Source organism: Amblyomma mixtum, chromosome 2 (assembly GCF_055824585.1).
Source record: "Amblyomma mixtum isolate Tamu chromosome 2, ASM5582458v1, whole genome shotgun sequence".
In the NCBI taxonomy this organism is placed as follows: Eukaryota; Metazoa; Arthropoda; class Arachnida; order Ixodida; family Ixodidae; genus Amblyomma; species Amblyomma mixtum.
In genome coordinates, this window is record NC_143013.1 from 282,155,839 (window position 1) to 282,207,435 (window position 51,597).

The 51,597-nt window shown below is 46.2% G+C and overlaps 1 protein-coding gene, 1 long non-coding RNA gene and 1 pseudogene across 5 annotated transcripts; 1 reads left to right on the forward strand and 2 right to left on the reverse strand.

Moving 5' to 3' along the window:
• Window positions 1-1,402: 1,402 nt before the first annotated feature.
• LOC149364203 (uncharacterized) lies at window positions 1,403-12,494 on the reverse strand. Of its 3 annotated transcripts, XR_016289157.1 has the most exons (4): window positions 12,057-12,494; window positions 11,292-11,381; window positions 7,923-7,975; window positions 1,403-1,860 (listed from the first exon to the last, which is right to left on the reverse strand). It is a non-coding gene; the product is annotated as an uncharacterized LOC149364203 (long non-coding RNA). The 3 variants fall into 3 exon arrangements; XR_016289159.1 differs by lacking the exon at window positions 7,923-7,975; XR_016289158.1 differs by lacking the exon at window positions 12,057-12,494 and having other exon boundaries at window positions 11,292-12,015.
• Window positions 12,495-26,354: 13,860 nt separating this feature from the next.
• On the reverse strand, window positions 26,355-27,615 carry LOC149364204 (uncharacterized; annotated as a pseudogene).
• Window positions 27,616-32,191: 4,576 nt separating this feature from the next.
• LOC149364205 (uncharacterized) lies at window positions 32,192-48,874 on the forward strand. 2 transcript variants are annotated; one of them, XM_089574185.1, is made up of 5 exons: window positions 32,290-32,321; window positions 34,406-34,522; window positions 41,056-41,135; window positions 44,795-44,881; window positions 48,353-48,874. In XM_089574185.1, exons 2-5 carry the CDS (start codon window positions 34,501-34,503, stop codon window positions 48,827-48,829), a joined length of 666 nt encoding a protein of 221 aa, XP_089430311.1. In that variant the 5' UTR covers window positions 32,290-32,321; window positions 34,406-34,500; the 3' UTR covers window positions 48,830-48,874. The 2 variants fall into 2 exon arrangements, with proteins under 2 accessions (XP_089430310.1, XP_089430311.1); XM_089574184.1 differs by lacking the exon at window positions 34,406-34,522 and having other exon boundaries at window positions 32,192-32,321.
• Window positions 48,875-51,597: the final 2,723 nt, after the last annotated feature.

The window sequence follows — 51,597 nt, forward strand, 5'->3', positions numbered from 1 at the left end:
CTGCGCACGACACGGCCGCGCATCGAAGCGAAGTGGTAGATGTCGTGAAGCACCACGCCCAGGTCCAACTTCTCCTGCGCCACTTGGCTGCGATGAGCGGCCGTGCCGGACGCAGTGGCCCTCCAGAGTGGGGCCATGCACTCGCGTGTTCAGGGTGGACGACCTTGTACATACGGAACCACTGCTCGCTTCAACTGACGAATGCCTCGGGGACTGCAAAACCACCGTGTCTGGATCGTATTTATGACCCTGGCCCCACGCTGTAATGAATTCACATTATTAACTTGCATATCCTCAGCGCAAATCAGGTTGAATGCTCGAAACGAATGAGCGCACATATGCCCACTCGCCCAACCCATAAATTACGCGAAATGAAAGCGCATTTTCATACGGTCGATTAATTATGACAAGGTTTTCCGGAGAAAGCTGGAGCGTCTTCGAAGGCACTGCACAAGCGCGAGCACACAAACAACGCAAGCACACAAGAGTCCTTTCAAAACGAATCAAGCGATCACAACGCGCCACGCAAAAGCCAAGGTCACATATACACGGTGAGAATGATGCAAAACGCCGGCATGACTTTACCACACCGCCTAAAATCCAAGCGCAACCCCGAAATCACACGTCCACGCGTTGACAGGCTGATCAAACGGATCAAACAAGCAAACGATGCAAAAACGGCGGCTCAAATCCCGTCCGCCAACAATAAACGAAGCCAAGGCAATCCATGGGTGAAAATAACGCTTTGGGCCGGCTTTTCGTTATTTCCACCGGGTCGCAATAACGCTTTGGCTTGGATTTCCGTTATTCTCACCCGGTCGCAATAACGCCGGCCATGGGCTTACCATGGTGAATCAGCGACGACCTCTACAGGCAGCATCGAGTCGAAACGAACAGCATCTATATCAGCTCAGACGAGCAAAAAATATGCAACGCATGTCAAGAAAGCAGGGACCACTCTTTCGGGACAACCGCTGTCCGCGGTTGCAAACACTGTAAAAAATAAAACACCTTTAAAAGAGTTTCCAGGTGTCTATAACTCGCACCCTTGCACCCGGCCCAGAAAGGAGTTTTGTGACTTCAGTACATCTTAAAGGTGGGGTGTTTCAGGAAAGAACCAGCCCGAAAATGATAAAACTTGACCCAAAGGTGCTGAGGTGTATCACACACTTTACCACCGAGCCACAGGCGTTTTACGCTTCTTACACCCTTACACCCTTCAGGAAAAAAGCATGCAATGGGTTCATAATTTGTTCCCACTTTTATTACTTTTCTTAAGCGTTCTTTAAATTTACCATTATACTGCCTAAGTAATGCAATATACCTGTATTGGTGGAGCTCTTCATAGCAGTAAACAGGCGGTCTGCACCTAAAACGTTTATTGACAAACAAATCACAAAACTGCAGAAATGTGGAAAATTTTTATTATGAACAAAACACATCCATAAAACAAGGCACAAGAAGCTTCTCCAATGAATTCCTTACTGCCATCCAAAGAACTAAAAATTTTAAGGTACAACAGCACCATACCTGCTTTTATTGGGTTTATGGTGCTGCAAGAATAAGGTTCCATAGCACTTACTCTACCTCCCAATTTTTTCAGAGCAAACAATGAAAAATTCATGCTTGTACAGCCTTATATACCAGCCTGAAGAAGGCTTGAACTGTGACGCTAACTCCCAGGAATAAGCAAAAAGCAAACTAAAGGCAACTTATGCTGAACACCCATATTCCTAACATTATGGCGCAGTTGTGGAGTGAGCCGCAATGGTAAGCCTGCTGAGTAGCCATCCTCCCTCGACGAACAGGTTCTCAGCCACCTCGGGATTGTCTTCGGTGAACAGCATACATGGTGCGAGTCTGCATTTTAGACAAAAACAGTAAAATATTTCATACCAGTTTACACTGTTCAATGTTGCTGATAAATTCCAACATATTGCTCATTAACAATGTGTTTTATTATGCATGCTAACGCTAACAGAAAGAAGAAAATCTGCCCATGTGGCGAGCAAGCACCAGCTGTTATTTTTTGAAACATTCCAAAGAGGCCACTGTGGTTTAGAGAAAATTGCTCTAAACGGCATTATACAAACAATGTTTTAGCTAAAAAGCTAGATGTTATGAAATGGAACGAAGGTGGTCAGGTTATGCAATTAATTCTGCACAAACTGCTACAAGCTAGTGCAAACCACTGGCCTGTCTGGAGGGTAAACTGACTATAAAAGGCACAAAACACCATGACAACAAAGACGAAAATAGCGCACTTGAAAATGCTTTAAAATAAACCGAACAACAAGTAATGTGCAAAATTCACTGTAACAACAGAAAGCACAGTATCTGATCAAAGTCAGCAACACAACCCCTTCCATGAGAGTGGTCAGCTGCAACTAATGCAAAGCATGCATTCATTATTATATCAAGCAAGTGACATCTTGAAAGGCAGGCAACAGTGCTAAGTTAACATATCTCCCATGTCTGCAGCCAGTAAACTCAAAAATCCATCAAGAAAGATTTGCACAAGGCCACTAAACTACTACAAGAAAAGGAGCTGGGCCAGTTGGTGCATGAATCTTTGCAAAACCATGCAGGATAACACGACACAGACAAGACAGGTGCAGTGATAACTGAGGAATTCATTGTTTAGTTTGCAATGAATACAGAAAGCATCATCCAAATTACAAAGAAGGAAAGTCATGGAATCGTCATTTTGTCAAATCTGTCGTGATTATTTATCCAGGTAGTCAATTTCTTTTTCCTTAGAGTTAGTGATGATGTGCTTAAACAGGTTGAACAATTCTTATGTGCCATACACATCTCTTGCATTTCCTCAGAATTTTACATTGTCGAAAGTGTGATAGACACTCACAGTCCGATATGTGTCTTGGTAGCTTGCTACGATATCCTTTCTCAGTATTGCCGATATGTTGCATTAGATAAATGTTAACACGCTGACCTTATTTCCCAACACAGGACCCTCCGCGTGGCGGATAGATCTTGTAAACTAAGCCACTGTCGCATGTCGTGAATTTGTTTCTGTGCTTCGTCTTACGCTGGGCTGTTTTTGAAGCACCTTTGCTAGGAGCATTGCGTACTACATTCAGCTACTTTCTATGAAAAAGCAAATGAAGCCACTGAAAAGAACTTCCACAAGCTGCAAAAGAAGGTCAAGCCAACAACTTGACCAAACTAGGGCTGGTTGTGAAGAAGAGTGAGGGCCTATGCCTGAATGCCTTCTTTATGGCAAAAACACGGAACGATAACTGGCCTTTCAGAGTAATTGTCTCTGAACAAGGATCGTGGCAGCAACCCTTAGGGCAGTATCTGCAAGAATTGCTCTCCTAGCTCACCATAGAAGACCTTTTCCTGGTAAAGCCAGAAGTGTCCACATTCCTCTTGAACAGCCGTCCAGAAGGAGTGTCTTCTCATTGTCATCAAGGACTAACATTACACGCTGCCACATTCCACCTTGTTTGAGACGGTAAGAGAAGGCATTGATTCAATGGGAGCAGCATGATTCCAGAACCAATGCAGAATTAATGCTGATAGATTCCTCGAGTTGCTAGCCGTCTGTTATTTTAGTTTAATTATCTGCACATACAATGGCAAAAATTATACACCAGTTCCTGCGTTGCACTAATTCTCATTGTCCTGCTAGCCTGTCAAGATAGCGAACTATTAAAAGCTTTGCTTATCACCAATTTGATAATGACCTCCCGATTTTTGGACGACTTCCTAGTAATCCACAAGCTTCATAAACAAGGGCAACACAACGGCATTGTTCACATATTCAAGACCTTCTCCGAAGTCCTTGCTGGAGGTACAGCTTCTCGATCTATGGCTGCACATCAGAGGCCCATATGTACTGGTGTTATGTCCCACAGTCGAAAAAAAGACTGTTGCTACTGGCACACTAAAAAATGTCTCAAACAGATTGTTATTGACTGTCAGCAGGAAAGCGTTGAGGCCCAACTAACATAGTTACCTGAAGCTGGTTTCCCGGATGACCTCGTCTGCAGCCTTGGCTTGAAGATAATGAAAAAAATTTGCTGATCCACCCCAACGAGGCTTCAGAAAGAACGGAAGTTAGCTGTGACGGCATATGTGCATGGTATCAGCCACGCGCAAGAGAAAGTGGTCAGGCGAGCTGGTGTGAACTTAGTAAACAAGGTGCCTAAGTCACTGTCGCATGCTGTGGATTTGACAGCCTTCTTTTATACCAGGCTGTCTTTGAAGCACCCTAGCTGGGCGTGTTGCATACTAAGTTCACACCAGCCTGCCTGACCACTTTCTTTAGTGCGTGGCTGATACCATGCACCTATGACCTTAATCACCGTGTTGCCCACTACCCTCCCGGCTTCCACGTACTCCCCTGGCTCCCTGCGTACCATGTGGGCCTGGGTGAGAAGCTGCTGCCTCATTACGCGGGTCCTTACCGCGTCTTCTCTTCAGGCAACTGAGCAATGTGACCTATGAAATCACGTCCCTGCACTCCCGCACTGTTCCCCCGGCCCACTCCACAAAGCTCGTGCACGTCACCTGTCTTAAGCCCTACCATTCACACCACCTTAGGGCGCCCAGGGGCTGTGCTTCCTTCCGCGAGGCGGAGGGGGTAGTGCTACAGTGCAAGTTGCAAGGCGAAGAGGACGTTGTTTTGACACTGGGCAGTTGACGACAACAGGCACGCTGCAGCTAGCGCTCGGAGTGACTTGGTTTGGGGTGCCTTCTGAGTGCAACCCGTCGTGCCTGCTGCTGAGCTAAACCCCATAGTAATATGCTATGACAGCTACGTTCCATTCTTTCTGAAGCCTTTTACAGGTAGACAGGCAAATTTCTTTATCCTGAAGCCAAGGCTGCAGATGAGGTCATCTGGGAAATCAGCTTCAGGTAGCCATGTCAGGTGGGCCTCAAGGAATTCTTGCTGACGGTCAATACACGAGCTATTTAGGATATTTTTCAGTGCGCCAGTAGCAACAGCCTTTTTTTCGACCTTGGGAAGTAACGCAAGCACATATGGGTCTCTACAAAGTACAGCCATAGATCGGGAAGCTGTACCTCCAGTGGCATTTCTTTGGTCAGCTCAAAGTTAGCAAGAACTTTTTAGAAGGTCTTGAAGATGTCAACAATGACTGTGTTACCCTTGGTAATGAAGCTTGTGGGTTACTAAGAAGTCGTCCACAAATCGGAAGGTCATTATCAAACTGGCGCCATGCACAGCTTTTTAATAGTTGGCTATCTTGACAGGCTAGCTGCACAATGAGAATTAGTGCAACGCTGGAACTGGTGCATACTCCCTGCCACTGTATGCACACATCATTAAACTTTACATAGGTAGAACGGAAGTAGATGGTTAGCAACTCGAGGAATCTATCCGCATTAATTCTGCACAGGTTCTGGAATTGTACTGCTCCCACTGAATTAATGCCTTCTGTTATCGTCTCAAACAAGGCAGCATTTAGCAGCGTGCAGTCTTAGTCCTTGATCAGAATGAGATGACAACTCTTCTGTACAGCTGTTCGAGAGGAATGCAGACACTTCTGGCTTCTTCACCAGGAAGAGGTCTCCCACGGTGAACAAGGAGAGCAATTCTTGCAGATACTGCCCCAAGGGTTCCTTACTTGATCCTTGTTCAGCGACAATTACTCTGAAAGGCCAGTTATTGTTCCGTGTTTTTGCAATAGCGAAGGCATTCAGGCATAGGCCATCACTTTTCGTCATAGCCAGCACTAATTTGGACAAGTTGTTGGCTTGACACAAGTTTTTAGGTTTTGTTCTTCACTGTTTGGCGCTTAACCTTCTTTTGCAGCTTGCGGAAGTTCTTTGCGATGGATTCATTTGCTTTTTTTGCAGAAAGTAGCTGAACGTAGTATGCAACGGGCCAACACAAGATGAAGCACCGAAACAAATTCACAACATGCGACTGTGGCTTCGCTTACGAGATCCCTCTCTCATGCGGAGCGTCGTATGTTGGGAAATAAGGTCAGCGTGTCAACATTTGTCTAATAGAACAAGTCGGCAATACTGAGACAGGATACAGTAGCAAACTAGCAAGACATGTGTCGAACTGTGAGTGCACCCCCCACTTTCGATGATGTAAAATTCTTAGGAAATATAATTAACAGCTCATGCCGAGATATAAGAGACGTGCATGACACATAAGAATTGTTCAACCTATGGAAGCACATCATCACTAACGCCAACGAAAAAAGAAATTGACTATCTGGATAAATAAGCCCAACAGATTTGACCAAATGATGATTCCATGACTTTCCTTCTTTTGTATTTTGGATCATATTTCCTGTATTTATAGTGAGCAAAGCGATAAATTCCTCAATTGTTAGTCAGCGCAGTACCTGTGTGTTCCTGTCAGTGCCCTGTTACCCTGCACGCTGCTTTGCCTAGACTAATATACTATCACACATTAAGAGATGAAGTCTACATCTGGAAAAAGACCACAAGGGGTTCCAAGCTGTTTCCTTTCTGGTTCGCGTTTCCTTTCTTAGAGGCATACATGCACCATGTAGTGAACAAAAGTACAAAGTAGATAAATAGAATTGATCATCTTGCAAATATCACTACTGTAAAATGGTGTTAACAAATGGCCACATTCATCCTTAGGACCGATCCGCATTTCATCTGTCATTACATATGAAACATGAAACTACGAAGCAGCCAGGTGAATGAATACATTTTTCCCAGAAATTTACCAAAGGTACACACAGTGATACCATTCCAGTGGATCAGTTGAGTATGCTGCTCAGGAGCAGCAGTATTCATATGGGGTGAATGCTAGCAGCAAAAAATATTGGCAATGCAATACAAGTTTGCATACAAGATGCGAAATAAACGGCATGATATGGAACCATTCCAATTATGCAAGCAGAAAAAATTGCATTCAACCTACACTGCAATATTAATTGAGCTACAAAAATATTATAAAGGCTTCTTCAAATCAGCGCACAGTTGGCATTTATATGCCATTGGGTCATTCCATGCCAACTGTTCCAGGCTTAGCACTGAATCTTCAATTTCTTTAAAAAAATTCATGGCTTATTGCATTACCTAGGCAAACATTATCCCAGCTTGTTTTAGGCGGAGTAATTTTTTCCCGTCGTGGCCGCCATTTCATGTTTGAAAGTGATAGCCAAACCTAACCTTGCAAAAAAATTTATAAAAAGAAACGTTCTTACGCAGGACTATGAAGTTTCTGTTATATAAATTAAAGGTATTCCATATCCAATGCAGTAAATTGAACTTATTTTGTTTTAAATAAAACATGTAATAAGTACAAAATATAAAAATTTGAAATCTTTTATCAAATTTCATGTTCTCAGAGTAGTTATTCTATTTTCTAAGCTGTCGAGAAGGCAAAGGTGATAAAAATGTTTCAGAGAGCAAAACATGTAAGGCAAGACAGCGAAAGGATTCTAAAGTCGAGAGAATTTGCTTTTTGTGACATATTCAGTAGTCTACTACATAATGAGGTGATCTTAATTAATTTATGAAAGATAGAAATTTAAACAGTACCATTTAATGGCATTTATTTTTAGTTTATTTGGGGCTCTTTTTTTGTTTTAAGCGAGAAAACAATCTTACAAGTTGAGTCCCTGCGTTCAACATCGACACTGCTCAGTGCTTCCTTTTCACTCCAGCACACTTTTCCACCAGCTGTAAATTACACAAAACCAGCACTCCGCTGCACGAATACAATGGTGTGCTGGTCTTCGATGCCACCAGCTTCGGCAATGAAGAAATCTGCTGAAGGATAGATTTACAAAAAGTAAAAATGAAGGAAGGGGCCACATGGCAGAACGGCTCTCGTTCCTCGACACAGGGAAGCGCTGTTTGTGGTATGACCAATCAGAGTTAAAACCTCTACTACCATGAAAATTATTTAAACTTTTCAGTGGAATGGACTTTTTCACCTGATCACATGGGAAGAGCGCTTGTGACGGCATTGGTGGAAGTGTGAGGCCCCCTGCAGCAACAGAAAGCATTCAGAGGCCATTGAAAGGTTAAATACTGATCCTCTATAAGCTGTTTACATGGGCGGAGAAAACCATTAAGAGTGTCGTAGCTATCTGGGTGCTCCAACAAATGATTCAAGAAAACAAAGGTGAACTCACTAGGCAGTTTACAAGAGTGCTACCATTAAAATAAGCATTTTTCACCACATCAAGCCTTTTTTATCTCTCTCAATGGTGCACGCTGGACTTAAGTCATGCTCGAGTTCAAACTGACAAAATGTGAGCGAACATGCCAGCAGACATGTCAAAACCAAAATTTGAGGAGCATCCACATGGAGCACCGTGCAGCGAAGCTTTGTGTCTCCTTGATGCCGGCTCTAGCGTGCACCGCAGTGTCGAGCAAGCAGCCAGCAATGCTGGGGTTGAAGGTAGACTCAAATTGCGAAATTATTTTCACGCCTAAAACGAAAATTGCTCCAATTAAAATTTTAGAAATGTCACAGCCATTAGAAAATAAATGAGGCCAACCTCACTGAGCCACTGGCGGCTGAATATGCCTCAAAAATATTTTTTTTCAGCTGACTGACATGCCTTGCATTTTTTTCATCTCTGAAACACTTTTATCACATTCTTTGCCTTTTGGATAACCCAGAAAAATAGTTGAAATGACTGTTATGAGAACATAAATTGAATAAAAAATATCAATTTCCAATATTTTTGTACCTTCTTTCATGTTTTATACATGAGTCCAATTTATTGGATATAAAAGCACGTCCTTTATTTATATGAAAAAGTTTCAGTCATGCATAAAGCGTTTATTTTTAACAAGTTTTTTGTAAGACTTAGCTTTGGTATTGCTTGTAAACATAAGACTGTGGCCACGACACGAAACTTCTTTTTTTCTGCCAAGAACATGCTTTAAAAATCTTTGTCATGGTAATAAAATAAGCCATGATTTTTTTGTTTCTGTAGGAATTCAAGTGCAGTCGAGTACAAAAGTCTGGATAACGTGGCGTGGAATCACCTTATTCAGTATTGCACAGCAACACAATACACAGCCTACTTATCACCAGGCATATAGCAGCTTCCATATAGGTCAATAAATTGGCTGGGCTGTAAGAGGCTTCTGTAACACTAGAAAAATTACAATTACAAGTTACAACGAGGACACCAATCTGAATCTTTACATTGTGCAGATGTATAACCGTGACACTGAGAACTCCCACTCCCCTACGCACTTGGATGGTGGTATTGTTCCTGCCAGTCTCCCAAATATAGTCCCCGCAATATAATGAGTCTAGCATTTTGCCCTCTGTAGACGTGAGCAGGAAAGGAGACTTAATGCAGGTAATAACAAACATAAGCATCCTAAGAGCTTGGTAAGCTTGCAAAATTTAAGTTTGTTCGGTTCCAAAGATATGCAATAGCAACCTGAATGGTCATTCATTCAAACCATGCGAATGCAATGGGTAAAATGGCTCCACAATGTAAAAGGTTACTTTCTTGAGCTAGTCGGTACATGTTTGTCAGCATGAAGGGCACAGCATGACTATAACGGTATGAAAGAACAAGACAGACTAGGCGCTGACTCAAGACTGACGATCTTAATTGCTGCCACACAATAAACAGGTGAAAAAAGAGTATAAACAACATTTTTTTTCGCGACAGTTTGCCAGCTTGCAAAACATGTGGCACTGCATTAAAGATTGACTGCGAAAGGCAAAAATGCTGGCGAATAAAAACAAAAAAAAAAATGTTCAAAAATGTAGAAGAAACTGTTACCCTGCCGTCTAAGCTGCTGAGGTAGCCTATACTCCGTCTCACAAGATGTTTGCAGCACTACGAAAGGTAGAGCTCTCTCGTCCAATCAGGATGGCGCGCACTAAATTAGTGTGTTCCTACGCGCCTGTGGCTCAATCCACCTGATGTCCAGGTGGCTTCTTTCTACCTCTAGCAGGTGGCACTTGATGTCTTTTTATTCTATTTTGGTTTGTTTTTGGACAGGCGGACGCCCGTTCCAAAGGGACTAGCCCCACTTTTTTTTTTTGTCGCAACCTGTTCTGATCAGTTCCTCTGTTGTCGCGAAGCCACCTGCTTCGCCTGCTTGGGGAAATAGCGCACTGTCGATGTAGAGCACACAGGAGACACAACAGACTCGACCGACGCCATGTTGGAAAGTGGCAACGCATCACTACCTCGCAGCAGGACTCCGCAGAGCTGTGTCCGTACGGGCTTTGTCTGGTAATATCACCAGTGATTGAAACACTCCCTATCATTTAAATATACCTGTCCAAACCATGTTTTTAGTTGCAATGCTTATTGTTTTGATTAATAGTCATACACTCCTCAAATATTCGAGGGACTATTTTCCGCGTTTCTGCAGTCCTGATTGGACGAGAGAGCTCTACCTTCCGTAGTGCTGCAAACATCTTGTGAGACGAAGTATAGTTCTTTGCATCTGAGCACAACAGAATGTTTGCAGATGCATTTGTCTTGCTCCTGACGGATAAAACGCATCAACAACAATCTCCCCCGTGTGCTGGTCCTTATGCGTGTACAGTATGGTTGTACGGCTGAAAGCAGAGGTGCAGTTTTCACACGACAGCCAATATTTGACCATATTGCTTTCAGGAGGTGGTTTTAAGGGGCTCTTGTGTTCGCTCAGACAGTCGTTTAGGCATGTCCTGTTTGACTGATAGAGCACGTTCCGCGGGATAGCTTTCTGTGCGCCACATTTTTGGGGCACTTGTACATAAGAGAATTCTCGGTTCTTTTCGCATTCTGCAGGTGGCAACCCTTCACGGTTGACACTCTTGCGGAGATATTGCAATTTGCTTGGAGCAGAGAATACTACTCGCACACCAGGCCTAGCTCCTATTCTTTTCAAATTGTGAGACACTCGTGGAAAGGACGCGTTCACAAGCAGAAGTACACAGGACTGTGTACTTCTCCTGCTTGTGAACACATACTTTTTGAGAGGAGGAGATTAAGACATTATGTGGTAGCGCACTTTTTACCACCAAATGCTAGTACCAAGTTCGCAGGGATATGGTAGCCGCAGCTGGCAAAGGACTGCCTTTGCCCTGCAGTGGGTGTAATCAGGATGATGATGATGACGAGAAAACTACGTTTAACGACGCTCAAACTGGTTTGCAATAACCCCATGCTGACAACGAACTAGCAAGGATGTACAAATAAATGAGGGCATGGTTAGGCTATGTACCCTGTTTCATGAAGCAGCCTGATGAAGGAAAGAAGGGAAAATGGCCCAAAAAAGAACCTAGCATACAACATAAAAAGAAGCTTGCAGCAAGAACTAGAACACACCTTTGCTTCCATACTGCTCGTGAATATTTCCCAGCGGCAACAAGGTGCAAGCTGTGGCTGTGGACTCCCATGTGGATGTAGATGTTTCCCCTGCAGACATCCATTTAATACCATCACGATTAGAGGCCGCCAAAATTCAGAAATTAGGTCACTACGGCCAAACAATGAAGCTTTTAAAAACTTGAAAAAGCAAGCTAAATATACCTAGCTGGCACAGCACTGGATTCTTTAATCTGGATGCCGTTCTAAAAACAATTAAAAACCAAAATAGATAGCAGCGTCAACAAATTTATACAAAAACATGGCCTGATGCACAAACGATCAGTGGTCAGCGCCTGCAGCACACAAAATTGAAAGCTTATCTCAGACGTCACGCTGACGCAACGCATTTTACGCACAGATACGGAATAGACCTTACGCACGGGCGGAAAAATTACCACGTGCAGATAAACCGTAGGACAAGGAATTTGACGAAATAGCGTTAAACGGCTTTAAATTGGTCAGAACACACATACTAGAGCTCTTAAGTAGCATGAGGCAGTACTCTGTAACATTCGTTTCGTCAAAACAAAAACAGCTCTGAGTAGAATCATTCTCGGCGAACTCTGTTCAGTGCTGCTTCTCTTCCTGGATACATGGAAAGAGCTGCCTGTCTGCAGATCTTGGCACTTTGGTACTAGAAGCGGCAAGTCTTGAGGCCGCTCTTCCATAAAATATGCTTTGAATAATGCAAAACAGCATGCATGAAGACATAGTATTGCTTACCATTCGAGGCAGGTGTGTAGTCGTGCCGAGCTGATGAAGTGCGTCTCCAAGTCAAGGCAACGCTAGTTTTTCATTAACGCCGACTTCAGGACGTTTCTACATTACAAAATGCATTCTGGTGCATAAACAGCGCACATTATAACTTCGCCCGTGATTTCTGATATCAAACCTTTAAACCGTGAGCGAGCGCCGGCCTTTCTGCCAATCTACAACAAAGAAACGCATTCGGCAGAGCCTCCAAAGGCTGCTTCTGTTCCGATACGTGAGATACGAGTACTTGGACAGCAGTGAACGAACCTACGCACTACTCCAGTTATATATGCACAAAAAACACTTCAGTTCAACACGGTACCTCGAAAAACGCGGTCGAAAGCGCAGTTCACGTCAACTGCTGAAATCCGCACACCACGACCGACGCCACACCGTACACAACAGGCAGGAAAAAATCAACAAAGGCCCGACGGTACCAATGGCCGCCTAGCGGCGGAAATGCAGTTTCACTTTCAGTTTCACTTTCAGTTTTGAATTCAGTTTATTGGGTTTTTTACAGTGCGTACGGAAGCTAGAATGTATTTGCATCATCGGAACAGCATACGCAACGATTGCCAACCGTTACCAGTTACGGAAAATGCGAAGTGATTAAATTAGATATATTTCTTCGTATTCAAAAGTTACCATGAATTGGCCCCCTTGCCGTTTCTTTCTTTTTACGTTCACTCCAGCGGCTGCATTTCGATGGTGGCGAAATATATATAAAAAAGTGTAGCCTATATCGTCGTCGAAAGTGGAGGGAGCATGAAATGTATGGCAGTCACGGCGTAGCATATTTTGGGACGGCACCCCCACCGTCAAGCGACACCTTCGAAGGGCCGCACAGGGACGGTGCCAGGGCATTCGTGGTGAGGAGGCTCAGAGAGGTAGAAGATGAGCGGGAGGGCGCTATGTTATGATGGATAGGCATAATGTTCCAAGGCCTGTGGCATTGCTCTTCATAAACTTAAATTAATTAACAAAACGCAGCGGTGATTGAGAGCAACACATAAGGCCGAATGCCGACTGCAAGATCTGATCGCGACAGATTTTTCTGCGGTCCAGTAGACCTTCAGCTCCCTTGGCGCTCTCATGGGCCCGCACAGCGTGCTTCCACTCGCGGCGCGCCTGTTACGAGATCAGCGGGAGGATCGAAATGTTCGCTTAAGGTTCTAAACGTTCTAGCTCATGTTCTCTGTCCTGTGCGCTGCTGTGCGTAGACGATGTTCGCTAGTTTGTCCAGAACGGAAACTGGAAGCACTAAATGCCTAAATTGTCCGTGTGTTGTGCGAATGTCAGTGCACGTTAAAGGACCCACGATTGCCGAAAATGGTATGGAGTCCTCCACTACGGTGTCTCCGATAGCTCAGGTTTAGCTTTCAGACATTAAACGCTGTATACCGCAGCATTTAACTTTTTTGTATAATGGGTTTGCACAGGTACCTTCTGCTACTCGCTCAGTTTTGGAGAGCTACGTACGTCGGGGCAAAATAAAATTTTTGTTTTCTTCTCTTTGCTCTTTGAGCTTCTCAAGCTCTTCTGGGACCCTAATTAACTTCAGGTCTCCATCATTACCTTTCTTCCAGTTGACACAGAGGTTACTTCAAGAAATTGCTAATTTTGGTCTTGTTTTTTGCGCGTAGTTTCGTGCGTAAAGTAGAATGATTTCGCGCTGATAGTACTCCGTTTGAAAAATATGCAGGGTGTTTCACGTAACTTGAACCAAGGATTTAAAAAAAGCGGTACACCGCAGCCAGCTGAAACAAACGATGCATTGTTCGCCATCATGTGGCGCTCCTCAGAATATTTTGTATTGCGCTTAATTAATTAACTAAGATGAATTATGCAATTTTTCATATATTCACTTTAGTGCCAAGACCATTACGTTAGGTTGTAGAGCAGGTTTATAAACAACGAATACAGTTTATTGTGGCATCGTATCTCCTACGGGGTCCTTTTTTCCGGCATCTAAAGAAAGCCCGCGAAATATGAAAAGATACCACGTGACTACGCTCGTGCGCTACCAAATTGCAACGCTCTCAACGGCGTTTTCGAGCAAACTGAGCATGGAAACTGAGTGTGCCCGCTGACCGTGGCGAAGTGAACGGCCGCCGCTCTTAGCAGCGGCTTGACAGTGCGTCAGCACTTTCCGCAGCGGCGCGGCGGCCGTAATAAAATCAATAACTTTTTTTTTTTTTCAGCTGCGAGTGAACCAATATTTTTCTCGCCGCTGCATGTATGTTCTCGGGTGCGAAAGATGTAAACCATGCTCAAAGTGCAATCCTCAAAAGCGCATACTATCGCCCCCGTCAGAGCGTTTGTACTGCCTTCATAATTAGTTAAGTTGGGATCGCCATGTGGAATGTTGCCTTAACAATCGCGTCGATGCATCAGTGAAACGTGGATAAAATGCCGAAAACGCATGTTACTGCTTCACACGTGCACGTGTTGTTGTCACAATAACCACGCCAACACATTTTGTCCCATAAAACGCACGAGCTACAGCTATATTTTATGTTTTTTACAGTTCCCTTCCCCAATTAGTCCGGCATGCTTAACTGAGGTGAAGCCAGCTTTACATTTTTTAAAGGAACACCCTTGCCTGCACTGGCGGGTATTTTGACCATATGCACCCGCCCCTGAAATGCTAGGTTGCAGACGGGTGCAGGACGGGTGCACGAGTAACAGAAACTCCTATTTTGTCGGGTGCGAGGGTGTGTTAGTCAGTTTGTTCCCTTTAAAGGTGTGAAATTTTTTACAGTGAATATACAACCAGACGCAATGCAGTCCTCTGTGTCCCATATACGAAACACCGCACTTCCAGTGGGGCCTGCCTCGCAACCGAAGACCACAGCATCATTAGCCACAAAGCCGGGCTTAGAAATGAAAGTGCAGCGGCTGCCATCGTCTAAATTATCAGCGACGACAGCTACAGGAAGCATCGAATCGAAACTCCTAGCATCCATATCAGCACAGACTGCCACAAAACCTGCAACGCATGGCAAGACGGAAGCAGGGACCACCCTTTCAGAGCAAATGCTGCCCGCGGCTGCAAATACACAACCAGCCGGAATGCTCTCCTCTGTGTCACATGTAAGAAACACGGCTCCTCAGGTGGGCCCGGCCTCACAACCGAAGACCACAGCTGCATTCGCAACAAAGCCTGGCTAAGAAATGAAAGTGCAGGGGATTCCATCGTCTAAATTATCAGCGACGACCTCTACAGGAAGCATCGAATCGAAACGAATAGCATCCATATCAGCTGAGAGGACCAAAAAATATGCAACGCATGTCAAGAAGGAAGCAGGGACCAGTCTTTCGGGACAACTGCTGTCCACGGTTGCAATTATACAACCAGCCGCAATGCAGTCCTCTGTGTCCCATATACGAAACACCGCACTTCCAGTGGGGCCTGCCTCGCAACCGAAGACCACAGCACCATTAGCCACAAAGCCGGGCTTAGAAATGAAAGTGCAGCGGCTGCCATCGTCTAAATTATCAGCGACGACAGCTACAGGAAGCATCGAATCGAAACTCCTAACGTCCATATCAGCTCCGACAGCCACAAAAGCTGCAACACATGTCAAGACGGAAACACGGACCACCCTTTCAGGACAAATGCAGGCCGCAGCTGCAAATACACAACTAGCCGCAATGCTCTCCTCTGTCTCTCAATTAAGGAACAGTGCACTTCCGATAAACCCCGCCTCGCAAATGAAGACCACAGCAGCATTCGGCACAAAGCCGGGCTTAGAAATGAAAGTGCAGGGGCTCCCATCGTCTAAATTATCAGCGACGACCTCTACCGGAAGCATCGAATCGAAACACCTGGCATCCATATCAGCTCAGACGGCCACAAAAGCTGCAACGCATGTCAAGACGCAAGCAGGGAGCAGCCTTTCAGGGCAAATGCTGCCCGCAGCTGGAAATACACAACAAGCCACAATGCTCTCCTCTGTGTCTCATGTAAGAAACACCGCTTTTCCGAAGGGCCCCGCCTTGCAAATGAAGGCCACAGCAGCATTCGGCACAAAGCCGAGCTTAGAAGTGAAAGTGCCGGGGGTCTCATCGTCTAAAGTATCAACGACGACCTCTACAGGAAGCATCGAATCGAACCGACTCGCATCCAGATGTGCTCAGACAGCCACAAGAGCTGCAACAAATGTCAAGACGGAAACACGGACCACCCTTTCAGGACAAATGCAGGCTGCAGCTGCAAATACACATCCAGCCGCAATCCTCTCGTCTGTCTCTCATAAACTAACTGTCTCTCATGTAAGGAACAGTGCTCTTCCGATAAGCCTCGCCTCGCAAATGAAGACCACAGCAGCATTCGGCACAAAGCCTAGCTTAGAAATGCATGTGCCGGGGCTCTCATCATCTAAAGTATCAGCGAGGACCTCTACAGGACGCATCGAATCGAACCGCTCGCATCCAGATCTGCTAAGTCGACCACAAAAGCTGCAACACATATCAAGACGGAAGCAGGGACCACACTCTCAGGACAAATGCTGGCCGCAGCTGCAAATACTCAGCCAGCCGCAATGCTCTCGTCTGTCTCTCATGTAAGGAACAGTGCTCTTCCGATAAGCCTCGCCTCGCAGCTGAAGACCACAGCAGCATTCGCCACAAAGCCTGGCTTAGAAATGAAAGCGCAGGGGCTCCCGTCGTCTAAATTATCATCGACGACCTCTACAGGAAGCCTCGAATCGAAACGAATAGCATCCATATCAGCTCAGACGGCCAGAAAAGCTGCAACGCATGTCAAGACGGAAGCAGGGACCACCCTTTCAGGACAAATGCTGGCCGCAGCTGCAAATACACAACCAGCCGCAATGTTCTCGTCTGTCTCTCATGTGAGGAACAGTGCTCTTCCGGGGGGCCCGGCCTCGCAGCTGAAGACGACAGCTGCATTCGCAACAAAGCCTGGCTTAGAAATGAAAGTGCAGGGGCTCCCATCGTCTAAATTACCATCGACGACCTCTGCAGGAAGCATCGAATCGAGCCGACTCGCATCCATATCAGCTCAGACGACCACAAAAGCAGCAGCGCATATCAAGAGGGCACCAGGGACAAGGCTCTCAGGTGAAACGCTGTCTGCAGCTGCAAATATACAACCAGCCGCAATGCTGTCCTCTGTGTCTCATGTAAAAAATACCGCTCTTCCGGTGGGCCCCACCTCGAAAATTAAGGCCACTGGAGCATTCGCCACAAAGCTGAGCTTAGAAATGAATGTGCCGGGGGTCTCATCGTCTAAAGTATCAGCGACAGCCTCTACAGGAAGCATCCAGACAAACCGAATCGCTTCCATGTCAGCACACTCTATGACAAAAGCTGCAACGCATGTCAAGAGTGAAGCTGGGACCACGCTTATTGCAGGACAAATGCTGTCCGCAGCAGCAAATGCACAACCAACCGCAATTCTGTCCTCTGTGGCTCGTGCACAAAACGCTGCTGTTCCGATAAGCCCCGCATCTCTGATGACGGCCACAACGGCGCTAGCCGCAAAGCCTAGCTTAAATATTAAAGTGCCGGTGGTCCCAACGTCTAATGTTTCAGCCAGGGCCTCTACAGGAAGCATCCAGTCAAGCCGAATAGGCTCCATATCAGCACACACGATGACAAAAGCTGCAAAGGATTTGGAGAGGGATGCAGGAGCCACGCTTAAGGCAAGAAGCGAACGCTTGATTGCAAAACAAACTGTGCAAGCCAATCCTGCAATGTTTAAACACTATCCTTCGGATTCTGCTCCATCAGATGTGTTGACAAACGCTGGAAGGGTGCTAAGAAACATAAAAAAGGCATCGTATGATGCTAAAATATCCAGCGAAGTAGCTCGGTACGGAGTACCAAATCTACGACACTCGCCTAGTTCATCTTTGGCAACAGTTAGAAATGTTAGAGCGCATCTCGGAAAGGAAGGAGTGTCAGTACGTCCAGGCACAATACGAGCTTCCATGGTTACGGCTGAACGAACTACAAGCTCAACTGCTGCATCACCGCTAGCTGGCGAAAGCACTCAATCCGCGAAAAGGTCCGTGACCACAGGAGTCACGGTCGAAAATTCAGCGAAAAATAACCGATACGGAGCAGTTAAACGAACTGCTAATAAAGAGAAAACTACAAGCATTGTTCTTCCTAGAAAACCGGATGCAAAACTTGGTAAAGTGGTCAGACTGCCAAATAAATCACAGGCTACCACGCGCATGGGACACACGTCAGCAACCGATTTGTTAAATCTCTTCAAAACAGGTGTAGGAAGGTTAACTGAATATACTGAACTTCTTGCGGAACACTTGGGAGAGAGGTTTTCAGGCATGCGGCATGCAAATGAACCAATTTCTGGGCATTCCGGACCAGTAACAGGATCTCTACCATCACCAAAAAGCCAGGCAAACCTTCTCCGAAAATTAATACGCTACACCAGCTTCTTCCTGGAAATCCAAGCACAGCAACGTCCGCCGAAGGTTCATCTCAAATGCCGCAAGCTGTTGTCAGACCTCAAACAAGAAAAGGAACAGAAAGGATTTTACCAATTAATCGGCCAGATGAAAAGGCATCGCTAGAAGCACATCCTTTTGTTAAACCTTATCCAAGCGCGCCAGTGAAGGAACCGAAAATAAAGGCTCAAGTGCTTGCATCACCGTCGCTTGCATCCTCGGCGGCTATTGAAAACATGATGAACACCGGAAACGTGCAAGCAGAAGTTCTATCGCGCGATGACAAACGGGAAGTAGCTGTGCTTACTGGTGCGCGACAGCCCCAAAAGATTGTCAGCGCTCCCTTAAGCATGCCTGCCGGCTCAGCGACACCTCTCCCTACCGCCACCCAAACTGCGACGGCAGCAGTTGAAAGCGGCACGTCTCTGAGTCGACATGAAACTAGACTTGGCGGACGCCCGGCCGATCAGCACGCAGTTCTCTCAAGTCAGGTAGCTGAGCAGAAGGTACGCACAAACGATCCCCGAAAGATAGAAAAGGCAGCCAAAATTTTTGGCCCTAAAGCTTCTTCTGCTGGGATGCAATCTATGAGGTCAAGTACAATCAAAGTCACCAAGAATCATTATTTTCTGTGGGGTGAGATAAGCCCGAGTACTGCAGATACCATCATGGCACAAAAGGGCGCTGATGGCCAATTACTAAGAACAGCTCCTGTCCCCTCAAACGCGGCAAGGACGACCGCTGATGCTATATCGGCCGCGATAAGGCGCAAGTTGTACGCCGAACAATCTGCAACAAGTTCGAGGTCTGGATTAGGTGGGGAAGTTCTTAACTCTGTGGTACCAAATAGAGCGGTTCCTCCCAATGAAATAGCTCCTTCTAAAGGTATGGAAGTGAGCGCTATTGGAGACGACACCCCTATAATTCCCGGGCTTCGAACACTTATGCGGCTGCAAAATACGACGACGTCTACTACGAATATAGTGAGGGCACCAGATGGGCGCGTATTCAACATCACCGAAATAAGGTCGACAGGTGCGACTGTGTCTACGTCGGGAGATAAAAGAACAGTTGGCAGGTATGAATCGAGCTCGGCACCACCTCTACGTACAAACGACGAAGAAGGGTTGAATACACGTTCTACCATTGCGCTGCCGAACTATGGAGGGAGCGTTAACAAGTTGAATGCGGACAAAGCGGCCGAACGCATAGAAATGACGCGTGGCATGATCAACCGAAACAGTGCAATGACAGAAAGGAATGCCATGGCGTATGAGACTACAAGATTACTCGGTACAATGAATGGCGTGAAGAACGAAGTGGAAGGTGCGCTACATCGCAGTGCCGAGGATGGTGGTCGAATTGTACCATTGTCTTCAGAGGAACCGAAAGGGAAAACGCCATGCAGGATGGAGCGACCGGTAAGTGCTCAGATGAAAGGAAAGAACAATAAGTTACATGGCGATGTTCAGTGCCCATCTCACATTCAAAATTACAAGGCAGTGGTATGCTTCTTGCCATGAAGTCGACGGCCTCAGGGCACTATGTTTATCGGTGCTATTCGGTCCTTAAGTCACACTTAAAATCCAGATTTCCCAAATTTCTCGAAGTTATGATAAACTACTCGAAACTTCGAATGTTCCGCAATTTCCAGAGAAGAGGGCCCAACGCTAAACCCTCGGGCTTGCAGATTTATGTCCGAAGCTTCTCGTGGCTCGTTTCTGAAAGAATTCACATGTGGAAAACGCTTAGTCGTTCGGATTTTCTCCTTTGTTTCACGTCAATCGCATTTCCTGAAAAGCCATCAGCTAAATACCGAGCGAAAGAGAAGCAGTCATTCTTTGGAATCGCGTGCAGTATAACTGAGTATGGAACTAGATGACTCTAACACCATTGATGAGTCATGCTTCCTGCAATCTTGAGAGTGCGAAGAAACTTGCTGCTTTAAGCGCAAAGAGTGTACGATGGCGAGCTAGTTGGTATGACATTTTAAAACACGAAACAGCGCAGGGGACAACACAGGAGAGAAACCGACGTAAAGGCTTCGGAAAGTGTCCTTGAATGCTGTTAGTAATTTCGCGGCACAAGAGTAGATGCAAGTATTAAATGAAGTCAAGGTGAAACAAACTACGAGGTCTGTTAGAAAAGTATCCGACCTTTGGCCGAAGAAAAAAAACTGGCATAACTGGAGTGTTAGAAACCTAATAACCTTCAAAGTAGTCTCCTTGGGGCTCCATATACATCTCCCAGCGGTGCTGCCATTGTTGGAAGTATTCCGAAAAGGCCCTTTTCGGAATGGAATTTAGCTCTGCTGTCGTTGCAGCCATAATGTCCTTTCTTTTCTGAAATCGCGCTCCTTTCAATGACTTGTTGATTTTAGGAAACAGCCAGAAGCCGTAGGGGGACATATCAGGAGAGTAAGGAGCCTGTTGAACTACAGGAGTCTGGTTTTTCGGCAGAAAAGTCTGAATCAAATGCGAGGAATGTGCAGGAGCAATGCCGCGAGGGATGCGCCAATTTCTTGTTGACCTCAATTCCGGTCTCTTGCGCCGCACAGCACCACGTAGGCGATGGAGGACATCCCTGTAGTACTGTTTAGTCATTCTTTGACCCTGTGGGGTGCGTACTCGTGGTGTGCCACATAGAGGGTGTCAAAAAAGCAGTCAGCATCACTTTGGCATTGCTGCGCACTTGGCGGGCCTTCTTTGGTCTTGGTGACGTGGAATGCGTCCTCTGTGACGACTGGGATTTGGTTTCCGGGTCGTACCCGTACACCCAAGACTCGTCACTAGTGATTACGGCGTCGGTGAAGTCAAGGTAAGTGTTTGTGGAATCCAGCATCTCCTGTGAGACTTCAACACGCAGCTGCTTTTTCTCCATCGTCAGCAGCTTCGGCACGAATTTCGCCGCAACTCTCTCCATGGCCAAATCTTCGGTGATAATGGAATGTGAAGAAAAATTGCTGATGTCCAACTCTTCCGCAATTTCTCGGATAGTCACACAACAGTCCCGCATCACCACAGCGTTCACTTCGGCAATTACCTGGTCATTTCGGCATGTTGATGGCCGACCGGAGCGTGGCTCTCCCTCCACGGGTGTGCGGCCGTCTTTAAACCAGTTGCACCACTGCTTAATCTGTGTGCTGCTCATAGCATCATCACCGAAAGCCGTCTGAACATTTCGAATGATTTCCACTTGGCTATCGCCAAGTTTCTGGCAAAATTTGATGTAGTAGCGCTGCTCCCCTCGCTCCGCCATTTTCCTTGCAACAAAAAACCGACGAGAGCACTGCGCACTGCCTCATTCAAACGCTGCTTCCCAGCGACTGACGCTATCGACAGGGGGGAAAAAATTCGTGCATGTGCACGAGGGTTCAAGGTCGGCTGCTGTAAGCGCGCTTGTTTCATATCCATCAGGTGTTCGCAAAAAAAATGAAGTCGGATACTTTTCTAACAGACTTCGTATACTCCGAAAGAATACAAGTAGAAATCTGCAAATGCGTCCTTAAAGGAAGCCCTCCAGCCAATGCGGCCGTCCTATATCCCGTCATGACGTCGCAGTCAACCGCCTTGCAACTGCCAGTTACTGCAATGCCGCGCCAACATGTGCAAGGCTGCTGACCACGACGTCATCGCATAGGCCGGCGACATTGAATGGAGGGCTTCTTATGAGGAGTTATTTGCATCTGCGTCCTTGAGTTGTAATCGAATATAAGCGTCCATATCCTACAACACGACTGAAAAGAGGTGCGACGTATTTCTTAGGCAACAAGCTAACTTTGTGGAATGTGTGTAAAGAAAGTAGACATTATATTGCGCACGATAAAAATTCGCCCCCTTGAAACAAAACGAACAGAGAGATTTTGTGGTGGTACACTGGTACCGCCATTAGATTTATTGAAGAGGATTTAAATTTCGCGCCTGTAGGCATTGCGTGGCTTTGCGTCTCAGTGTCTGAATAGAATGTTTTCTTTAACAAAGTCCTCGGAATTGCTTGCACAGCAACTAATTTTTTTAAAAGCAGAAACTATAAGACAATTTCACAATTCTCCTGAAAAAAAAAAACGAAGCATTGCATTGACTTTTCTCGTTGTCTATCAGTAACTTCTCTCCCTCGCTCATGTTGTCGGTGCTGTTGTCTTTGTTCATGTATTTGGTTTACTGGCATTCCAATAATCCTGTCTTTTTTCTTCACTTTAAAACCTTTAAAGAACTTTAAAGAACTAGTTGATGTCAAGCGTTTGTCCTGCGTGTTTCTTCTTCTGCTTGTCCCTGTCTTTTTATTGCGCTTTTCTAAGTTCAACATGTATTACCAACTCGCCCAACTTTCTGCATTGCTTTAAAACCTTCTTTTATTCCCCTCTCATTAGTATTCACCCCCTTTCAATGAGCGCAAATCTTAATTTGTTTATAATTATTTTATTTCACATTTTAAGCATGAAATGCTTTTAGCTCCCGTTGTCGGCAATGTGGTGACGTCACGCCGAGACCGAGAGCCATCATCCGGGCACTGAAATCCTCTCATCCGGGCTCTGAAACGAGAACATCCGGGCACCGTACGAGACTTATCGAGATTCAACGACACTCTATAAGCCCTCCTACGGGACCGGCATACAAGCGCCGGTTGCTCTCCAAACGAGTCACTAAAAATAACTGCTGCCAGTGTCTTCTCAATGTTTATCAAGATATCAGTCGAGCTGTGCATTTGATAATGCACGGAATTATAATTTCCGATTTCTAATAACGCGTGCAAAAATTTTAGCTCCCGTTGTCGGCAGTGTGGTGACGTCACGCCGAGACCGACAGCCAGCACCCGGGCACTGAATTCCACTCATCCGGGCACTGAAACGAGAACATCCGGGCACCGTACGACCGTACGAGATTTAACGAGATTTAACGAGATTTAACGAGACTCTCTAAGCCCTCCTACAGGACCGGCATACAAGCGCCGGTAGCTTCACGCCGAACGGGTGGTGGCGTTCCTCCCTTCCTGTACCATGCGGGTCGGGTGTTCACCGAGATGACAGAGATTTACTGCGCCATTTCCTTTCCTCAAAAAGCGTTGCGTTCAAGGGGCAAGGCATCACGCCGAACGGTGGTGGCGTTCCTGCCTTTACGGGGCGGTTCGGCTGTCCACCAAGATGCCAAAGAATTACTGCGCCATTTCAAACAGCCTTGCGTTCAAAGGGCAAGGCATCGCGCCGAACGGGTGGTGGCGTTCCTCCCTTCCTGTACTGTGCGGTTCGGGTGTCCACCGAGATGATAGAGAATTACTACGTAATTTCCTTTCCTCAAAAAGCGTCGCGTTTGAAGGGCAAGGCGTCGCGCCGAACTGCTGGTGGCGTGGACTGCCTACAAACACGCTGTCGCGTTCCACTCCTAAAGGCGAAGCTTGAACGTCATTAATTAGCAGTTAGTTAGTATTTAGTCATTATTCAGTAATTAGTCACTGATTAGTAATTTGTCATTACTTTGTCATCAATTGTGTGACGTAATTAAGTGGTGACGTCACCAGTGTCACATAGACAAAGTGGCGCGGAAAACGCTTTCGCCTCTTCGCACTTTAGACAGTATCGAACGCGCTGCATATACATTCTTGTCAGGCCTGCGTCTCGTCGTGTCCGCGTACACTTGTGTTATGCCCGTAAACATTTCATGCTTACTCTACTCTCGGTTACGGGAGAGGCAGAGATTATTTTTTTCAGTGCCTTTCTGACCGCTTTTCAATAAAGCCCCATAATAAATTGCTAACAGGCAAGCAAAGGTACCCGTTTCACTCGCAGTGGACGCCCTAACCGAGCCGTGGGTGAAGGGATGAAGAAGGAAGCGAATGAAGGAAGAGAGGAAAAGATAATGTAGTGCCGGGCTCCACATTAATTTCGAATATCGGGGGTTCTTTAATTAACAAGCGCTGACATCGCACAGCTTTAGGGTTTCACCTCTTTCGATCTGCTGCCGCAGCGGTCGGGCTGTAAGCCGCGTGCTCGAGTTCAGAGGCCGAACGCTGTAACCACTCAGCAAACCCGGCGTGTCACCTTTGTCGCTGAAAACCCCTCCCCAACACAGTATCTGTTCTTAATCTCTGTTCTTCGCTCAAGATACTCTCTCTCTCTCTCTCTCTCTCGCTAAATATTTAACTTAACAAGCGTACTACTTTGAGCGTGAATGAATTCCAGCGCCATCTTTGGACATATCTTGAATTACAGATGTCACCGGTGCTCAGCTGCAAATTCAAGTGCGATAACCACACAGGCGTGGACAGCTACGAGCTAGAAGAAGACGGAACACAATGTTACTTACACAGAAGGGTGAGTTTCGCTAGACTAGAGACGATATGTATCACTGCAGAAAATCAATATATCCGGCCTAAATTTTGCGGCATGCGAAGAAGGGGTATGAGGTACGGTAAGGATGTAAAGCTTTCTCGGTACCATTACAGCGTGGCAGCCTCCATTGCGAATAAGTAACGTTTCTCGGAAAACAGGGGCGACGAACTGTTCTTCATTGTTCGTGCGCTTATGTGAACCGAGAGAAGTGAAAGCGTTTAGCAACATTGCTATTGACGTAGGCACGCGCGCAAGCTCTACACCAGAGCCTTCAAGTCGGTTTGACACACACCAGCAGAGAAGCTTTAATGCAGTCTTTCTTACGTCGAAAAGCGAGTGTGAGAGCGCGCGAGAATGTGCCACCAAGAGGAGGAGCATGGACAGCGGCGTATTTAGCGACAGTGAGAAAAACACCATCCAATCATCGTTCTCGATCAAAAATTTATTCTGTTGCTATTTCTAGCCATGTTGACGTTTGACCAGAGTCAGAAGACACATTTATCAGCGACAACATTGTATTTAGAAAACTTCCCACGAGTCAATTCAAACTCTTGACGTTCTTGCTGAAAAAGGCGGACTCCTTTCACTTACGGAATTAGCCGGTGGTGACTACATCTGTAGTACGTTTCTTATGTTTGTTATTTTCTAGCTTATAAAAGGTCCGTTTTCGGTCGGACTGATCGATTTGTGATTATGGCGCGATACCCTAACGATGCAGACAAATTCGATTTATCATAAGTGTCCCTTTAGGCTAACATAAACGTTGCATCACATGGAATACAAAGTTATTAATGTAGACGAAGGACGTCGGGGACGGCGTCGAGGTCGGCGGCGTCGAGGTCGGCGGCGTCGAGGGAAGCGGGGCGATCAAGACTAACACGATCAGCGCTATGGCAATTCCAAAACTGCTTCTTCTTCGTCGGCGTCCAGCGAAGGGGTACGTCTTCTTTTTCACAATGCCCCCCAGAGAAAAAGGAGCCATCCTGGCGACTTGAGATGACGGTGCTATTCGGTAGTGGAATTTTGTCCTATTCGATGCTTCCTGCTGCGGATGAACTCGATGAAGAACCAGCCAGTTTCTCGACACGGTAGTGTTGTCACAAACTGTTCAGGGCATGGAAGCTTTTGTACAGTACAACGTCTTCGTCATCACTCTTGGATGGTGTCGATATGATGAACTCCGCTTTTTTGTCCCAATGTATGGAGTGGAACATTTAGCCCGGCAGTTGTCAGCGCCCATTGAGAAAAAAAAAAGTGTAATCTTGTTCGGTGAGGTTATTTCCCTGTTGGCATTCTTCGGTGCATGTAGCAGAATGGGCACATTCCACACAATCAAGGGACTTCGGTTCCATATTACCCACGGTTACTCGGCAGGGCATAACTACGGTACGCGGCAGTTACGAGCACACGTGTCTTGCAGCCTGTGTACTTGAGCTCCTGACAGTCTCTCTTAGATGACTTCTCTGTAAATTTCAACAAATGTGACCTTCTCCATGCAAATAGCGGTGGATCTTCAGGGATTTCATTGTAAGGAAGCATACTCTCGGTTTAATCTTGCGTGGAACAGTGCTCCTGGTTTTAGTTTTAACGGTCTTGGATGCTAGCTGTCCTTCTACAGCTAGGCGTCTGCTTCTGCCGAGGGCAGCTCCTCATTTTTTTCTCCTGTTACTAGCGCGACGCCTTGACCTGATGCGTGCTCCTCACTGGCCGTCTTTTCGGGCTCTTGCTCAATGAAGTCTTTAGCAGACGCTCGTTTTCGCCAGTGGCCCACGGCCTGCGCAATGGCCGCAGCCCATGCCTCGTCACTCTTCGTGGACCTTTCAAGGTTTTTGTAACTTCCGCCTTCAGTCAAATCGCCACCTGCAGAGGTGCGCGCCCGCTTGTGTCCTAAATCATCGGCGCGACGCTTTCCGCTGGCCTCGCTCTCCGAATCTTTTGTGATGGCGAGGTACCGCGGTTGAGCTCTCTTGACCTCCGGCAAAAAGATATCTGAGAAATCTCTGACCCACTGCGACTTTCTCGTGGGTCTCCGTCTCGGTTACCTTGCGCACGACGATAGTCAAGCGGCCTGCCTCGGTGGTCGGGAAGCCGACGCCTGATGTCTTGGCGAGTGGCTCGTTCATCCGGAAACCCTGGCGGCGTCGGCGGCAGAGGTCGGCGCCCTCGAGCACCCGGCGATGGCATTGAAGAACTGAATCCCGGTTGCGGAGACCGGCCAGAAGCCATCCAGGCATATCCCGCTCACCGCGTTCAGAGCTCGTTCTTGGAGGAGGCGATCCCCTGGATACCTCCAAGACTGACCTTGGCAGACCTCAGCCGCAGGATGTGGGAGCACCGCGGTCGAAGCCTAGGCCCGGCTCTAGGCTAGGCTAGGCCAGAGGTACTGGGATCGATACCCCGCACCTCTATCAAATGTAGAAGGACGTCGGGGACGGCGTCGAGGTCGGCGGCGTCGAGGGAAGCGGCGTCGAGGGAAGGTGCGTCGACGGAAGCGAGGCGGTCAAGACTAACACGATCAGCCCGATGGCAATCTTCTTCTTCTTCACCTCTTTATTCCACAACTGCTTCTTCTTCGTCAGCGTCCAGCGAAGGGGTACATCTTCTTCTTCACATTAATATTAATGCGAGAGCGTTAAGGGCCCCGTGTCGCAGAAAAGCCAGCGTTGTCGTCGACGTCGTCGTTGGCATCGTTAGCCGTGAGCGAAAAATCCACAAGAAATTGCCAGAACCACAACCTAGGTGGCAGGCGTGCCACCTCGCTCATGTGACCTTATTACTTCATCAAAACCTGCCTACAGGATTGTGAGCAAACTGTCCACCATAGCAGGTGTACGTTGAGTTAATGATTCGTCGTGAGAGGTTTCTCGGGAAAAGCAACCTGGGTATCACAAGTCCCACCGGTGGCAGAATTTGATATTGCCGGGCAGTAGCTTATCGCTTAACCACTCCATCGATAAGCCAGGAACGGTATCAGAGCTCCCTGGGATGTATGAATGTAAAGTAGAGAATGACCTATTTGCATATATGGGAATTAACATAGCATGCTTTCGAGTCATACCATTAAGGCGGAGCTCAAGAGTCCCCTCCATTTTTTCCCTGTACTCCTAAAGAAAGGAAAAACATTAACAGACTAAAACAGAGAGTATGCTGTCTTCTTTCTCTTTTTACAGGTAAGCAGTTTGATCGGCGTCTGCGTGCGTGGAAAGTGCCAGCAGAACATAAATAAATAAATGTATTAATCTTTCCTTGAGCTGCTTCGCTAAGATCATTTGTGTGAACTGAAATTCATGCCTTGTTGCGAGGTACGGGCTGTGGACTCGGTGAAGGCTGGGAAATGGGTCTTTATTAAAAGATTTTGACACAAAAGAAAAGAGTGCCCCAGGCCCTTGGAAGGTACAGGCTGGCTCCCCGAGCAGCTGCTCTCTTCCGCTGCTGGAGGACGACTCCCCTCGTTGATTCCCGTGCGTTCACTGCTGCTCCCTCGAACGCCGTGGCCACGAGACCAAGCAGCGCGCCCTCTGGAGGAAGCGTGCCTGGGCGCTGACGGTCGCGTTCTCGAACGCCGTTTCCACGTCTTCGCGTCCCTCGGCTTTTACGTTCGCGTTTTCGAACGCCGAACATGAGCCCCGCGTCCGCGACGATACCGGCACTCTGCGACACCGAGTATGGGTCGGAACGCTCGCGACACAGTTTCCGGAGCTCGCGGGCCCACAGGCCAGCAGTTTCTTGCAACGCAACAGCCTGTACGAACACTACATTGGAACACTTCGCACACCCCCTCCTCAATGTCTCCGCGACTGTGCGCGCTTCTCCACTCTCTCTGGCAGCAAAATTTTGCACATTTAATACAGTACGTGTAAAGCTAGTGTTCGGGTGCTTATACTATTGTCCTGTATCGTGCCTATCGCTCCAGATGCAATGCTGCTGGGATAGGCACCTCAAATGTAAAAACTTAGTGTAATTAGCATACAGAAATTTATTTTGTTTAGCAGTGTTTGTGGCAACTAACATAAAATTATAATCACCGTGGACGTCTGCGACAACCCCTCTGCGGGTCATGCGGTAATTGCGCTGCACCCCGCATTTTCCTTGAAGCAATTCAAGAGTGTCATTGTTCGAAGACTTTATACTGGGAATTGATCAGAGTCATGATTCCTCTCCAGGAAATTCGGGTGCACCTTTTCGGGAACAAAGCGGTTCACTACTCGCTGCTATCAGGCTCGCACCTTCTTCGGTCCACGTCGCCAGTTATAATAACCCTCTTTCTTCCACCTCTCCCCCCCCCCCCCCCCCCCCTATCTCGAGCATAGTAGCGGGACTGAAAATGCTCACTCAGGCTGCCCTCTCTGCCTTTCTCTGCAAATAAACCATTTTTTTTTTTGGCGGCAGCAGAGTGCATCAGCGCGTTCTTATTGCGCAGACCAGCGCTCACGAGAGCTTAACCTTCAATTTGCGTGTTGTTGTTGTTGTTGTGACTGAGAGAAGGATGAAAAGGAAATTGCACGGGCCTGCTACTGGCTCGAGCCAAGCCACCACCGCTGCCACGTGCAGAGAGAGGAGAGTTAAAGAGCAGAAGAAAAAGAAAAAGGAAAGAAAAGACGCGCGTCGCAGCAACAACTGCGTCCGCCGGAGCGGACGCTGCTCAAAAAACAGATAAGCGGCCGAAGCCGCGCCCGCCGAAGCGAGAACAGATACTCGCTCTCGCCTTCAATTTGCGTGCGCAGCAAGCGGCATTTTTGTTTCGATCGTTGTCTTCGAAGCACTGAAAATCCGTCGCTCGGCACTGCGAAAGTGCATGTGGACGAAAAATAACAAAAAGAAAGAAGCACCTGCTGCGTGTCGCAAACGCTGTACATCAGCCGAAGCTCGCTCGGCCGCAGCACTGAAAATTCGTCGCTCGGCACTGCGAAAGTGCATGTGGACGAAAAATAACAAAAAGAAAGAAGCACCTGCTGCGTGTCGCAAACGCTGTACATCAGCCGAAGCTCGCTCGGCCGCAGCACTGAAAATCCGTCGCTCGGCACTGCGAAAGTGCATGTGGACGAAAAATAACAAAAAGAAAGAAGCACCTGCTGCGTGTCGCAAACGCTGTACATCAGCCGAAGCTCGCTCGGCCGCAGCACTGAAAATCCGTCGCTCGGCACTGCGAAAGTGCATGTGGACGAAAAATAACAAAAAGAAAGAAGCACCTGCTGCGTGTCGCAAACGCTGTACATCAGCCGAAGCTCGCTCGGCCGCAGCACTGAAAATCCGTCGCTCGGCACTGCGAAAGTGCATGTGGACGAAAAATAACAAAAAGAAAGAAGCACCTGCTGCGTGTCGCAAACGCTGTACATCAGCCGAAGCTCGCTCGGCCGCTTGTATTCGTGGCAAATACACCGGACCTGTCTCCGACACACGGAAGCACTCATGTATTTTCCGGAACAATAGCAAACACTATATTCTTTTCCCTGTTTTTTTTTATTAGTCGTTTGAAACACGAAAAAAGCTTCAACAAGAGGAGGAGGAGGAAAACTTTTATTTCACGCGACACTCTCAGCAGAAACATTCCCTGGTCAATAGAGTCGCTGCAAAAGCCCCTAAAATATCAATCTGTCAAGGCCTAGACAACCTGATCTTAAAAAATAAACACGAAAATGCACATGTAGCGCCGGGTAAAGGTCAAGTGCATTGTTCTGAAGCGAAAAAATTGCATATGGACATATCGACACCACATCCTCCTCGTGCGTGGAACTTTGACGAGCCACCGCCTCTGCGAGGGCTGCTTCCAATAATTCAGCGTTGTCTGCAGAGCTAATCTGAGCGGACCTTTATTACGTACACTTGTTTCCCTGGAAGGGTCAGAATTTCACAAAGCACCAGACTACAGATGCAAATTTTCGCTAATAGCTCAAATCTGAAGAAAAACCAATCCAGCATTAAGAATTTTTATTAGATATTTGCCGCCTATTTATACTTCGAGATTTTAAGTGGTGCCTTGTGGTAAGTGGTGCCTTTGCTGCGTGTTGACCTGGAGGCTAATGAAGATTGTTCAGCTTAAGCTAAGGACAAAGGACAACGCGGCGAGCTATACAAAGAAAGTATATGGATGTAACGTTAAGAGATCGGAAGCGGGCGGAGTGGGTGAGGGAATAAACCCAGGTTAATGACGTCCTAGTCGAAATCAAGAGGAAGAAATGGGCTTGGGCAGGGCATGTAATGCGAAGGCAATATAACCGCTGGTCCTTAAGGGTAACGGAGTGGATTCCGAGAGAAGCCAAGCGTAGAAGGCTGCGGCAGAAAGTCAGGTGGGCGGATGAGATTAAGAGATTTGCGGGGATACGGTGGCCGCTGCTGGCAAAGGACAGCGTTAATTGGAGAGACATGGGAGAGGCCTTTGCCCTGCAGTGGGCGTAGTATGATGATGATGATGATGGTGGTGGTGGTGGTGGTGGTGGTGATGATGATGATGACAAGCATAAAAGCTGTCGATGAGTTGGATCCTGTCAGCAATAACAATAACAAAATCCAATCCAAGCTTTTACATGGCGATTCCAAAAATAAAGAAGATAAATATTGCGCTGTCTGTTCTCAATCCTCGTGCGAAAAGGGGGTATCATAAATCCTTTAACATGTTCCTTCAACATGTTCACAGGATGACTGCGCCCAAGAAGCGCAAGACACAGCAGCAGCTCGGTCAGTGCTGTTTTTAGTAACATTCCCTAATACGAAGATAGCTGTGTCGTTATGCTTCTCGGCTACGTAAAGCTTAGAATTCAAGCCTAACGTTATGGAAAGCAAGAGAAATGAAGGAGCTTCGGTGCTTCAGAATAACGGCATGTGGGGCGAGTTGGCGCCTGATGAAATGAACGGTACCATAAGTGCGCTCTCATTGTTTGCATTGTTATCACTTTCATCATCAAGTGCAGTTTTTATAAGACGTGGAAGGACATGTCTGCCAACCTTTAAGTAATATGCATGAAAGTAGCAATAAAAGCTGGCGCACCTGTAAGCACATTTGCGCGTTTCTGTATATACGTGCGTCTGTGCTTGTAGTGGTACTAGTATTCTAGGAGGCATCTGTAAAGCTTTGCGGTTTTCATCTTTTTTTTTTCTCGTTAGAAAACGCAAATCACAGAAAGTAAGAATCGCCCACATTATAATATCTTTCCTAGGAACTTTTTTTTTTACATTCCAGAGGTCTCCGGAAAGAAAAATAAGTTAAGCTGAGATGTCACTACTTCTAAGTAACGCAAATCCATCAAAAACAAGTTTCACCATGGTGTATTGTTCTTCCAGGCGAGTTTCTTGCCTAGAGCGCATAGATACAATAAAGAATCTGTCACCAAGTTCACAAATATCACAAATCTATACTATTCTGACGCTGCATAACGCAGTGGTATAAATATGCTTTGGGAACCGAATTTCATACCGAGAAGTTCTTTACCAACATGACAACGTACGCTTCTCTTGTAGCGCTACTGGCCCTTGGTAAGTGTAGACGCAAACGCAATTCATCTGGCACTTTAGGGCACCTTTTTAGTGCATGCTAAGATGACTCGAAGGCCTTTTTATCAGAATTAGGTACGCCTGCTCACGGAGTTTCGGATATGCAATGTTGGCCCACACTACTGAAGTAATATGAAAGGGAAAACTTTCGTGTATTGTGTGTGGGCGGAGCGCATATGGCAGTTCTCTCAGATCATGAATGGCAGTTTACCAATATCCCTCAAGAGAAATGTATACAACAGCTGCATCTTACCGGTAGGTACTCGTCTACGGGGTAGAAACGTGGAGGCTAACGAAGAGGGTTCAGCTTAAGTCAAGGCCAACGTGCCGAGCTATGGAAAACAAAATGATAGGTGTAACATTAACAGATCGGAAGCGGGCAGAGTGGGTGAGGTAATAAACGCGGGTTAGAGACATCTTAGTCGTAATCAAGAGGAAAAAGTGGGTTTGGGCAGGGCATGTAATGCGAAAGCAAGATAACCGCTGGTCCTTAAGCGCGACGGAGTGGATTCCAAGAGAAGACAAGCGTAGAAGGCGGCGGCAGAAGGTCAGGTGGGCGGATGAGATTAAGAAGTTTGCGGGGATACGGTGGCCGCAGCTGGCAAAGGACAGGGTTAATTGGAGAGACATGGGAGAGGTCTTTGCCATGCAGCGGGCGTAGTCAGGCTGATGATGATGATGATGATGATCCGCGTTGAGTGAACACGGCGTCAGAAAGAAAAAAGAGAGGCATTAAAACAAGTCGCTGAACACATAGAGTTTCTTACTATTACCTAGAGGGAAAGCTGGCAAGCCGTCTATGGGAGTTTGCATGGAGACCCCACGTGACCACCTCAGCCACCATGGGCGCTCAAAGCATCATGGGGCGGTGAGCTACTTGTTGCGGAACTGTAACTTTTGGCCAAAAAATAATAAAAAAATAAAGCTGTTTGATAGCTACAAACGTCCTAACATTCAATATCTTGTCTAATGATTGCAACAAACGAGCAGAAAAGCATTTAAGTGCAAAGTTTGCCTAAAATAAGACATGACTAGCTTTCCTATTGGCCAAGTGATGAACACTAAAAAAACTAATATTTCGTAATTAACAGGCGCACTTTTAAAAGTAAATATGTTTTAAAAAAAAATGTTGTTGTTTAGATACTTTAAGAGATTTTTTAATGGCATTTCGGAAGAGTAAAACCTTTTATTGGTGTCGTGTGTCGTCGCGTCTTCACTACTATGGCTTTTGCACACTGCGTTCGCGCGAAAGTCGTCTGCGCACACACGAACTACATTTTCGGAATGAAACGCCTTAGTACTGCCACTCTGTGTTCCCGAAAAACTACGACTGTGCCGCAACAAGTAGCTCACCGTCCCATGATGCTTTGAGCGTCCATGTTGGCTGAAGTGCAGCGCCGCCAGCTTTCCCTCTAGGTAGTAGTAAGAAACTCTATGGCTGAACATTGCCATATTTCAGCCGAAAATTGCAACCATAAAAAGTTTCCTTGCGAGCAAGAAACTGAAGATACATACTAAAAGTGCTAATGAACTTTGAGCAATTAAAATACGAAGGTTTCCAAAATGCATCAGCATGAGACGATTGCACCACCGTGTGGATCTCTTCTGCATCGTGAATTTAGCTAATGAGCACCTTCTTTAACTGTCACAAATACACTGAAGCTTGCAGCATGCTTGTAAAGGAAATCTAGCCCCTTTGTGGTGTTATAGATGGAGATACTTTTGTGTCCGGCCTGACATGCTTGTTTGAGGGCTACCAAGTTTAGTTAAAAATACCAATGAAGAAAATGAAGGCCGATGTAGCCTAGCTAAGCCAAATGCGAATTAGGGGCAAGGGCACTTCGGTTTTCACTTCGGTTTTGGTTCGAGGCTCGGCTTTCAAGATTAAGCAGGCTTCAAACAGAGAGGTGTGAAATCGCCTTAAAGGGCAACTGAAGAGTTTTTAGAATTCCGTGATTTTAGCCGATCCGAATGCTTGAAACTTGTAGGTAAAGCATGCGAAATCTTTTTGCGCTACGATTTAAAACGGTGATGTAATCGCCGATTAAAGGAACATCGGTGTTCAGGCTTCTCTGCAGTGCACAGCGACAGGCAGAGGGCCCACTGATGACGTCACGTGCGGCCGCGCTAAGTTTCCAGCGAAGAAGCGGTTGTTTCAAGGATGAAAAAGAATGCCGTCGAAGGTGAAGCTCATGAAGCATTGTTTGGCGGCATCGGAAGACACATGGCAGCATGTAGACGGAGGCAGTGGACATCTAATATGTAGACAGTTATGACGTCACAACGAGTTTCCCCGCACTTCTCCAACGCAGTGAGGAGAAGCCTGAAAATCGTTGTGCTTTTAATCGGGGATTGCGTCGCCATTGTAAATGTTAACGCAAAACTATTTTGCGCGCATTAGCAAGAAGCTTCATAGATTCGAGTTCTCGAATAACCTCGAAAATTCAAAAACCATTTCACCCTCCCTTTAAAGGAACTGAACACTGAACTTTAAGCACCCAGTTTTTTTTTTTTTTTTTCGGCACAACGCAAAGCTTGCTATCTGAGGCACTGGATTCTGCAGTGGTTTTGTTAGAAACACTGTAGTTTATTTTTACTGAAAATTTCTCAAAACAGTGCATACATCAGTTCTTATGTATTCCGATGCTTGAAACCATGATTCAAATCAAATCAAAATCAATTTTATTCAAACAGTTATTAAAGAAATACATGCGAATCATCTGGGCTCTTAGCCTTCTCGGCTAGACTTGGGCCCTTGCAGGAAGTGCAAAAAAATATTATAGCGAGACAACTCAGTATTATACAGCAGTTATGCGACAGTTATATACAAATAAAAGCGAAATACTCAAGAAATTATACAATAGTTAGGAGCACAAAAAAACAAACAAAAAGTTAAAGAATGAATGCATCCAAGAGAAACACTCATTTCTAGTGGAGTCGAATATTGCTGGCTCCGAAAAAAAATTCTTTATTTCGGCGATTGACAAATGACCTGTTTTTAAGTTAGCTGGCAGTTGGTTACAAATTTTAGCACTGGCATAGGCAACAGTTCTTTGACCGTACAAATTAGCGAGGGCGATGGCGATTGCACGTCGGCAAAAGTGCTGTTGTGCCAAAACTTAACATAAATCTCACCTGCCGGACAGTTATCAGACATTCTTAGCGCAGAATAGCGTGCATATTAGTTTCCACACCCAAAGCTGTTACGACACAGAGAAGTATGCCTCACCGACGAAAGTATTTGTGGACCGTGGTTTCCTCGCCACCCAAAAAATGCAAGCGCTGTAGCGCCATCTAATGACGAAAGTCAAAACCACATGGTCAACGATGCGAAAAGAGCGCCGCTTTTCATCTAAGGGTGCACTGAGAGTGTGTAAACCAGAATGAAACATGACGAACACTACTGAAAAAAAAAAACGCTTTGCGCTTAAAACAAACCAGCGATATTTTACCCAGACGTGGCCATGTGGTGGGATTCACCAGTAATGGTGGGTTTCAATTCAAGATGGTTCTTTGTGCGGCTTTCAATGCCGAATTAAAATTATAAATAGTTGTTTACCCGACATCTTAGTACTCAATTCTTAAAATCTGAGGCACGATATTTTTATATTCGTCATAATCTAGACACACGTTAAGTTTTGGTGAGTGTTCGGTCTTTTTAAAGATATGAACCTATAGCGTTAATCGGTCAGTGCCCATATATGCAGAATTAGTCCTTCTCATCTTTACGTTCGTAGATCGCGGAGAGTCCTCATACCGCTGCTGAAGCAGTGGTGCAGCGGTTAAGCATACGCCACAGCCCTGTGATGACAGGTGCTGCCAAGGGTGAGGCTTGTGTGACCCAGGCAAGGGCGTCCGCAGAATTTTTTGCAGGGGGGGGCCCCATTGGTTGTTGGCGCCGGAGGGGGGGGGGGGCATGTTTGTAGCAAAAAGGCACTATTTGCGGAGTAAATCTATTTATTTATATATAAATAAAATAAATAAGTAAAATACACACATGAAAGAAAAATTACAAACAGCAAATTAAAGCGAGACTAGGAGAGATACATTGGAGTTTATCAACGAAGAAACAATTAAAATTGATAAAAATGCAAAAAGATACTATCACTTCGTGGAGAAGAGTGCTCAGCCTTGCTGCATACGGGTTCTCGACACACCCGGATTGATGACCAGCACACAGCACAATATGTTCACAAACACGCAACGACAGTCACTCAGTCAGTCTTCCTTGAACAGAAACTGTAGACGCCTCGGATTTTTTTGGGCGAATTGCGTGATGACACTGGTGATAAATTCATTTCTGTGCTTCATTACACGCTCTCGGTGCACACTCATCATACAAAGGCCGTCCAGTCTGTCGTTTGTCATCGTTGAGCGTAGCCACGTTTTCACTCTCCTCATTGTACTGAAGGAGCGTTCGACCGTACAGGTAGTAACTGGCAAAGCCAGAGCCACCTCAATGGCTTTTGCAACACCAGGGAAGAATGTCTTGGCCTGATGTAGAAGCTCGCAGTAAGTTATTTCTGATGGGTCCCCAGTTTTGTTGCACCACATCTCGTACCAAGAGATGGCCTCTTCCTTGAAGTTGTCGATGCCGTAAAAGACCTGGAGTTCTTCGGCGAGAACAGCGAACTCAACACGGCTCAAGTGCTGCATTTTTGATGGAATCAGCTGGAGAAGTTTGAAGCTCCTCTCATTGCTTTCAGAAAAGCGCCGAGCTAAAGAAGCAGTGAGGGAGTCCAAGTACGGCACATATATTGCCACACGGTAGTATTCCTCTGGCGACTGAATCCCGTAGTTGTCTCGATGGGCCTGACGAGAGACTTGTCTTGGTACAGATATCACCACATTTAAGTGATTGGCTGCCTCCCTTGCTGCATTCACGATGTTAGAGAACTCCTCTACAGCGTTTGTCCGGTGGCCGCGAAAAATACGTTGTAGCTCAGTGATGTGGTCATGCACAGAATGGAAGTCCATGGATACACCTTGCAGAATGTTCGTAACTGGTTCGAGCCGAGCGCTGTACTTCGCTACAATATGCAAGCAGACGATGAAAGATGAGCTTGTTGTTGCGCAGTAGAGGATGTGAGCTCGTTGTCTAGTTGCAGCGTTCGAGCATGATTCCGTGGACGCGAGCTGCTCGAGTGCTTCGACTATGGCCACGTAATGCTGAGAGAAGATCCTAATAGACTTGTACTTTGCAGACCATCTTGTCTCACACAGCATCGGAATGTTGGGCACCAATTTTCTCCGGAGCACGCTCTCGCGGAAGAAGTTTATGGTTTGTTTGATTATCCCAATTGTGTTTCGAATTTCAGAGACGCCGTTCAAATCGTTGATGACGAGATTTAGTTTGTGACTTGCACAGTGGAAAAATAGTGCCTTCGGGAACTGTTTTTGTATAATTTTGTTCACTCCAGCTTCTTTTCCAGCCATTGTAGAGCATCCATCGTACCCCTGTCCTACGAGGTTCGAAAGAATCAGCCCGACATTCGTCAAAAGCTTCAAGATTGCCGCGGCGATGCAAGCGGAGTTTAATTACTCCAGCTCTACAAATCCCAAAAACTGCTCTCGAACGCACACTTCGACTCCCGCCTTGTCAATAAAGCGAACGCCTATAGACATCTGCTCTTTTCCTGAAATATCTGCAGTTTCGTCAGCAAGAACGGAAAAAGCAAACGCTTTGTTAGTTTCGGTAACTATCTGCTCTCTCAGGATGTCGCCACAGATTGTGATGATCTCGTTCTGGACGCGGACAGAAGTGTACTTGGCATTGCCAGCAGAAGAAGCGAAGTGCTCCTGAAGTAGAGTATCTCCAGCTTCTACACGAAAGTCAAGCAGATCATTGAAGACTCCACTATCGGACTGCTTGCCGCGAATCGGCAAGTCATGCGTCGCGCAAAAGACAATGGTGGAAACTATTGGAAATAGTTTCTCACGGTTCCTTTCAACTTGCGCGTGCAGTGCTCTGTTCAGCTGCTGTACAACGGGTAGCTGCTTGCCTTTCATCACATCCATAAAGTTCTGTGAGGCCGTCATTGCCTCCTGGTGCCATTAGGATTTTACGTGATCCCTGCACGCCTCGTGCATTTTTCTGTAGTTACTGAAAGCGCGCACGATAAAACTACCTTGAGTACCCCGGTGAACACGCGGAGGAAAAATGACGCAAAAACGACAAAAGGCGCCTTTCGCTGTCGCTGAGTACGCAAGCCAGGGGGCGTAATCTCCCAGCCATTGATGTCGAAAAGGCCTCTTTCCAGGTGTTACATCTTTCTTAAAATCATATGTAACATTTGGCGACCATGGCTTAGTAAGAAGACGTAACTTCAAAAAGTCCGGTATGCCAGTGAGTTTAGCTTTGCCTAGAAACTCTCCTAAGTCATATTCTTGAGGCAAGTTATTTGTTTTCTTGATGTTGTCTCCGGACTTCGATCCCAAGCAAGCAGAAAGGGAATCGTCTCGGCTTACTGCGTGACCGGAGCTCGCTGGTGGAGTTCCTTCCATGGAGACGACGACGTCGGCTACTGTCCGGTGATGAAAGGTTGCATCGCTCTGGTCAAATCCGGACTTGATTCCCAAGAAAGGAGAAATGGAATCATCTCGTCCTGCTGCATCACCTGAACTCACTGTTGAAAGAGTCCCTTCCATGGAGTCGACGACGTCAGCTACTGTCCGGTGATAAAAGCTTGCATCACTCTGTTCAAATGCTACACCGTTGTCACATGTCACACCAGAATCTGCAGGGGCGCATTTGGATAATGCTTCGTCAGACAACCGCTGACGCTTGAAGAAGCGTCGAATATCCATCATTCGGGACCGCGCGAGACAAAGCTGGCTATGGAGTTCCTCGGGGTTGGTAGTGTTAAAAATATATACACATTGATTGGAAAAACGGTTGAATGCGTACGTTGAAAACAAAAAATGACTATATATGCAGCGAAAACTTATCTACAAGATAAATGCACGCTCGCAGCTTCATACACCTCGCTCCATCTTGCTCGCGCAACCGCACAGTCGAGTATTTGCACACACACTACTCGCCGCTCATCGTTTTCTCGTCCGCTGTCTTGGTTGTTCTCAGCTTCGTTGACAACCGGCCACTAAAAACACCGAAGCACAAACAAAGAGGCGCGCACATGTGCAAGGGCTTACTTGCCACAATATCCACGAATGCGCACTTTTGGGGTGTAAGGAAGGCCGCGCGACTTCCGAGGGGAAGGGACACCCGCAACTAATTCGGTCGGAAAATTTGTTTTTGTGCTTTTATGGGGTTCAGAGCCCCAAAACGACTCAGGCTATAAGGGACGGAGTAGTACAGAGTTTCGGATAATGTCGACCACCTGGGTCTCTTTACCATGCACTGACACGCACAGTACATGGGCGCTGTTGTGATTTGAGGCCCAGCCAGAGGTGACAGGCGAGCCAGGCAGGCGCCATCGGGCTGCGTTGACCAAAGGCGCTGGTTTTCGGAGAAGACGCAAGGAACGCTGGTGTGGGGGCGCCTCTGGAGACTGCGTCGCCGTGAACAAAAGCAGCTAATCCCCTTTGCCGAAGGTTCTGAAAGCAGCGCTTCTACCGCACTGAGCTCTCCCGTGGATCGGAGGAGACAGCGAGCGGCGGCGGCGCCAACTCGTCGCCCGCTTGCCCCTGAGCAGCCCGACAAAGCGGGGGTGGACACGGCTGATTTGTCCTTCCCCCCCTCAAGAATTCATCGGTGGCCGGCGTACGAACGTATCCTGATTCTAGCGAGCGACCTGTGCCCTCTTAGCGCGCGAGCGGCGCGAACTTGATTACTTTTGTATTTTGTAAATAGTGTACAAAGCTCTCCCCTGTCCTTTCTCGCTGTCGCTCCCCTCTATACTTCTCCTCACTATCCTCTCCCTTTCCCTTTCGTTTCCGCCGGCTGCAGCTCGGGTGCTTAAGATATTAGATAGCAATTGCCGCGGCCGGCAACACTCTTTTGCTTCACTTTTTATTTTTATTTTTTTTTTAAATAAACCACTACCACCACCTGTGCCCTGTGCACTGTCTGCCTCCGTGTCGCTATCTCTCTAGAGATCAAAGAAACAGACACCCATCTCGAAACACATGCTCGCCGGTGCCGCTGCATGTCTGCAACAGGTCGTCCTTCAGCAGAGCTGGCGGTGGCGTGGTTTGAAAACGGCGGAACGACGCGCGCCCGGACGCGGCATTTCGCAGATGTGACCAAGCGTCGAAGCGGGGCTGCTTTTCTGAGCGCACCACCGCCCCTGGCGTGCGGCCATCACTCACGGTTCGAGTGAGTGATTTTTCAGGGGGGTGCAGCCGCCCCCCCTTGCCCCCCCCCCTCCGGACGCCCATGGACCCAGGTTACATTTTCCGGGCGACCTCTCACGGCCAATCATTAAGTTAATTGCCACTTGCTACGCTGTACAGTTTTCTTAATGTCCAATGGGGAAATGGTGATGACGTCACGAGGTCACCTGAGCTAAGTGGCCCACCTAGGTAGCTCCAAGGTGAAGCAGGCTTCAGATAAACGTCGGCGAAATTGGTGAGTGGAGGCATTAGTTCTAGACCACTAAAAAAAACAGAAAGCAGAATTTTAAGGACGCGATTTTCTCACGTGCAGACAATCTTTTCTTGTGGACACGGTGTCGTGGTCACAGTAGCATCCGCTGGAGCACGTCTGTGCTTGTTAACAGTGTTCTAGTAGAGGGTAAATCATTTCTTTTTACAGGGGTCGCCGGTGTCTCCTCCTATTTCCTGCCTACGCTTCCTCCTCATCCACTGGGAGGCTGTCCTGAAACAGAAAGACCTGTAAGGCTCTTTCTTCTGGTGTCTATTCTTCAGCGAACCAATAGCAGTGATGCATATTTGGCTACTTATTACCGGCCAATACCGCGGGCTAAAACTAGAAATTCGTCATGAGAGAACCCTATTTGCACTTGTAGTACAAGAAAACATAAAAAAAAGTTCGGATGCTTCGGCTAATCTAAACATTTCCTTGAACGTTTTTGCAGGCAAGTTGGTGCAGTACTGGAATGTTTTTGTTTTTTTTTTTTGCGCAGGAAGACATCACAGGAAAGAACGAACTTGACAGGACAGAGCGCTTACTAACAACTCGGTTTTTTTGTTGACAGATCAATTTCCTTGTTACAGCAGCTGCTCTTACCAACAAAGTGAAGGAAAAAGACTTCATACACGAACATATAAATTCAACTGATATCCCAGCTTCCCAAGAGAAGAGTTGCAAGGTTCCAGGGCTATTGCTGCGCAAGATATTTGAGTTCTTTTTTTGAAAGCAAAACTGAGGGATTGCTCACACACGTGCTACCAGCTTGTTCAATCTCATCAGCTTCTATTACCTCCCTTCCTAGTTGCGTCTGCCACCGACGCAACACTGCGGTGTCATCAAGGGCGGGAGTGCAATTGCTGCATGTTCGAATGTGGTCAATCATATTGCTGTTCGATTTCTTTTCAACGTCTTTTGAGTGCTCTCTTAACCTCTCATTAAGTCGTCTTATCTAGTGTGTCTTTCTGCACTAATAATTAATTCCAATCTAAGCTCAGTTGGTGGAGAGGATGTTATACGTTTTTCAGTGCTGTTTTTCGTAAGAGAACTCTCAAACTGTTTATGTCAGTTTTAAAGACTTAAATTAGAAAGGAACAAGAATTAGCTTTGCATCCTGTGGATCATTGAGAATTACTTAAAGAGACAGTGAAGATAAATATAAGCTGGCCTATATCAACAGGGTACAGTATTTTAGTCACAAGGAGACCACTAGAAAAATAAAGAGCAGGAAAACGGAAAAAAAAAACGTGAAATGCAAGTGTCGCCATCACCGCCCGCTTCTGAAACTGAAATGCGTGCTTCAATACCGATATTTGGGCAGAGATCTCAGAGGCTACGCTTCACAACTATCCACTTCCAGACGGCGGCAACCCGCCGCTTTTCGGTGATGTCGTCACGAGTTTGCATAGAACGGCGGGAATAATTTTGAGACCATTTTTCACGGCGATAAATGCCTGTTTGCTGCGGGAAAGATGTCAACACAGCCAGACAAAGCCAGGGAATCAGTTTTTACTGAAAACAGTGGTTGAATGGAGTTTGCCTCAGTGTCCCTTTAAGCAGTATACCAGGTGTCCCAGCTAAATGTAACCAAGCTTTTAAAAAACACGGGATGCCCTACCCATCTGAAACCAAATGAGGGTTGTTTAGAGTCGCGTGACCTAGTCTGCAGTATTTTTTTCCTTCTTCAAGGTTGGCTAATTAGTTAAGCTTAATTAACTAACTTTTTAATTATTGACTTGAGGAACAAAGTGTCAATGGAAAAGTTGTAGATCGCTTTGAGAAACAGCTTACTGAGACATTTGCAGCAAAGTAATATTTACCTAAAGTAGTTCTTTTATCGGCCTTTAACCATAACCCGCACAATAAGAAAAAGCTTCCACATGACAACTGTGCCTTTTCAACGTCCCAAGACGCGCCTTAAAGAATAAAATTCATTTTTTCTGAAGTCCTCTCCTCGATGAGACTTTGAGTGCACATTGGGGCAGAGAAGTGAGCGAGCAGCTGGTCACATGACAACTTTCTTTTAAGGCCAATAAATGAAGCTACGTAAATCGTAACTTGACGGAAACAGCACTACTAGCGGTTTTTCGAGGTGATCTAAAACTTTTGCATTGACACTTTATTTCTGAAGTCAGAAATTAAAAAGTTAGCTAATTAAACTCAACTAATTAATGTACTTGAAGAGCAAAAAATACTCAAGACTAGGCCACGTGACTATGAACAACCCTGAGTTGGTTTCACTGGACTAGGACACTTCGTGTCTTTTAAAAGTTTGGTTACATTTAACTGGGACACCCGGTATATAGAGACCCTTTGTGGACTCATGGCGCAAAGTTGGTAAAAATTATATATTCTATGCTTCTTACGGCTTGGCACACTTTTTGCAACAGGTCAGTTGCATGCAATCGGTTTTTGATCCCTCTCAGGCGAGACTGAGCAGTCAGAGTGCGTGCTCCGAAATTCTTGCAGCGTTTTCAAAACGAAGCATCGGAATAATCGTAACCTTCCACACGAGCATTTTGCTGCAAGCTTGGAACTGGTTTCTGCGGCTGTCTTTACTCTATTGCAGAAGCAGCTGTGCCTTCACCCATGTATTCATCCGCGATCCAGTTGGTGCCGGATACGTACGATGCAACCTTTTTCGTTGCTAAATAACTCTTCAAACTGACATGTTTCCTTGTGCCTAATACTAAAGGTGTACTATATGGCTTGCAAGTGTATGGGACCTACACTCGCAGAAAACGGAAAAATTGAATGCGGCACTATCCCGCAAACCAGTCTTTCAAAAGCCTGTGGATGTGGCCCTAGGCATGACAGGACAATCACATGCCATTATCTGGTGTCTTTACCGGGCAACTGGACCGCGAGGCCGCAAAGCAATGTATTTATTCACGTCTCTCCTCACGGATTCTCGGAGCACTAAGGTCCGCCGGTCCTCCAGTTCAGCCGACGCTTGCCACGCACTTCAGGAAGGCAGTGAAGGGGGGAAAAGGGCATTAGGAATCCTCACGCGTCGCCAACAGACAATCTATTGTGTCGCAGTTTTCTTCTAACTGGCCTGAAGCAAAATCTTTCCTACGTTGTTTAGCAGATTTGTTTCGCTCATTCTCCAAGCAGTCATCCACAACAGACTACCACACCAGTTCTTCGGAAACCTGTCGCTGAAATGTGGAGGTCGCCAAAATGGGTTCTCAGCGAACACGCACCTAATAGCATGCATGACTTTCGAGGTGTCGGCTTCGATATTGTTCGCATCATAAGCGACACGGCTCTGTTTTTTGGCATCGAAGTTCGAAGCCACCATTTGGCACGGTCAATTGAGTATCGATACCACACTTCCTCACGCTGTGTTCTAAACCACGTTGTAGATGGCTGCTTTATCCTGAAATTAACCTTCAATCACTAACGGTTTGACTTACTGAAGTCAATGTAACCGTTTACTGTGCACAGCATGTGATTTGAGAATGGAAGTAGAAAAGATGCGCAGCTATTTGGCAAGACTAGAACAACATTTTTCTTTGAGTAGCGCGCGAAGTTTGAGAAGGCAAAATAAAAACGATACACCATGCGACACAATATGATGGTGCTCGGGTAACAAAAAATCAGAAAGAATGTTGAAGTGGAAGCAATGTGGTCAGTTTCCTTTCACGTAAGGCTGTTGGGAGACTACGAAAACGACCTTTCTCTTAGAAAAAAAAAGCGATACTTTAACCAACTCAGTTCTTCCATCACACTGAATATGTTAGCTGCTATTCGACGCGTGCACTATCTTCATGCCTGTGCAGCACAACAACACCAAGAAAAAAACGAACAGCATGGCCGAATTATCACTCTTATACATTCCAATAGTAGCCGACTGTGAATAACTGGACCTTTTTGTCATATGTTTCCCCTTTCTTTTCAGCCCGAAGACAGGCACTGCAATTTTTGGTGCATGAAAGACAACGGCCAATACAGCGAAGGCAGATACAAAGATGGCCTTGACTGTGATGTAAGCAATCCAATGGGGACACAGGGTTTCTCTGCATTTGGAGGAGGGGAGGGGGGTACTGTGATTCATTACGTTATTGTAGCTAAGCCCTCAACAGTAAAGAAAAAATAAGCTAAGAGACTGAATCCAGCGAGTTCTCGGATTATTAGGACTGGCATAATATAGCCATTTCATTCCAATTCTCTTTTTTTTTTCAACAGTAGCCTGGCTTGGGCTAGTTGGTAACACTTTTTTTAAAACATAGCGCAAAAAAAAAAAGGATGACACAAATACGGACGGGACAGGCGCTAACTTGCAACTTCATTTTAGGAAAGTCACCACGTCAAATATATAGGAGCCGATCGCCACTCTCAGTGGATGAGCATGCGAAAAGAAGGACACAATCAAAAGAAGAGCGCGTGGAAAATAAGAAAATAATAAAAGCACGGTGCCGGGGGGAAAAACAAACTAAAAGGAAATACCGCCTACTCAAACTTAATCACTGCTAAAGTGCGCTTTTTTTAAAGGTTGTCGTAAAACTTCAAAGCACCATCCGACGCGGTAGCTTTTTTATATTAAAGTACCAAGTTAATGCTTGTCTCGTCCACGCTTGTGTCGTCCGCGTCTTGTTAGCGCTACGTTTTGGAATAACTATTTCTTCTTCAGTCGATATTGGCTGTGGCACCGCGATACGTTCGATCGCTAAGACCAGCTAGTAAGGGCTGCGGATGATGAGAATATAATATAGCTGAACGAAAATAATTGTGATCTCACGACGACCATGGGCATGCGCACCTTTTTGAGACATAGCACTCTTTCTGCAAGATTTTTTCAAGCAAGGTAGGCAAGACTCACTAGTTAGAGCTTGACTTACAACAAGTGCGACTAAATGTTAGTTAAAGGTTGATACCGACAAGGTTTCCGCATATTCTTGCCGATATAATATAGTGCCAAAGTACGCCTAAGAACTTCTTTCATACTGGCCAGCAGCATGCTGGTTACAAAAGAATCAGTGCCTAATTTTTCAGGTTGTTTGGCAGAACTTACCTTCTCTCCAAACGTTTCCTACAGATTTGTTGTTCTGTTCACGAGGCCTGAAATGCACAAAGAAGCATTATTATCGCTTCAATACTTTTCAAAGCAACGGCGACAAAATCAGCTAATTGAAGTGCTATACCAGAGACCTGAACAAAAAATAATTGTTGCTTTGGACAAAATGAACACCCCCAATTTCCAACGCATTTATTTTCATTTTAAAGCGAACGCTTCCCTGGACTAGTCAAGACAAGGTCATCGGTGCCACAATTTGACCGTCAGGTGGAGTAGCGGTGGTGGTGTTGCAGCCACGTGACATATCTCCTCTTATTCACTCCTTTATCCCTTCCCTTAAGGTGCTGTTGAGGTATCCACCGAGATGTGGGGCAGATACTGCGCCATTCCCTTGCCTGAAAAACGCATTTTCAATTTTCGTTTTCCTCTTTCTTCCTTTCTTCTTTCACACCCTTCTTTATGTCTTTCCGTAGAGCGCGGTTCGGGTGTCCATGAAGATATAACAGTTACTGCGCCATTTCCTTTCCTCAAAAACCAAACAAAACAAGTACGCCGCCGGCGTTCATTGTAGACTCCGTTGACTTTGAAATGAAGTGCGCACAACTAGCTCCCTGGGTCAGCGGACACCTCAATATCTTTTTCTCTTTCCTCTGATCTTTTAACTCTCCTCTGTCTGCACGTGGCAGCGGTGGTGGCTCGGATCGAGCCAGTAAGCAGGCCCGTGCAATTTCCTTTTCATCCTTCTCTCAGTCACAACAACAACAACCTCAATATCGCTTTCATGTACGTGGCGTTGGTGTGCACCTCAATATTCCGTGCTTAGCAATGCGAAACCGCCAGAAATCTTTTTTTTTTCTTTTTCTTGTGAAAATTTTAGCTATAGCTTTCAATAGCAGGCTTTCGACTTGCACTTTCATCCCTGCCTTCTATTCGTAATCGCTAAACCGACAGTGTGTACCAGAGCGTTTAGAAACCCCGCACTGAATCAAAATCGTCTCGGTGTGCAAACGCAATGCACACAGCTTCAGTTCATTCACGATACCGCGCCCGAGACAGCGCTGAGCGTTGCTGGGAAACGTCTCAACATGTTAGCTCAAAGCGGAGGCTGGATTCACGAACCTGCTAGCGAGTGTTTAAACACAGAAATGGCTCTTTATTGTCTGTGAGAGGAACAGTAGCCAGCGAGAAACAAATATTGAGTTTTAGAAAACGTAGGAATAGTCTACGAATACGTATGCCGCGATAACTAGTAGATCAATAGCTGAAGCCTGTTACTACTAAGTAAAAAAATTTGCACCCTTAAAGGTGTAGCGTTCATGGCTGCACCCTTTCCACATCCTCATTTTTTTCTTTTTGAAAAAGGTGCGCTGAGCACGTTAGCACCTTTAATACACCCATGGACCCTTCAAAGCTGCACGGGGGCAAGGGTGTTGTAGCTCCTTCGGGTGCAGGGGTGCGTAAGGGTGCACAGTATTCTTTGACTTGTCGAACAACATTCCAGTAGTTCAATCAAGCGTGCTTTTAAAATGATGTTGGCTATTCGAGTTTTCCATCAAAAGACAGCTGCAACCTTGATGCGAGCAGCTATGACTGGGATCTGCGTCCCCAGAATGTGATAATTAAGTGTCTTATTTTAGCTGAAGTGCTAAGCGTCACCCACTCCAAAAAGGGATCGCTGAAATGGCATTATAAACTTAGAGAGAGCATGCGCGGAAGAGTATCTGCGGTTTCAGCCTGTGTCTTTGGGGTGAAAATATGGCTTTTGCGGCATTGTATTACCATTGTTGGCGGACGCCAGAAAATTGTCTTAAGTATTAAGCTAGGTAACTATTTTTAATAAACTTTTTAACTACTAGAATTAGGCGTGTAGTGGTAATTAAAGATTTGGAGCCGGTTGTTAGTAACAGCCATATCATTTTTTTTACAATTTAGAAAACGCGATTGTCCTTGTTGACCAACAAAATCTGGTTTTTTTGACGAGTTACATGCGCTGGAAATGTTGTTTTGCCTCCATGTTTTTCGAAAGCGCATATATTTTGTCACGATGTAGACAAAATCTGTTGAGCCATAGCGTCGAGGATAATCACGTTTTCGAAATTCTAAAATCTGATATGGCTATTACAAACGATCGGCTACAAACCTCTAATTACAACTAGGTGCCTAACCCCACTAGTTAAAAAGTTAATTATTAAAAGTTAATTAGCTAGCTCAGTACTTAAGACGATTCACCCGTTATCTGCTGTCCGCCAAGACTGGTAATGCTAGCCGCAAAAGCCATAACTTTACCCCAAAAAGCTCGTTTTTGAAATTTTTGGAAAGTCTTCCCTGAAACACATGGTATGCAGTTTGTCAAGCTGCGTTCAACGCAAAGGCGCGAATATAGTGCCGCTGCTTATCATCACTTGTCTAATATTTGCTTTGTGTGTGTCCTCATGCTTGCAGTTTGGAAGAATAGAAACCGGGGTGTGCTTTGGCGGACTCTGTCACTCCCGCCAATCCGTAAAGACGTACGGGAACGGCACCGGTCAAGAGCCAACCGGCGAAGTTCCATCGCCCGCGCCTGAAGCGCCGCCACCCGAGGTCGCTGGAACTGAGGCCGTCACCGTGACAGTTCAAACGGGTCAAAGCACGGAGGGACCATCGGCGCCTTCTCAAGCCCCGACAACGCAGCATCAGCCGTCGCCCCCGCCAGGACCTGGGTCGGCTGAGCCGCCAGCGGAGCCACCGAAGCAGACACCCGAAAATGAGCTGACTGCTTCATCAACGGAGACCCCGCCGCTGTCTACTCCTAAAGACGGGACTGAAATCAACGACAGCGAAGGTTCCGCAGGTACTGCAGGTCCCGCAGGTCCCGAAGGTCCCGCAGGTCCCGCAGGTCCCACAGGTCCCACAGGTCCCACAGGTACCACAGGTCCTTAGATGACGTCTAAGCATGGGAAAATAAAGATGTCTTGAAAGTTACAATCTGTACTTTCTCACAGGAGGTTTTTTTTTTTTACCGTGATTGGTAAAACGATACCTTGGGTTATTGCTGCAGATTTCTTTTAAAGGGAGAATCACGATATATGTATGTCACTTGTATCGGTAGATTACCGTATTCTAATCGCAAGGAGGCTACTCTACCCGAAAACAGAGCTCGTAAATAAGCTATAAATGACAATAGGAACTGAATACAGGCGTTGAGAGCATTCACCGTTTCCGCAGAACACTGTGGTGACGCCCAGACAGTTTGCAATACCCCGGATACCGGATGCCAGGCTACGCCACTGTCCACTCCTAGGTGACGATCCCGGTGTCCCGTTCGGTCTCGACGTTGCGAGTTCGAATCTAGGGGAAGAAAAATTTGGAAGTTAAATTTTGTCATGAATAAATACGCCTTTTGTTGCCATTCAAATACCACAAAAGCGTTTCTTACTGAGAACAAAATTGGGTTCAGTTCTCTTTAGCGTCTATTTAAGCCCAGATTAGGCATAACGCGTGCATGTGGACGGCAACGTTATGTGCCATTCACGTACTGCCAATTTGTTCGTTACTTTTTATTTTTGAACAATATTATTTAAACGCAAAAGCGGTCTCGGTTGATTGGTGCAAAAGGTAGACATGCTGACAGGGTTGACAGAGCCCCTACACCTGTGCATTGCTCATTAACGGTATAACATGTCCGTATAATACACTGGAATTGTATAAATGAAAAAAAAATTGGCGTGGGTTTAGTCTGGCTGTACCTAGTTTACAAAGCGGAAGCTCGATTAAAGGTGCACTAACGAGGAATCTCATCTCGTCTTTTTACCGCGGGAACTCGGTCTACACGTTCCGAGCATCCTACAGCGTCAGCGCCAGTCCTGTCCACTTCTTCGTTTGTCCTTGTCTTTTCGCGCTGCAATCTTTAACCATGATCACTGACCAACAAGCACAAACAGCCACTTTAGTTGATCCTAAAAAACTTCAAATTATTTTCGTGTGCGGCCGATTTCCCTCATTTAAATGGGATTAAACGTCCTGGCTCCCGCCTTTCTTTTGAACTCGCCGCTGAAGGTAGGACGAGCTAACTAACGCGTAGAGTGCCTTTCAGCAGGCAGTCGCGTGGCGGCTTCACTTTCGCTTTTATTTTGTTTTTTTTTTTAGGTTTACGTGAATAAATAGGTCCAAACAGAAAGAACATAGCTGCAAATTAGGCCCACGAAAATAAAATTACGCGAGGACTCATTGCTTTCGCCGATCGCTTTGTATCACTCCGCCGATCTCAGAGTGGCAAGCCGACACGGGACTGGCTGAAAGGAACTCCCCGCGTTGGTTAACCCCTCCTACCTTCTGCGGTGAGTTCAAGAAAAGGCAGGAGCCGAGAGGTTTAATCCGATTTAAATTAGGAAAATTGGCCACACAGGACCATAATTCGAAGCTTTTAATGATGCTCGGAACGTGTTGATTGAGTTCCCGCGGTAAAAAGACGTGTTCAGATTCCTCTTTAGAGCCCCTTTAAGCATGCTCAGATACGGGTTGCTGTGATTTGTTTCCTTGCTCTATCCTTCACCAAAGCGCCCTGCGTACTTGATCATTAGAATCATCACATTTAATCAGCCGTCTACCATACACAGCCATGGCACTGGTTTCAGCGCGCGACTCCTCCATGGCTATCTGCCAACGTCAAGCAACGCTTGGCGCTTTTTATTATCTTATCAGATGAATGGCGAGTCACGTGGTTAAGCGAGCGCAACAGTGAGGTAAGCATTGAATCGCGAGGTTTAACGCAGTTGCGAAGGCCAGCGAACGCCGCCGGCACCGCGCGCCGCAGATGCGCCGAGGCACGGCGAGTCACATGGTATAACGTCAGAGACCCCCCCCCCCCTGCCCTCTTTCGCTTGAAGGTCATTCTTCAGAGCGACATGACCTTAAGGTTTATGCATGGGAGGAGTACAGCTTCCGCTCTAAAATCAAAAGAAATGCTGATATTCCAGCCAAAGTGACACTATTAAGCAAGCATTACTACTGCGGTGACATATAGCCTCCAGGATATAGGCAGCAAAATTTAGTCACAGCTGCAGCGATTTATTATAGCGTCTAAATGTTATACATTTCTTTTTTATATTTAGTATTATAATTCGTATTATAATTATTATGCATTTTGTCTCGTTATTATATTTCGTAACTTTTTTCCGTTTATTCCTCTCGTACATTTAGCATCGTGCGCCTCTCGCCATGCCAACTACCAGCCTCTTCATTCCAACTTCTTATCGCTTGCTTTTTTTTCTGCATTTTCAAAAATAATCTTGGTGGCGCAGTGTTGCCAGCTAGGGCCTATATTACGAATGGTGTGCTCGTCCACATTTCATGGGTCCGGCACTGCTTTCACTTTCTGCCATCGTGAGCAGTTTCGCGCTAGCGGTCAACCCATTCATGTCAGGCGTTCCAATGCCAGCATAGATGCTTGTCTTTTCCACCGATTTCATAAGAGCGAGTAAAAAATTATAAAAGAAAAACCCATGTGTGTCCAGGTGTCTGTGAATCACAAGTTGGATGTGTTGCATGAGAAAGTTCGGTGACAACACATCTCTTTGTATCAACACATTGGGTTTCACTGTATACGACGGAAGCATATCTTTTCCAGCTAAAATATTTCCTTGCCCTCAGCGCACAAATGTCGTAATTCACATGCAACATTGCGCTTGCTGCTCTGCGGACAGAACAAC

Coding starts and splice junctions, on each gene's coding strand:
- LOC149364205 (XM_089574184.1), top strand. CDS start 32,282: ATGACAACGTACGCTTCTCTTGTAGCGCTACTGGCCCTTG. Junction 32,322..41,055: donor TGTAGCGCTACTGGCCCTTG/GTAAGTGTAGAC, acceptor TTCTTTTTACAG/GGGTCGCCGGTGTCTCCTCC. Junction 44,882..48,352: donor AAGATGGCCTTGACTGTGAT/GTAAGCAATCCA, acceptor TCATGCTTGCAG/TTTGGAAGAATAGAAACCGG.